This window comes from Suncus etruscus, chromosome 3 (assembly GCF_024139225.1).
Source record: "Suncus etruscus isolate mSunEtr1 chromosome 3, mSunEtr1.pri.cur, whole genome shotgun sequence".
NCBI lineage: Eukaryota > Metazoa > Chordata > Mammalia > Eulipotyphla > Soricidae > Suncus > Suncus etruscus.
This window is the reverse complement of record NC_064850.1, coordinates 66,712,387-66,773,334: the sequence shown is the minus strand read 5'-3', so window position 1 is coordinate 66,773,334 and position 60,948 is coordinate 66,712,387. Positions and strand designations below refer to the sequence as shown.

At 45.8% G+C, this 60,948-nt stretch overlaps 3 protein-coding genes and 1 non-coding gene across 5 annotated transcripts in view; all 4 read right to left on the bottom strand.

Moving 5' to 3' along the window:
- Positions 1–840: 840 nt before the first annotated feature.
- ADIPOR1 (adiponectin receptor 1) lies at positions 841–25,349 on the bottom strand. Of its 2 annotated transcripts, none has more exons than XM_049770661.1 (9): positions 25,222–25,349; positions 16,114–16,344; positions 12,313–12,429; positions 5,784–5,955; positions 4,805–4,991; positions 2,954–3,141; positions 1,811–2,004; positions 1,267–1,490; positions 841–1,234 (listed from the first exon to the last, which is right to left on the bottom strand). In XM_049770661.1, exons 2-8 carry the CDS (start codon positions 16,255–16,257, stop codon positions 1,362–1,364), a joined length of 1,131 nt encoding a protein of 376 aa, XP_049626618.1. In that variant the 5' UTR covers positions 16,258–16,344; positions 25,222–25,349; the 3' UTR covers positions 841–1,234; positions 1,267–1,361. The 2 variants fall into 2 exon arrangements, with proteins under 2 accessions (XP_049626618.1, XP_049626617.1); XM_049770660.1 differs by lacking the exon at positions 25,222–25,349 and adding an exon at positions 24,878–25,065.
- Positions 25,350–30,652: 5,303 nt separating this feature from the next.
- On the bottom strand, positions 30,653–36,407 carry LOC126004207 (NADH-cytochrome b5 reductase 1). The gene is made up of 9 exons (XM_049770674.1): positions 36,347–36,407; positions 35,954–36,103; positions 35,736–35,808; positions 34,916–35,022; positions 34,507–34,636; positions 33,820–33,903; positions 32,066–32,151; positions 31,156–31,255; positions 30,653–30,896 (listed from the first exon to the last, which is right to left on the bottom strand). Exons 1-9 carry the CDS (start codon positions 36,359–36,361, stop codon positions 30,724–30,726), a joined length of 918 nt encoding a protein of 305 aa, XP_049626631.1. The 5' UTR covers positions 36,362–36,407; the 3' UTR covers positions 30,653–30,723.
- Positions 36,408–44,605: 8,198 nt separating this feature from the next.
- LOC126005677 (U6 spliceosomal RNA) lies at positions 44,606–44,712 on the bottom strand. The gene has a single exon (XR_007494718.1). It is a non-coding gene; the product is annotated as a U6 spliceosomal RNA (small nuclear RNA).
- Positions 44,713–59,686: 14,974 nt separating this feature from the next.
- The window catches only part of LOC126004352 (alpha-1,3-mannosyl-glycoprotein 4-beta-N-acetylglucosaminyltransferase-like protein MGAT4E), a 2,632-nt gene continuing 1,370 nt past the window's right edge, over positions 59,687–60,948 (bottom strand). Inside the window, 1 exon segment of the mRNA XM_049770795.1 lies at positions 59,687–60,897. Within this exon segment, the coding sequence (XP_049626752.1) occupies positions 59,687–60,897 (1,211 nt within the window).

Here is a 60,948-nt window from a genome sequence, read left to right as displayed (position 1 = left end):
TTATTGAACAACATTTATAGCATACTTTGTGTGTGTGTGTGTGTGTGTGTGTGTGTGTGTGTGTGTGTGTGTGTGTGTGTGTGTGTGTGTGTGGTTTTTGGGTCACACCCGGCAGCGCTCAGGAGCCACTCCTGACTCCATGCTCAGAAATTGCTCCTGGCAGGCTCGAAGAACCAGATGGGATGCCGGGATTTGAACCAATGACCTTCTGCATGAAAGGCAAATGCCTTACCTCCATGCTATCTCTCCAGCCCCACACTCTTTTTTTGTAATGCCTACAACGTGTAAAGAAGAATTAAACCGTACTGAGAAGAAGATGTTAAGAATTGAATTGGGCTCATTTACTATTCTGCAATAACTGGGGCAGTTCATCAATGGCTAGGATTCAAATTTATGCCTCAGAATTGGAAATCCTTATTTTAGTCACACCCAGGTGTTCTTAGGGTTTACTCTTGCCTGTGCACTCAGGTATGACTTCTGGTGGGGTTCTGAGGACCATGTGAGATACCACAGATCGAAGCTAAAGCAAGAGCTCTCCCCACCCAATGTACTATCTCTCCAGCCCAGAAGTGGAAATTATTTTAGTGGTTTTAATCCTCTAAAATTGAAAATACTTAAGACCACACATTAAAAATTTTTTAATGCCAAGTGTCTTCTGTATTTCTTTTATTGTCATCATAGTCTTTGCATCAAGATACATAGCAATGATAGGAGGTTTCTTCTTAAAGCTTAGTATTAAATATTAAATATCTTTCCCCATTTTAATTTTACATTACTCTGCCAAGAAAAAAAAATTAAAACTCAAGTTATTTGAAGCCTGGACACACTTCCATGATTAGCCGGGCTATGTAAAAGTTGGTGGCTTTGTTCTTTCTGCTCTGTGAGCAGATTCAGGCCCTAGAAAGATGGGACCAGGTTCTAATTGTTTTTGAAAAGTGTGCTACAAAAATGGATGGCCTGTTATAAGCCAGGTTACAAAGTAAGGGCAGGGGGTAAGGAAGGGACATGGTCTTCCAGAAACAACTTCTGAAGAGTCCCAGTCCATCAATTCTCCCCCGGCCCCAATGGCTGGACAAGGGGTAAAATCTCAACATGAGCTTTAAAATATTGTCTCCCGCCCAGGAAGGGGACTGCTGAGGAGGATGCTGGCTTGGACTGCCTGTCCCCACCCTCCTCAGATAGAACTCAGGAGTTTATTGCCCAGTGGGTGTGAACGTGGGCTGCAGCTTGGCCAGTACTAGATTCTCTCTAAGAGCTTTCTTTTAGAGACAGACGACTCACACTCTTCCTCTCACTTCAGCAAAGAAGTTATTTTTAAAAGCACTTGGGAAATTCCTGCTCCACCCCTCGGGTAGGAAGGCTCAGAGGAGAGAGTCATCGGTGCAGCCACCTTCCAAGCCGTAACGGAATTCCTGAAGGTTGGAGACCCCATAGAAGTGGACAAAGGCTGCTGCCACCACCAGCACATGGAAAATCTGATGAGACTGGAACTAAGAGAGTAACCAGAGAATATTTTAAGAGGGATTAGACACAAGACATATAAAGCATCTGGATCTTCCAACTTCTCCTTAATTGTGTCTAACATCGAGGTGATCTATTTGTTGTATAAGACTTCAAAGAAAGTATTGTCAGAACTATACTAAAATTTGAATGTTAAACCCCCTCCTTTATCCCCCACTCCACCACTCACCCATTTGCTCGATATACTCCCAAAGCAAGACATAACTATGCTTTCCTACATTTCTGACTATGACTCGAACTTCCGGCCACTCACACCTGTCAGAGGCCCCGTGTGGAACTCAGTTCTTACCCATATGTCAAATTTCCCAGGAAAGAAGCGCTCAGGTATTCGGGCAGCATAAAGGCCGGCTCCAGTGATGTACATCACAGCCATGAGGAAGAACCAACCCATCTGGCCCACGGTCGTGGCTTTGACAAAGCCCTCTGCGATGGTAAAGTGCATGGTGGGCACAACACCGCTCAAACCAAGTCCCAGGAATACTCCTGAGGAAAGCAGAGGGAGCCTGTCAAGGAGAAGCCACCACAAGGAAGACATTGTTCTCTTACATAGGACTCAGGAGCTAGGCTAGTTTTTAGTGAATGATACGAGATGATAAGATGGAAGACACTTAGATTATTTCATGATATTGAGTGGGAAAAAGATTATATATAGAATTATAAAGCTCTGTGACTTTTAAGAAGTATAAAGAATAATGAAAGGAGCTTATCACCTGACTAAAAATCTAGTCAAAACTCTCTACGGGCTGACTTGGATATGGAACCCAAGTAATTCATGGAAGTCAACAGACAAGGTTTCTGAGGGCAATGAACTGAAGTAGCCAGGCTTTGTTAACCTCTGGATCTCAAGTGTCCTTGTTGCGGGGACAGAAAACTAAAGCAAGTGGGAAAAGGAAGGACAGGTGCCTGTCTCTAGAACACTACATGGCACCCAGCTGAGGGATAGGAACTATCTCTGCAGGCTTGCAGATACCTTTGTTAAGGCTGCCTGACTGCAATATGGCTCAGACTTGAGACTCAAGTTCTTTTGAATGAAAGACTAAAACAACAGATATTACACTTAAGTGGCAGAATGAGGGCTAGTTTTAAGTGGTATACTACTTCTAATAATAAACCTTAATGTAGGAGGTTAAAGGAGACATATAATTTTGTTTGTTTGCTTTTGGGCCACACCCAGTGGTGCTCAGAGTTTACTCCCAGCATCACATATGGTGGCCCATGCCTGCCAGGAGCAATTTCTGAGTACAGAGCCAGGAGTAAACCCCTGAGCACTGCTGGGTGTGACCCAAAAAACCAAAGGGGGGAAAATATATGAGGGTTTTAATAGTTCTACACACAAATCTAAACTGAACTGGACACTTGAGGTCCCTGGGTGGAGCCCATCAGGCTCAAGGCTCAAACATCTCTGTGGTCAGACTTTCATTTTCCTAATTACCTGCTCTTGTTTGCCGGTGCTTAGGAGTGGCAAATCGGTCCCACTGTGCCACGATGATGGCAGAAATGCCCAGGACACAGACGATGGAGAGGTAGATGAGCCGTGGCTGTGGGGAGCAGTAGAAGGAATAATAGAGCCAAGGGACAAAACTCCCCATAATCAGTAGGGCAATCCCTGAATAATCCAGCCTGAAAAGAGCCACAGAAATGAAAAGAATCAGTAGGGAAACCAAAGAATTCCTATGGTTCATTTAACAGTCCCCAGACTGGCCCAACCCCAGTCTTCACTCACTCCCCATCCGGCCTCACTTGCTTCTCACCAGGTTTAATCTCACCAGGTCAAGCTCTTGTTTGGAGTGGAAATGTTTCTAAGAATCCTGTAACATGAACTTTCTCCCTCTTATTTCTAACCAACCAACGCCCCTAGTGGACACTTAACTACTAGGACATGTGTCACAACTCTTTTTGTTCCCAGTATCACACTCGGGAGCAGACCAGAGATCTCCCAGTCACCGAAGTTTTTTTCTAAAAACAAACCCTTAAACTTAGAGTATTATTAAGTGAAACTATTTTAATGATTTTTTTGGGGAGGAGGGCATACCCAGCAGTGCTCAGGGGTTACTCCTGGCTCCACACACACAGAAATACTCCTGACAGGCTTGACCATTTTGGGATGCTGGGGATCTTTTTTTTTTTTTTTGGTTTTTGGGTCACACCGGTGATGCTCAGGAGTTATTCCTGGTTATGTGTTCAGAAATCACTCCTGGCTCCAGGGACCATAGGGGATGCTGAGGATCGAACCCAGATCTGCCCTGGGTCAGCCACATGCAAGGCAAAGGCCCTACTGCTGTGCTATCACTCGGGCCACAGGGGACCAAATTTTAAGATTTTTTTGGAGGGTCACACCGGCAGCACTCAGGGGTTACTCCTGTCTCTACACTCAGAAATTGCTCCTGCCAGGCTTGGGGGACCATATGGGATGCCGGGATTCGAACCACTGTCCTTCTGCATGCAAGGCAAACGCCCTACTTCCATGCTATCTCTCCGGCCCCTAGATTTCTTTTTTAATGGATATGTTTTTAAGTGGTGCCCAGACTTGATCGCAGGGCTGTATGCATGCCAGGCATACACTCCAGCCTTTCATAATTGACTTTTTCATGATAATATATCCTTCTAGAAGCTGGAGTGAAAAAAACAGTGGGAAGGATGCTTGCCTTCCACGTGCCTGACCCAAGCTTAATCCGCAACACTCCACAGTTATTCCAAACACTGCTAGGAATGATTCCTCAACACATAGCCAGGAATAAACCCTGAAAATTACCAGATGTGGCCCCAAATCTCACATACACATACATTTTTTTTAATTGGGAAATAAATAACCTACCACTACTAGTAAAACCAATAATAACCTCAGAACCAAGCAAACAGAAGTCCAGACTCAGAGCTGAGAAACAGGGAAGCAGTGGCTGATGGGTATCAGGGGCTTCCAGCAGTGCCTGGGGAGCTAAGATAAGCTTCACTTGACAGCTGGCAGGAGCACTGACAGACGGGGCACAGAATGTCACACCCACTGTGGTCCAGGCCGACAGGAAGGTAATCATACTGGGTGCTTGGTCTTGGAAAGCAGCCCACTGGCACCCAGGTTTCTGCAGCAGCATGAAGTATATTCAGGGTTCCATCTGTTAAGGAGGCTGCAGTGAATTTTTTCATGATTTCAAAGCTTCATCACCCCATTATATCCACAAAATAGCAAGTCTTTCCTCTGACACACAAGGAATCCTTAGGGGTCAGTGGTGCTATCAAAATTCTGCTACCATTTGGCTCTTTCCCTATCACTGCTCTTTCTACTTACTTGGAAAATGTCCGAGAAACTTTCTCTGAATGACAATAAACGGTGTGAAAGAGCCAGGAGAAGCTGAGGCAGAGCACTGCACCCAAAAAGAACATCCCAAAAACCACCTTTTCTTGCAGGGGAGCCATGAAATACATATTTGGTCTGAGCATGGTCAAGATTCCCAAGAAGAGAAACAGCACGAAACCTGGAAGAGGGGAAAAGAAGTCAGAGGTGAAAGCAAACAGGAGCAGTGTTTTCTGTTTGTTTTTGGACTACACCCAGCAGTGCTCAGGGCTTACTAGTTTTCTGCTCAGTGATTACTCATGGCAGGCCTCCTCAGGGAAGCATATGGAATGCCAGGGATCGAACATTGACTGCCGTGTACATGGCAAGGGCCTTCCCTGCTGTACTATTGCTTTGGCATCCTGAGGCTGGTGTCCAACGAGTCAGTGACAGGACTTAGCTGTCGGAACAACAGTCTCAGTTCCAGGACAAGTGAAAACAGTCATATAAATCAGACCCAGAAGCTTGTTTTTGAAAATGTTGGCACTGTGTTCTGACAGGGGAACCTATGGAGTTGCCCACATCTATGTTAATTCTGCTACAGAGCAGAGGAGAACAGCTGGATCTCGTTTTCCTCTTTTCTTTTTTTATGGTTTTGGGCCACGGCCGGTGGCACACAGGGCCACTCTTGGCAGGTTCAGTAAACCATATAAAATGCCGGGTATTGAACCAGGGTTGGCTGTGTGCAAGGTAAATGCCCTATCCGCTGTGCTATCACTTGTTCTCTTTCTCCTGTTCCTAAGGTCTTCCTCATCCAGTCATAAAGATCAGTGATCAAGAGTCAGCTGAGCATACAGGAACTTCAATGGGGGCATAACACCAATTACCAACCAATCAGAACACCTCTGATCAATTTCCTTCTATTTGGCAAGGGCACACACACAAAAATACCTTGGCATTTTGAAAACCTGCACTTTTCTCTTTGTCCACTCACCAAGCAGATGGGTCCAGATGTTGCCAGTTTCTGTGTGGATGCGGAAGATGCTCTTGAAGCAAGCCCGGAAGGAGGGCATGGGGGGCCTGTGGCCATGGAGCAGGTAGTCATTGTCCTTCAGCCAGTCAGGGAGTACGTCATATGGGATGACCCTCCAGCGTCCCTCCCAGACCTGGAACATGCACACTCTTAGCAGAGTCCCAGAGAACACTGATCTCCCCAAGAATACATGGGCAATCTATAGGCTTCAGCTGGTCTGAGGTGACAATGGGTGACTAGCCTGGTGGGAAGACAGCACAAACCAGACTATGCAGTCTGCGACTTTTGGATTTACCTGGCTATGCTATGTTGACAGATGTGTTCATCTCTTTTGGGGGGATACACCCAGTGGTATGCACGGGTTACTCCCAGCTCTGCACCCAGGAATCATTCCTGATGGTACTTGAGGGATTATATGGGGTGTAGCTGCATGCAAAGTACCGTATTTGCCGGCATATAAAATGACTGGGTGTATAAGACGACCCCCTAATTTTGCAGTTAAAACATAGGTTTAGGCCTGTATCAGACAGAACGTTCCTGTGCTGCAACTGTATGTACCATAGTGAGCCAATCACAACAAGCAAAGGTTCAAAGGTTATACTATAATAGACTTCCTCTCTGACTCTGGCCAATCTGAGCAGGCTTTTGACAGTGTAGATTCGGATCCAAAACATTGTCTAATTTGCATGCATAAAAAGCCTGCTTGAATTGGCTGAGTTAGAAAGGCGGTCTGAGTAGCCTTGCAGTGATTGGTCCCTTACATAGGCACCTTTTCTGGCAATTCCCTGGTGCCGTCAGTTAACCTTCCCCACTACATGAACCAAACAACACCCCATCCTCGGACCCTAGTACTGAACCACCAACAGTTAGCTGGGTTTTGCCAGAAGTGGCCCCCAGATCTTCTGAGTACTGTTTGGGAGCCCCCAAGCAAGAGATTTGGAAACTCTGCGGCCTGATTTTTTTTGTTTGTTTGTTTTGTTTAGCGGCATATTGAAACATTTTTCAGGATATACTCTTTCAGGATATACTCGGCGTATAAGACGACCCCCAATTTTCGGTTGACTTTTTTTTGTTTCAAAAGTTGTCTTATATGCCGGAAAATAAGGTAAACACCCTACCCACTGTATTGTCACTCCATCCCAGGTATGTAAATCTTTCAGGAAAATATGGCAGGATCTCCTTTGAGCTAGTTAAAATTTCAAAATTATCATGAACTAAGAAATAGAATTACGTTTGTTTCGGTATGCTCAGCTCTTGCTGGAGGGGATTACGGGACAATATATGGTGTTGGGAATCGAATCCAGGAAGCCCTACACTGATGTACTATTTCTCCAGCACCACCTTTTTCTTTTTCCTTTTGGGTTTTGGGCCATACCTGGCAGCGCTCAGGAGTTACTCCTGGCTCTGCTCTCAGAAATTGCTCCTGGAAGGCTTGGGGACCATACAGGATGCTGGTTTTCGAACCTGGGTCAGCTGTGTGCAAGGCAAATGCCCTCCGTATGCTATCACTTCGGCCCCACTACCTGTTTTTTTTAAACAAGCATTGGTCCCTTGTTTTCCTCTTTCTTCCAGGAGATTCTGGTTCTCCCTGTTCTAATTTTTTCTCCCCATGAGACTCTTTTTAGAGCAGAAGCTCTTAACTTTGGTTACCTCAGCAACACATAGAATCCAGGGAGAGAATGAGAATTTGGATAAAAGCAATTACTATTGGCTTCATTCAACTTTACAGTTTAATGTTTTCAGGGGCCGGAGAGATATCACAGTGGTAGGGCATTTGCCTTGCAAGTAGGACCCAGGACTGAAGGTGGTTGGATTCCCAGCATCCCACATGGTCCCTCCCGTATCTGCCAGGAGCGATTTCTGAGTGCAGAGTGATTTCTGAGTAACCTGAGTACAACTGGGTTTAACCCTCCCCAAATAAAACACACAAACAAAAAAGTGTAATGTTTCTCAATGTTAATGAGTGAGAGAAGTAAAATGCCTGTCTCGTATACAGACGGGGTGGGGGTAGGGAGATTTGGGACACTGGTGATGAAAATGTTGCACTGGTGAAGGGTGAATTTTTTTTTCTGGGGGGTTGGGTCATACCCAGCAGCGCTCAGCGGTTACTCCTGGCTCTATGCTCAGAAATAGCTCCTGGCAGGCTCAGGGGACCATATGGGATGCTGGGATTCGAACCATCGTTCTTCTGCATGCAAGGCAAACGTACTACCTCCATGCTATCTCCCCCACACACACCTTTTTTTGTTATTGTAGTAGTTTGTTTTGTCACACCCAGCAGCGCTCAAGGGATACTCCTGGCTCTACGCTCAGAAATTGCTCCTGGCAAGCTCGGGGGACCAAGATTGTTTTTTATTTATTTAAAGAAAATGTATCACATAGTTAAAATAACTGATCATAATACATTTGTTTCAGAATGACAAAAAGCGAAGTTATTAAAAATAGAAAATATAGAATTAAAAAATTTGGAAAAAGAAGGGGAGAGAGAGAGTTCGTTAGCAGTTATATTCATGAAAATTATTGTATCACCAATAAGGTTTAGTACACTCCTTTTTTTTTTTTTTCGGAAATGAGAGATACACTAAAAAAAATTGTGTGTGTGTGTGTGTGTTGTTTGCATAGGGACAGCAAAATATGGAAGAAATGGGAAAAAAAAAACCTTTGGCTTAAAAACAGAGGGAGGTGTTTTTTTTTTGGGTTATGACTGAAACCCAACTACAATCATGTTTGTAATCAAGGTGCTTGAATAAAGATATTTAAAAAATGGTTTAACGTTTTCTTCGATTTTAACCTTTCTTCCTCATTTTTGTTTTGGGAGCCACACCCCACTGTGTTCAGGGATCATTCCTGGTAAACTCAGGGGAGACCCGATGGAGTGCTGGGGAACAAACTCAGGTCTGCTGCATATAATGCAAATAGCCAACTCACTGCACTACTGCTCTGACCAAAATCATAGACATTTTCATACATGTTTGGTAAATAACAGTATTTCTATGCAGCACAACCTACTTAGAAATAATCTATTAAGTTCAATTTTTTGCAAGTGGCTACCCAGTTGTGCCAACACCACTTGTTGAAGAGGCTTTCTTTGTTCCATTTAGGATTTTTTGCTCCTTTATCAAAAATTAGATGATTGTATGTCTGGGGAACATTCTCTGAGTACTCAAGCTTTATTCCACTGATCTGAGGGCCTGTCCTTATTCCAATACCATGCTGTTTTGATAACTATTGCTTTGTAGTAAAGTTTAAAGTTGGGGAAAGTAATTCCTCCCATATTCTTTTTCCCAATGATTGCTTTAGCTATTCGAGGGTGTTTATTGTTCCAAATAAATTTCAAAAGTGCCTGATCCACTTCTTTGAAGAATGTCATGGGTATCTTTAGGGGGATCGCATTAAATCTGTACAGTGCTTTGTACAGCAAGACTCTGGAAACAACCAAGATGCCCTTCAACAGACGAATGGCTAAAGAAACTGTGGTACGGGGCCGGAGAGATAGCATGGAGGTAAGGCATTTGCCTTTCATGCAGGAGGTCATCGGTTTGAATCCCGGCACCCCATATGGTCCCCCGTGCCTGCCAGGAGCAATTTCTGAGCCTGGAGCCAGGAATAACCCCTGAGCACTGCCGGGTGTGACCCAAAAACCACAAAAAAAAAAATAAAAAAAAAAAAAAATGCCCCAGGGGCCTGGCGGGGGCGCTGGAGGGTAAGGTGCCTGCCTTGCCTGCGCTAGCCTAGGACGGACCGCGGTTCGATCCCCCGGCGTCCCATATGGTCCCCCAAGAAGCCAGGAGCAACTTCTGAGCGCATAGCCAGGAGTAACCCCTGAGCGTCACAGGGTGTGGCCCAAAACCAAAAAAAAAAAAAAAAAAAAAAAAAAAAAAAAAAAAAAAAAAAAAAAAATAATAATCTATTAAGTTCAATTTTTTGCAAGTGGCTACCCAGTTGTGCCAACACCACTTGTTGAAGAGGCTTTCTTTGTTCCATTTAGGATTTTTTGCTCCTTTATCAAAAATTAGATGATTGTATGTCTGGGGAACATTCTCTGAGTACTCAAGCTTTATTCCACTGATCTGAGGGCCTGTCCTTATTCCAATACCATGCTGTTTTGATAACTATTGCTTTGTAGTAAAGTTTAAAGTTGGGGAAAGTAATTCCTCCCATATTCTTTTTCCCAATGATTGCTTTAGCTATTCGAGGGTGTTTATTGTTCCAAATAAATTTCAAAAGTGCCTGATCCACTTCTTTGAAGAATGTCATGGGTATCTTTAGGGGGATCGCATTAAATCTGTACAGTGCTTTGTACAGCAAGACTCTGGAAACAACCAAGATGCCCTTCAACAGACGAATGGCTAAAGAAACTGTGGTACGGGGCCGGAGAGATAGCATGGAGGTAAGGCATTTGCCTTTCATGCAGGAGGTCATCGGTTTGAATCCCGGCACCCCATATGGTCCCCCGTGCCTGCCAGGAGCAATTTCTGAGCCTGGAGCCAGGAATAACCCCTGAGCACTGCCGGGTGTGACCCAAAAACCACAAAAAAAAAAAAAAAAAAAAAAAAAATGCCCCAGGGGCCTGGCGGTGGCGCTGGAGGTAAGGTGCCTGCCTTGCCTGCGGTAGCCTAGGACGGACCGCGGTTCGATCCCCCGGCGTCCCATATGGTCCCCTAAGAAGCCAGGAGCAACTTCTGAGCGCATAGCCAGGAGTAACCCCTGAGCGTCACAGGGTGTGGCCCAAAAACCAAAAAAAAAAAAAAAAAAAAAAAAGAAACTGTGGTACATATACACAATGGAATATTATGCAGCTGTCAGGAGAGATGAAGTCATGAAATTTTCCTATACATGAATCTATTATGCTGAGTGAAATAAGTCAGAGAGAGAGAGAAAAACGCAGAATGGTCTCACTCATCTATGGGTTTTAAGAAAAATGAAAGACATTCTTGCAATAATAATTTTCAGACACAAAAGAGAAAAGAGCTGGAAGTGCCAGCTCACCTCAGAAAGCTCACCACAAAGAGTGATGAGTTTAGTTAGATAAATAACTACATTTTGAACTGTCCTAATAATGAGAATGTATGAGGGAAATTGAGAACCTGTTTAGAGTACAGGCGGGGGTCGGGTGGGGAGGAGGGAGACTTGGGACATTGGTGATGGGAATGTTGCACTGGTGATGGGTGGTGTTCTTTATATGACTGAAACCCAAACACAATCATGTATGTAATCAAGGTGTTTAAATAAAAAAAAAAAAAGAGAAAAAAAAATAAAAGAAATAATCTATTAGGGCCCGGAGAAATAGCATAATGGCGTTTGCCTTGCAAGCAGCTGATCCAGGACCTAAGGTGGTTGGTTCAAATCCCGGTGTCCCATATGGTCCCCGTGCCTACCAGGAGCTATTTCTGAGCAGACAGCCAGGGGTAACCCCTGAGCACCGCTGGGTGTGGCCCAAAAACAAAAAACAAAAAACAAAACAAAAAAAAGAAATAATCTATTAGGGGCTGGAGAAATAGCACAGCAGTAGGGCATTTGCCTTGCATGCTGTCGATCCGGGAAGGACCCAGTTCGATTCCTGGCATCCCATCTAGTCTCCCAAGCTTACCAGGAGCTATTTCTGAATAGCCAGGCATGGCCCAAAAACCAATAAATAAATAAATCTTTAAAAAAAAAAGGGGGGGTCAGAGAGATAGCATGGAGGTAAGGCGTTTGCCTTGCATGCAGAAGTACATTGGTTCGAATCCCAGCATCCCAGATGGTCCCCCGTGCCTGCCAGGAGCTATTTCTGAGCGTAGAGCCAGGAGTAACGCCTGAGCGCTGCTGCATGTGACCCAAAAACCAAAAACCAAAACCAAAACAAAAAAAAATAGAAATAACCTATTAGAGGCTGGAGCAATAGCATAGTGATAGGATGTTTGCCTTCCACCCCTAGGATGGACCCAGTTTGATCCCCGGAATCCCATATAGTTCCCGAGCCTGTAAGGAGCTATTTCTGAACGTAAAGCTAAGAGTAACCTGAGTGCTACTAGGTGTGGCCCAAAACTCACCTCAAAAAGGAAATAATCTATTAAATTTGTTTTGGGGGCCACACCTGGCAATGCACAGGGGTGACTCCTAGCTCTTTCTTCAGAAATCACTCCTGACAGTGCTCAGAGGACTATACTAGATGTCAGGAATCAAACCCAGATTGGTTGCATGCACAACAAGAGCCCTAATCTCAGTACTATCTCTCCAGCCCCTATTTAAACATTTTTATTCTGGGTATGCTAATTCAACTTGCAGCTTTAGTGAAGAATTCCTATTTTTGGATTGGAATGTGGCTCTGTGCTTTGCACATATGATGCTCTGGGTTCAGTCCTTGGCACTAACAATAACAACAAATCCAATGTTGAATCTACTTTGTTGACACCTGTCACCAGAGTCCATATGCATTTGCCACTGTCCTCGATTTCCTTTTCTTCAGCCTAACCAACTCCCCACCCCACCAGACATAACCAGGCAGCACCTTATACACAAACTCCTCCATCTTCTCCATGGCATGGTGGGCTTGCAGGGGAAGCGTCAGTACCCGCACTTCCTCTTCCTCTTCCTGGGGCACGGGGCATGCCTGCTCTTCTTCAGCCTTTAGGACACAAACAACAAACAAGACAAACCTGGTTTGTTATTCCAAATCAGATTGTTCCTGAAGAGCCTAGAATTCAATGCCACCAGCCAGTCAGCCTCCAGAGCATAGGGGGTGCTCCCTGCACAAGTACAATGGTTGAGGATTTACCAATACCCTGTGAATGCTGGCAGAAAAGCTCCAGCCACCAAGGGACAAAGCTTCGGCCTAACCAGCCTCATCATATGGCACTAGAAGACTTTTTGGTCTGCACCAGCTTGTCCTGATTTCTAGAACCATGACTCCAATTTCCAATCTCTCTCTTTTTTGTTTTGTTTTGTTTTTGCTTTTGCTTTTGGGTTGTACCTGGCAGTGCTCAGGGGTTACTTCTGGCTCTGTGCTCAGAAATTGCTCCTGGCAGGTATGGGGGACCATATGGGATACCGGGATTCAAACCACCGTCCGTTCCGGATCAGCTGCGTGCAAGGCAAGCGCCCTACCACTGTGCTATCTCTCAGGCCCAATTTCCAATTTCTTTTTTTTTTTTTTTTTTGGTTTTTGGGCCACACCCGGTAATGCTCAGGGGTTACTCCTGGCTATGCGCTCAGAAGTCGCTCCTGGCTTGGGGGACCATATGGGACGCCGGGGGATCGAACCGCGGTCCGTCTCCTAGGCTAGCGCAGGTAAGGCAGGCACCTTACCTCCAGCGCCACCGCCCGGCCCCAAACATTAAGCCACTATTCTTTTTTTTTTTTTTGGTGTTTGGGCCACACCCGGCAGTGCTCAGGGGTTACTCCTGGCTGTCTGCTCAGAAATAGCTCCTGGCAGGCACGGGGGACCATGTGGGACACCGGGATTCGAACCAACCACCTTTGGTCCTGGATCGGCTGCTTGCAAGGCAAACGCCGCTGTGCTATCTCTCCGGGCCCCAATTTCCAATTTCTTAAACATGTCTCTCATCCATCTACATTCTTCAAACTACAAAGACACACAATCCCACATTGCAACTCTGCCAATCGTTTTGGTGAGCATATTTATTTTTCAGAGATCAATTTAATTGTGTTCTTTGTTCCTATTCAGAGACACTGGGGAAGTTCTCCTGATTGACACTGTATCAGGTGACAGGAGAATGGGAGCCACGGGACAGAGAATAGGAGCTGTGGAACAGGTGTGGAGAGCAAAGAACTGGGAGCCTAGAACACCGGGCGGGGAGAGCACTGGGCCCAGGTCCACAGGGACCGAGTACAGTAGCACATGCTAATTCAGGAGAGGCTTTCATTGTCCCCAGGTATCCTAACCATGGAGACTGGAGCCTGCTAGTCCAATTCCTCCTCTGGGCCATTCTTTCTCTCTTCGGTTGATGTCCTTAGTAAACAAATGAGGCCTCTTAGATTTTTACTGTTTTGTTTAGGGCCTCACTTAGCAGATGGGGGTGTGGTGGGGGTCACTTCTGAAAATGCTCAGGGAACTATGCAGTATCAGGGTCTGTGCCCAGGGCTCCAGCCTATTTCCTTGGTCCCCTCTTAAGTTCTGTGACAAATTCTTGCATCCTTATCCCAGTACTGAAGTGCTGTTTTCCTCGGGAACTGAGTCGTTGGTTTGATTCAGGGTGTTTCATAGTAATTTTATTTTGGTTTGGTTTGGCGTTTGGGTGACAATCGGTGATACTCAGGGGTTACTCCTGGTTCTGCATTCAGGGATTACTCTTGGCAGTGCTTGGGGGACCATATCGAATGCCGGGGATTGAACACTGTCAGCCAAATGCAGAGCAAACGCCTTACCCACTGTGTTATCGTTCTGGCCCACTTTAGGGATTTTTGTTATATGAAGTTAAACTTCCTCCCAACTACTATTTCCTTCAGTCCCACCTCATGGTAATTTTAAATTGCCTACTCACTTCAGTGCTGCTGCATATATCCATGTAACCGAGTTTTAGTCTATGGGATATATAAGAGAGCTCATTATCTTGTCAAAGTTTTAGGGATTTGTGGTGGTTGTTGTTTTGGATCATACCTAGTGGTGCTCAGAGGTTACTCACAGTTCTGTGCACAGGGATCATTTCTGGTGGTGTTGGGGGGACCATATGGAATATTAGGGATTGAACCCGAATCTGCAGCATGCATGGCAAGCACCCTACCCTTGCTGTGTCATTGCTCTGACCCTGCTTTGGAGATTTTTGTTATATGAAGTCAAACTTCATCCTACCTACTATTTCCTTCACTCCAGGATTCAGACATTGAGCTAAAATCTAGGGTTGAGGGCCAGAGCTGTGGCGCAAGTGATAAGCCTTGCCTGCGCTAGCCTAGGACAGACCGCAGTTCGATCCCCTGGTGTCCCATATGGTCCCCCGAACCAGGAGCGATTTCTGAGTGCATAACCAGGAGTAACCCCCTGAACTTCACTGGGTGTGGCCCAAAAACCAAAAAAAAAAAAAAAAAAAAAAAGGCAAAACAGCACTTAGGGTTATGAAAATGAACACACAATGAGTTTATTTGGAAAAAGGAGAAATTAGGCAAAATATATATCATAGACTGGATGAAGACATTCCAAGGATGCTATAGTTCTGCGACAGGCAGGAAAGGGCCACCCCACAGCAATAAATTTTTGAGACAGCAAGGAATTCTTGTGTTGGAAAAGTTCTTGTAATGTAATAAAACCAAGAGAAGGCAGTAGGAGGAATTACACTGTCACTAATAAGGCCAAGGCCAGTACCCAACATCTCTGCCGCCCAAAGAAGGCTGGATTCCTCTCCAGGAGAAGTTCAGGAGCAACAAAAACCAGGAACAGAATGTCAAAGATGACCATCAAATTACCCTCATCCCCCACCCCAACAACCACAGTAGCAAAGGACTCCTAAAATTCTTCTGTGAGAGAAAGGTGACAGGCCTGAAAAGCCTGAGCAAAGACTGACTTTCCTTTCTTGCAGAGCAATTCCTCACTCCAGCCTGACTGTACAGCTCCCTGAGAAATGAGATGTAGAAATCAGATTAACTCACACCTAGGGCAGAACAAGTGGACAGCAGGTATGGCAAGTGGGGCTTGATGGCAGCCTAGTGGAGCTGGTGGGACTTGGTACCCATGCCAAGTAGGGCTCAGTACAGACCTTACCAGTTCTAGATCTACCCAATACCTGCAGGGTATCAGAGTTAGAGAGAGAGAACGTGGTAGATTGCCTTCTGGGGGCTGCCGCCTCTCCCCTCACCACTGCACCTAAGTCACTTGGACACCAACCCACTGGCTTCATCCCATTTGGGGGAATTAAGATCTTTTAAAAAAAAATGGGACTAGGGTGCCAGAGCAATAAATGCATGCAGCTGACCCAGGTTGTTTGTTTTTTTTTTTGGTTTTTGGGTCACACCCAGTGCTCAGGGGACCATATGGGATGCTGGGATTCGAACCACTGTCAGTCTAAGGCAAACGCCTTTCCGCTGTGCTATCTCTCTGGCTTCCGACCCAGGTTTTATCCCTGCATCCCATACGGTCTCCTAAGCACTGCCAGGAGTGCAGAACCAGGAGTAATCCATGGGTACTTCTGGGTTGCCCCTCCCCCACAACAAAAAAAGATAGTAGGAGTAGAGGGAGGGCTTGGAAGGCTAGAGAAAAGTGCTTGTCTGCAGGAGGCCAGGTGTTGTTCTCCACTTCACAGTTAGGAACCACAAAGAGGTAGTGGGAAGGGGAGATGCTGCCCAAGGGAAGATCACTTACTTTGATGGGGCTGGTGACAGTCCGCTTGCCTTTCTCTTCCAGCAGGGGTCCCAGCTCAGCCAGCTCCATGGTGTCCGTTTCCCTGTTACTGGCAGGAGCCCCATTGCCCTGTGCTGCCACCACAGATCCTTTGTGAGAAGACATTTGGCTGGCACCTTGCAGTTTCAGCTTGGGGACAGGCTAGTGTCTCTCAGCCCCAAGGGGCAGAAATTCCTTCTATGATGGTAGACACTGAAAGCAAACAAAATGGCATATTGATCACTGATCACTCTTAATCAATACTTAATACCACACAGCCAATCAACTCCCAGGTTCTAATCTGATTGCTAAAATGAAATCTACTCCTCCCAGAGTACAGAGGCAGGAGTAAGCCCTAAGCAATGCTGCGTGTGGCCCAAAACCAAAAATAAAATGAAATCTAACCCTATTCTCCCTTTTTAGTAAAACCTTTTACTCAGAACTTCACTATCTTTCAGATAAGGCTCAAAGCAAAACAAGGGCTTCTTGCCTTTACAGGATCTGTTATTTTGTCAAATTGTAGCCAGAGAAAACCAAAGGCTCACTCCTGAGGCCTCCCCAGAACCTCGGAGATGCCCACAGACGCTCTGCCACCAAGGGCCTCTAACCCTGGACAGTGAAAACATGAAGCCTGGGCCTGGAGAGATAGCACAGCGATGTTTGCCTTGCAAGCAGCCGATCCAGGACCAAAGGTGGTTGGTTCGAATCCCGGTGTCCCATATGGTCCCCTGTGCCTGTCAGGAGCTATTTCTGAGCAGACAGCCAGGAGTAACCCCTGAGTACTGCCGGGTGTGGCCCAAAAACCAAAAAAAGAAAAAAGAAAACATGAAGCCTGGGGCCGGAGAGATAGCATGGAGGTAAGGCATTTGCCTTGCATGCAGAATGTCGGTGGTTCGAATCCCGGTATCCCATTTGGTCCCCCCGAGCCTGTCAGGAGCGATTTCTGGGCATAGAGCTAGGAGTAACCCCTGAGCACTGCCGGGTGTGACCCAAAAACCAGAAAAATAAATAAATCAGAGGGAAAAAAAAAAAAAAAGAAAACATGAAGCCCATACCTGGATGTAATTGCTACTAGACTGCCCAGAGTTAAAAATAAGCAAATTGTCAATAGAATTCGAGGGGGCTTCTCTGACAGGATGCTCAGGCATGCAAAAAACAGTCTCTTGCTCAGCCATGGGCTGAGAGGCCAGTGGCTAGTTTCTGTCCCAGGTCCATTAACTCTATTATGAAATGACAGCTTGGGTTCTACGTGGATAACAAGCCTCACCACACTCTCCATAAAGCAAGGAATAACTTACCTGGAAGCAGGAAGCTGAAGCCGAGGAGGCAGCCCCAGCCTTGCCCTCTGCTACCCACATACCAAACAACCGGCTTAGCGAGAGCTTGTGCCAACCACCAAAGCTCAGATCTAAGCCCCACTCAAATGAGTATTCCAGAAACTAGAGACAGGCACACTGATCCTTTTGGAAAACCAGAGAAATCCAGATCCTGGTTTTCTAGGAAAAGCCTCAAATATGTCAGGTTTTCTCAGTTTTATTTTATTTTATTTTTTATTTTTATTTTTTTTGGTTTTTGGCCCACACCCAGCAGCATTCAAGGGCTACTCTGGCTCTGTGCTCAGAAATTGCTCCTAGAAGGCTGAGGGGCCATATGGGATACCGGGACTGAACCCAGGTCCGTCCTCGGTCAGCCGCGTGAAAGGCAAACACCCTACCACTGTGCTATGACTCTGGCCTCTCAGTTTGATTTTAGGCATTGGCTTTTAACCAGGAAGATGGGAAAATTAAAATAGTATTGAAGGGGCCGGGCGGTGGCGCTGGAGCTAAGGTGCCTGCCTTGCCTGCGCACGGACCGCGGTTCGATCCCCCGGCGTCCCATATGGTCCCCCAAGAAGCCAGGAGCAACTTCTGAGCGCATAGCCAGGAGTAACCCCTGAGCGTCACAGGGTGTGGCCCAAAAAAAAAAAAAAAAAAAAATAGTATTGAAAAGAGTTCTACACTGTAAATGGCCAATTACTCCCATCCCAAATGAAGGTCTTTATTATTAGTAGTAGCAAAAAAAGAAGCTCTAGTTACCCAAGCTCTGAAAAAACCTGTGGAAATGCAGGGCATTCGATGAGGCCTGGAGTGAACTGCAGTTTTGGGAACTTGGACCTTCTCTAACAGGCTAGGAACAGGGCTTTGCTCCTGAACAAGAGACCATCTTTTCTTTTTCTTTTGCTTTCATGGCTTTCCCATTCTATAAACAAACACCTGTGACACTTGTACTAGCTAGTCATTTTTTTTAATTTATCCAACAAGGATCACAATACCTTTTTTAGGGAGTATAATAAAGATGTATATAGTTGGGGAAAGCCATCATCAGGTTTCAGAACAGTCCAGCTCTGATCAATTCATGACACAGCGCTAAGCCAAAGGCAAAAGGAGCAGGCAGGACAAGTACAGAGAAGAAAAGGACTGTTGAAGAGCAGGACTGTCGATGGGTCAGTGCACAAATGTTCTGCCTCTAAACATACTAACCAGACAGATGCTACTTAGTCCTAGCCAACAATTAAGCCCAAGGAGAACAGAAAGTCAGAGAGAGGTCCTAGAAAAAGCTCAGGAGATAGAACAAGAAACATTGAGAAATCATTTTTGTTGACCACAAAATTTTACTTCCTCTAAGTGTGGCACTACTGAATAAACATTTTTATTAAGAAATCATTCATATCCAAGCAAAAAGAATATAAATAACATTGGGCAGCTTGAAGAAGTCTATAACACTCATTTAAAACACTGTGTCAGTACTTCAACACAATTCTAGTGCTACAATTCACACCAGTGATTCCTGATAAATGCAGGGCATGGTGAGTAGGGGGTTATTTGCAGGTTCTGTGATACAATAATACAACATGTATACATACATATATGTAAATGTGTATGTACACATACATATATGTATATATACATGTATATACATGTACAGTCCTAATTTTTGTCAGAACCCTTATTTCAAAATAAATGAATAAAACAATTCCACACTAAGCACATAACTTTCTTCTTACCAATAGTCAATTTTTTTTTGGGGGGGGGGGGTCACACCGGCAGTGCTCAGGGGTTATTCCTGGCTCCATGCTTAGAAATTGCTCCTGGCAGGCACCGGGGACCATATGGGATGCCGGGATTCGAACTGATGACCTCCTGCATGAAAGGCAAACACCTTGCCTCCATGCTATCTCTCCGGCCCCAGCCAATAGTCAATTTTTTGGAGGGGTTTTGGGCCACACCCAGTGGCTCTCAGGGGTTACTCCTGGCTCTGCACTCAGAAATCGCTCCTGGCAGGCTCAGGGGACCATATGGGATGCCAGGAATTAAAGGCAGGTTTGTCCTGGTTTAGTCAGTCTGCCACTGTGCTATCACTCCGGCTCCCTCTATCACTAATTCATTTTTTGTTGTTGTTTTGTTTTTTGGGCCACACCCATTTGATGCTCAGGGTTACTCCTGGCTATGTGCTCAGAAATCACTCCTGGCTTGGGGGGACTATATGGGACACCAGGGATCGAACCTCTGTCTGTCATAGGCTAGTGTTTGCAAGGCAGATAGATGCCTTATCTCTAGCGCCACTACTCTGGCCACTCTATTTTTTTTAAAGCAATTTATTTATTAATTGATTGGTTTTTGGGCCACAGTTAAAGATGTTCAGGGGTTACTTCTAGCTCTGTGCTCAGAAATCGCTCCTGACAAGTCCAGGAAACCATATGGGATGCCAGGAATTGAACCTGATCTGTCATGCAAGGCAAATGCCTCATCACTGTGCTATCTCTCCAGCCCCCTCTATCACTAATTCTTTTTTTTTTTTTTTTAATTTTTTTTGTTTTTGGCCCACACCTGGTGACTCGGGTTACTCCTGGCTATGTGCTCAGAAATTGCTCCTGCCTTGTGGGACCATATGGAATGCCAGGATCGAATCCACAGGTCCGTCCTGGGTGAGCCATATGCAAGACAAACACCCTATCACTGTGCTATCACTCCGGCTCCTATCACTAATTCTTCTATCTCCAAGTGGTAAATTATAATTGAGCCAAACTCCAATGAGCGCATTTAAATTACCAGGTGCCTCTGCAGTGGCTGCAACTGAACTAGGACCTCACAAAGGCAAGGCACACACATGCTCTACCACTTGAGCCACATCTCCAGACCCTACTTAGAGCATTTTTGATAGGATTTCTTCCACTGAGGTTAATAAATTGTTACCACTAAGCCTTCCAACTGGATAAACATAGAAAATAAAGTTGTGGAGTTGAGTCAAGGGTTGTTTGTGCCCCACAAATAAGATAATCCTGAGCCAGACTAGGGGAAGGACTTTTAATCACTTGGCAGTTCACTGAAGAGTGTTTATTTTGGAGGGAACACATTTATTCTCTGAACGGCTCAGGTTTCCCAGGTTACCTCACACTGCTTTTCTGCAAAGCTCCTTTAGGAATTAAACTTTTCTTTCTTGCTCTTAACTGAAGTAACAAAGATGTATGGCACCATTTAGGTTTATTTGCATATTATAAATCAACACTCAGACATACTTTGCATATAATGAATCAACATTCACATACACTATTTATCACTTTACCATCTAAAGCTAATTTTCATCTACTTTTTTCTCCCAATTTTAGGATCACACCTGGCAGTGCTCAGGGTTTATTCCTAGCTCAGCTCAAGAATTGCTTGTGTAGGCTGGAGAGATAGCATGGAGGTAGGGCATTAGCCTTGCATGCAGAAGGATGGTGGTTCGAACCCCGGCATCCCATATGGTCCCCTGAGCCTGCCAGGAGCGATTTCTGGGCGTAGAGCCAGGAGTAACTCCTAAGCACCGCCAGATGTGATCCCCCCAAAACAAAACAAAACAAAACAAAACAAAACAAAACAAAAGAATTGCTTGTGGCAGGCTCAGGGAATGAGATGGGATACCGGGTATTGAAGCTGAAGTAGATACATGTAAGGAAAGTGTCTGTTAGACTCTCCAATCCCTCATCATCTCCTTATTTTGTTTTGTGGACCATACTGGCAGTGCTCAGGGATTACTCTTGGCTCTGCACTCAGAAATCACTCTTGGCGGGCTCAAGAGACCATAGGGATACCAGATCAAACTCTGGTCAGCTGCATGCAAGGCAAATGCCCTAAACCCCTACCCACTATCGCTCCAGGCCCATCCTCTTCTATTTTTTAATCAAATGCCCTTGACCCTGAAGAGATTTTGTGAGTAGATGCTGTCTGCACCCATCAAGACTTTCCACAGTTGATTAGCGTAGCAGTAAAGACAAAGAACTCTATTGCAGCCTTGTCTTAGTAGGTCCTCTCTTTGTTCCAGAAGGTTCAAAGCACAGCTGTGGGGAAATGATGCAAGGCAAGGGTCTGCCTGAACACCAGGGTGCCCCATCTTTTCCAACTGGTATCCTATCACTGTGTGCAACTGAAGGATCATACAGGATGCTGGGGATCAAACCCTGGGTCATCCCATGCAAGGCAATTGTCTTACATGATATACTATTGCCCCAGCCCTCTTTTCTAATTGATTCTAAATAACCAAGCTTTCAAATGCCACCAAAAAAGGGAGAGGTGGGAAAAGTAAATAGTGTATAAGCACATAAAAGATCTTTATATACCAGGTCATTTTTAAACCCGACAACCAAGTACTTAACAGACACATGGTCAATAAAGCAACTTACTCTAAACCTCCAAGGGAAAAAAAAGCAAACTAGTCTGGGCCTAAGGCAATCATTTGGTGATGGTTTGGCTAGAGGGCATGTTCAATATAATTTGGATCCAAGAAAGATACAACTAACTGTATATAAATATTAACCCCACCTCAAACATTTCGGAACTGAAAAGGGAAATTTTGTACATAAGAAGCACAATGTCCCTAGCGTGATGAGGAACAAATGGACATTAAGGACAAAGTGTGATGACTTTGATGTGTACCAGCACCAGAAATAATAAAGAAAGCCTCGAGTACAAGTGTGGGGGGGTGGGGAGGAGGGAGATCTGGAAAATTGGTGGTGGGAATGTTGCACTGGTGAAGGGGGGTGTTCTTTACATGACTGTAATCATACAACTAAAATCATATTTGTAATCACGGTGTTTAAATAAAGATAATTATAAAAAAAAGAAAACAAGGAAAAAAAATCAAGCTTCTGAACTTAAAGATAGTTCACCACTATGATTGTAAGCAGGACAAGGTTATGTAACAAAAGAACTACAGAATGTATCTGTTTTTTATGGAGTTGAAGAAAATTTCCTAGGGAAAGAGAGAACAAATGAACAGGTCAAGAATGAAGCACAAATTCTATGCTTTACTCAGACAAGAATGCCCATTAAATATTTACAACATGTATGTATGACATTGTGGCTTCAGAGACAAAGCAGAGAAATTAACATTTGACAGCACTTTTTGGCTTCTACTTTAAAAGGGGTAAAATTATTTTTGTTGACTTAAGTCACTAGAAAGTTTACTGCACTAAGTCCTGGAGAAATCCAGAAGGAACACCCAATTTTATTTTATTTTGTTTTATTTTATTTTTTAGTTCTAGATTTTATTTGTTTTATTTCTTTTTTTTAGCTTTGGGACCACACTGGTGTTGCTCAGGAATTACTCCTGGAAACTTAAGGAACCATATGAGATTGCAGGAAATCGAGCCAAGGTCGGCCATGAGGCAAATGTTCTATCTGCCATACTATCAATCTGGCTCCAAAAAGTCTAATTTTGGGGGGGTGGAGCTATAGTACAGCGAGTAGGGTGTTTCTTGCACATACGTGGTCAACTTGGGTTCAATACCTGGCATCCCATGTGGTTGCCAGAGCCTGCCATGAGTAATCTTTTTTTTTTTTGGGGGGGGGGGTCATACCTGGTAGCACGCAGGGGTTACTTCTGACTCTGTGCTCAAAAATCACTCCTGGCAGGCTCGCGGGACCATATAGGATACCAGTATTCGAACCACCTTCACCTGCATGCAAGGCAAATGCCCTATCTCTCTCCGGCTGTATCTCCGTGCGGTCTCTTTGGCCTCCAAGAATAATTTCTGAGTACAGAGCCATGTGTAATCCTTGAGCACCACCAGGTGTGGCCTCCCCGCAAACAAACAATAACAAAAAGATTTAAGTTTAACTGGAATGATAGGAAAGGGTTTTGTGGAAGGTTTCGGATCATTCCAACTAAAATTAGACCTTTTTCTAAAAGGTCTTTTAAAAAAATGGCATTGCAGGGGCCTGAGCAATAATAGTGCAGCGGTAGGGCATTTGGGTTTCACGCAGCTGACCCAGAACGGACCTGGGTTCAATCCCCGGCATCCTATATGGTCCCCCGAGCCGGAAGGGATTTCTGAAGGAAGAGCCAGGAGTAACCCCTGAGCGCCGTTGGGTGTGGCCCAAAACACCCCCAACCCCAACCACACACTCACCCCACCCCCACACAAAAGCATTGCAGGCAGACACAACAATGTAATACTCGTCCCAGAGCAGTGAATATTTTTTTCTCCCAAGGGTGTCTTAGAAAGGTAAAAAGAAGCCAGACTGAAGCAACTAAACATGGCCTTGCCAGCTTAGTGCCTTTTCTGCGTTAGCAATGGGAAGCTTCATGGATTCAAGTTACTTCTAGATGCCAGCCTGCAATTCCTTCCTACTTGCAGGCAAAATGGTTGATTATTTTGTTTTACCATCCCTTGGGAATCATGAAATTTCTTGGCCACTAAGGACAGAATGCTTTCAGATTCCACTTTGTAATAAGGGATTTTTTTTTTGTGGCAGTCTATCCTGAAATGGCCTTTCAGAGATAACACGTCAGTTTTTTTTTTTTTTTAATTACTCCTGGAATAACGCAACCCAGGGGTTGCAAGCAGGGCAGATCTGGTCTGACACTGCATTTCTGGTCAGTTCAGTATCGCTCAGTTTAAATGCCTAAGACAGTATCGATGCTATAAAAGCCTCAAGAAAAGTAGTTACCCCATCACCAGTGCATCCAACCCTATAAAGTGATCAGAGCAGTGACCAGACCTCCCCTCCCCGGATCACTTCACTCCAGAAAAGAACAAGTCGATAGTCCCTGACAGCCGTCTTTTGTAGCCTGTTTTGGAACTCTAGGGAGGATACCATTTGTGACTACATAGTCCCCAAATGCGACTGACACTTGAAACTGGGTAAACTAAAATTCGCCTAGTCAGTTCCCATTAGCCTAAGTAAGAAGCACCAAGAAACCCGGGAAGACTATCGCTACCTTAAAGCTTGAAGCAAGACTCGGTGTTCAAAACAGAGACCAGGGGCCGGAGAGATAGCATAGAGGTAACGCGTTTGCCTTATATGCAGAAGGACGATGGTTCGAATCCCAGCATCCCATAAGGACCCCCGATCCTGCCAGGTTTCTGAGCGGTCTAAGAGCCAAGAGGAATCCCTGAGCGCCGCCGGGTGTGACCCCAAAACAAACAAAAAAGGTTTGACAGCCGCCCCAAAATCTAAACCGGATCGCGACGAGAGAAAATGCTGAAAGTCGTTTGCCGCCAAGAAGTTTTAGGTTAGATGTTGCTGGCATTTCAGATTGCTTTGAAGAGCCACATCAGCCCCTACGTTGTTTACCAGCCTCCCCTCCTCCTCTCCCATCAAGGTGCGGTGCACAGTCCGCAAACAAGCAGTGGGTTCGCGGCCCCAGCGGGCTTCCCAGATGCAAAGGCGACAGGCACCCCCCAGCAAAGAGAGACCCGGGCGCGCACCCCCACGATCCCACTGACCTCGCGCAGCGGCCTGGGGCCCGGGCGGGAGCGCTTGGAGCCGACGCTGCAGCTCGGACGCCCCAGCGGGGCCAGCACGCCGCTGCGGGGAGATGCAAGGCGGCCCGAAACCCACCCGCACCGTGCGGGGCCCCGCGGGAGGAGGCCCGGGCAGAGGGAGACGGCGGCCGTGGGCGGGGCCGGAAATGTTGACAGCCCGGGAGCCGCCGGGCCGCGCGGGTCGCCTCGCCGCGCCCGACCCCGGGCCGCAGGCCTGCTCGAGGGTCCCCGCGGGGCCTGGGCCTCGGGCCGGCTCGCTCCTTCACCGCGCGCTTCCCGGGTCGCTGGAGGGCGCCGGAACTTACCGCCCGGCTGGGGAGGCTGGTGCTGGGGGGCCGCGGTCTCCCCCGCGCTACATCCCGCGGCGCTGGACGCGGCCTGTGGCCGAGCGGCCCCCGGATCTTCAGGGCCCTCCCCGCGCCGGAAGGGGCGCGCCACCACTTCCGCGTCACCTCCGCGCCTGCGTCACCTTCTAAGCCCCGCCTCTGGGCACTCGCGGGACCAATCATAGGGCCCGCTCGCTGGCCACGCCCCATCGGACGCGCCCTTTGAGGCCACGCCCAGTTCTCAAAGCCTCGCCTCCTCCATCGAGGCCCCGCCCCTCACTGTCTCCTCCCACCAGTCTCTGGTCCCGCCCACCCCTCGAGGGTCCCGCCTTCTGGCTCGGCTCAATCGGAAGCCCCGCCCTTTGTGTCCGAGCTCGGGAGGGCCGCCCTGAAGCGGCAAACCCGAGCGCGTGATTTTAGAAGGACTTTGCGGGGAGGGGTCCGGAGAGGTAGCACAGCGGTAGGGCGTTAGCTTTGCACGCAGCCGACCCAAGACAGATGGGGGTTCGAATCCCGGCATCCCAAGATTTCTGAGAACAGAGCCAGGAGTAACTCCTGGCAACTGCCCAGTGTGGCCCAAAAACAAAAAACAAAAAAACAAAACAAAACAAAACAAAAAAGGACTTTGTGGGAACTGGATCAAGCACTGCAAAGGAATGTAGAATTTCCTACAGTCGCCTTGTTTCCAAGCCGAGGAAATCTCTACATCCTACCTGGCTGAACCCCAGAACACAAAAGAATTGGGAAGGATGAGTCCTGAGAGATAATTGCATGCGGCTGGCCCAGGATGGACCCAGGTTCGATTCCCCGCATCATATATGGTCCCCTGAAACTGCCAGGAGCAATTTCTGAGTGCAGAGCCAGGAGTAACCCGCGGGCGCCCGCCGGGTGTGACCCCAAAACAAAACAAAACAAAACAAAACAAAACAAAACAAAAGGACTTCGTGGGAACTGGATCCATCCCTGCAAAGGAATGTTGAGTTTCCTAGGGTCACCTTGTCTCCAGGCCTGGGAATTCTCTACAGCCTACCTACCAAAGTCAATCTTTTCTCTACCTTCAAAATTCTCCTGAAGTCTTTCTTTAGCTTTAGGGTGCTGTCTCTTCTTTGCATACATCTTCGATGTATGTAGCCTGCCTCGTCTTAGATAAGGCTTTTATTCTGGCTCCACTTTTTTCTAGTTAAAAACTACGGGATTTTTTCCTTGCTTAAGAACTCGCAGTTTCAGCTCTTGTCCCCCCACGTTTTGAGTAGAGTGGTGATACCAAGAGTACACTTCTAGGAGACTCTGGGACAGTGTGAGGCCCACCTGAACTCCAGAACACAAAAGAATTGGAAGGATGGGTCTGGTGAGAGCGGTAGGGTGTTTGCCTTGCATGTAACTGACCCAGGATGGACCCGGGTTCAATTCCTGGCATTTTATATGGCCCCCCGAGCCTGCCAGGAGCAATTTCTGAGTGCAGAGCCAGGAGCGCAATGAGGCTCAAAAAAAAAAAAAAAAAAAAAGACAAAATAAATAAATAAATAAACTTAAAAAAAAGGAATTGGAAGGATGGAAAATTTTCAGTTATTCTAGGGGTAGCACATAAACAGTACCGTTCTAAGTACAGAGGAAGTTATTTATGATAATATATGGATGCTTCATGGGGTGATGGAATGCTTTGGTTCTAGCTAAAATCAGGGGTGATTGAGCCCTCCAGACACAGGTAACCTTGCCAGTTTATACCTGAAGTGCATTACTGAACTCTTCCCAAGGACAAAGAACTTATCTGGAGAATGTGAATAAGAGTTTTCTTTCCCTGGATTTTGGCCTGGTTTAAGAGAGGTAATTCAGGCAGATAGGTTCTTAGGATTTCTGGCAAATGACATTTCAGAGATGTTAACAATTTCGTGCTCCAAAATCTGTAGAAATTTCTACTGTTCACAGGTTGATTTGTTTCTTAGAATGGTGATACCAAGTTATTTTCCAGTTGGTTCAAACCTATTCTTTTTTTTTTTTCTTTTAAATAAAAACCTATTCTTGGGCCTTATCTTCCTACTTTGTCCTTCTTTTCTTTCCTTCTTTTCTTTCCTTCATTTCTTTTTTTTTTTTTTTTTTTTTTGGTTTTTGGTCCACACCCATTTGACGCTCAGGGGTTACTCCTGGCTATGTGCTCAGAAATCGCCCCTGGCTTGGGGGGACCATATGGGACGCCCGGGGATCGAACCGCGGTCCGTTCCTTGGTAGCGCTTACAAAGCAGACACCTTATCTCTAGCGCCACCTTCCCGGCCCCCTTTCCTTCATTTCTTTCTTTTCTTTCTTTTCTTTCTTTCTTTCTTTCTTTCTTTCTTTCTTTCTTTCTTTCTTTCTTTCTTTCTTTCTTTCTTTCTTTCTTTCTTTCTTTCTTTCTTTCTTTCTTTCTTTCTTTCTTTCTTCTTTCTTTTTCTTTCTTTTTGTTTTTTGTTTTTTGTTTTTGGGTCACACCCAGCAGCGCTCAGGGGTTACTCCTGGCTCTATGCTCAGAAATCACTCCTGGCAGGCTCAGGAGACCATATGGGATGCCGGGATTTGTACCACCATCCTTCTGCATGAAAGACAAACGCCTTACCTCCATGTTATTTCTTCGGCCCCCTACTCTTTCCTTCTTACATCTTGGACCTCAATAAACTTCTGCTAGTCCTCTGAGTATTTGTCTCATTTCTCCTAAATATATAAACCAACCTCTTAGAAGGGTACCCCTAACTTGTATTTCTATTAAAAGAGGCAAGAAACTAGTTGTAGATTTGGCTTTGGACTAACAACCAGTGGTTTACATTCAGGCTCTGGCAATTTCTGATTTTTGGCATATTTTTTATTATCCTAAAGTTGGATCATACAGTGACTTCTTTGACCAAAATAATAGGTGCATGGCTCATAACACAAAACATTTTCTTCCTTCTCTGAATATTTCCTCTCTCCCCTTCTGTCTTCATATTTTGTTTCTCTGCTATAATATTAATCTTATACACAGTGACCTTTGGGTGGATGTCTTGATCACAATCATATCCTTCGTGTTTAGAACAGTAGTTGGCATGTGTAGGTCCTTAAAACATGTATAATGAGTGATGAGACAGAAACTAGCTGTCTGCTAAAGAAGGAATGAAGGCTAAAGCAAAAGTATAGTGGAAAAAAAAAAAAAAAGTATAGTGGGTTTGACCCCTGCCATACTCCAGCCCTGCCAGAACTAAACATAAGCATTGCTGGGAGTGGCCAAAACCAACTTCTACCAAAAGAGAGTAAGGTGGGAGGGAGAGAATAAAGTTTTCATATGGAAGATTATCTTAGTTGGGCTGTTTCACTGTCTGAACCAAACATTCTAGGCAATATTTTTTGTTTGTTTTTGGGCTACACCAGTGGTGCTCAGGAATTGCTCCTGGCAGGATCAGGGGACCATGTGGGATGCTGGGGATCGAACCCACATTCATCCCAGGTCAGCCATGTGCAAGGCAAATGCCCTACTGCTGTGCTATCACTCCAACCCTAAACAAATTTTTTTTTAAATTTATGGGTTGGATAGATAGTACAACATGTAAGGTGCTTACCTTGCATGTATCAGGCCACCCTGGTACACGTGTATCCATTCACATCCCATATGATCCCCTGAACCCACCAAGTGTGATTTCTGAGTGCAAAGCCAGGAGTAAGCCCTGAGCACTGCCAGTTGTGGCCCCCCAAAAAATAACTTATTTGGATTTTTGGGTCATATCTATTGGTGTTCAAAGGTGTGGTTAGGGGGATCATATGTGATGACAAGGATTAAACCTGAATTGGCAAGGCAAGTGCCCCACCTGCTGTACTATTGCTTGGCTCCCAAGATTTTCCTTTTTCAAGGTGCCATAACTGAGATAGCATCTCCCAGAGCACAATCCCTGATGACATATTTTTTGAGACTGGGGAGATAGTACAGTAATCACAGGGCATTTTCGCAGGTGCTGAGACCACATGGCCCTCTCAGCACTGAAAGGTATTGTTCTGGAGACCCCTGAAACCCTGTGGTGTTCTAGTGATCCTTGCTTGAGCAGGTCCACATTCTTGAAACCCTGCATTGAAACTGTCAAACAAGATTACTTAGTGGCCCCACCCTCCAGCAAAAAATGAAATATTTGACAGAAAAGCACAGAATTTATTGAAGACTCGGCCCAGTGCAGAGATGAATTTTGAAGGTTTCACAAGCCTTTCTTTGTAGGCCACCAGCAAAAGCAATACATTCATTTCATGCAGAAAAACAATGTTGACCTTCCCCGTGAGGCTGATCTTGTTCCCTTCTGAGGCAGACTAACAGTAAAGAAGATCAGGAGGAATCTCACTTGTCCTACCCTGTGAGAAGGGAGGGGCTTGGATCACGTCCTCACACAGAAGGGGTCAGGACAGGTGCTGGGGAGAGGAACCAACAAGTCTGTGCAGCTGCTGCTGTCAGGTTCCTTTTAAAGGATAAGGTCTCAGAGATGGTATTCTGCCTCTCTGCTAGGAGCTCTAAGGACAATCAGGAAGAAGGGTCAAGCAAGGGGAGGAGCAGAGTGACCAAATGCAGTGAGGTGGGGATGGGGGGGCACAGTGGAGAAGGATCCAGCTTAAAAAGCAGCTCTGTGAATTGTTTTTCTCCCTCTTTCCGCCCACTCCTCTGCAGGCCTCCAGAGAGAGGCTACTGGTCTGGCTTTGCTGCAAACAGCTACTGAAATGCTGAGTTTGGTGGCAGCTCATGTTTCAGTACATGGCAAAACTGTGCAAAAGACTCTGGAAGACCTGGGAGAAATTTGGTGCTGGGAAACCCTTCTTCATAAGAAAGCCAGTACAGAAAGCCTTGGAAACACAGTAATAATAACTGCTTAGATCTAAGAACAGCCCAGGCACCATTTATCTTTATAGTCAGCAGTCACTCCAGATTCTGTTTTCTGTGGCTTGAGGACTCTACATGAGCCATTTCCTCTTTCCCCACAATCTGTCTAAGGCTACTTTCACAAGTTTATTCTACCTAAGCTCACACATATGCTGTGGGTTAATACCAGATATTAAGAAATTATCCATGACACAGACTGCTCTTTGGATCATATATCCTGAGTGTGATAGAATCAGCCAGTTTGGGAACAAATGTACTTGCTTCCATTTCTTTGACCTGTGGAAGAGGTTATTCTGTGGGCCTAACCTGACAGACATCTGTACCTCAAATTCACATGTGTTCAGAATGTTGAAATCCTGCTAAGGAACAAATCTAAGATGTTCTCTAAAACTTTTTGGAGTCTAGACCCATGTCACAGATGACAGGTCCCAGAGACATTTGAGAAGACTCCAAAGATGGATTCAACCTGGGACCCCTTCCACAGCTCTTAGGATGCAATGGCTTCATGTATCATCCAGATTCAGCCCCGAAATAAGACAAAAAAGGCCACTATCATCAGAAAAGGCTTATGGCATTTGAATACTGTGTGGGAACAACCATAGAGAATGAAGAAACTATGGGGCACTCAGTAGGTGAAGCGCATCTTTTTCGAATAGCCCAGTTTGTCCAAGTTGGGGTGGCAGGCCAGCTGCACCATTGGGGGTGGCCCGCAGAGCAGAAGCAGGACGTCATCCTTCGGAGCAGGCAGGTGTTCCTGGATCATGTCAGCTGTCACGAAGCCCTTGCTGTAGGCCCAATCTGAAGTAGAAGGGAGAGGAAGGAATGATGTCCCAGACACATAGAGGAGACCCAGACAGGCTCCAGAGTGGGTATATAATTGCAGGCTGCATATAAAACATTCCCTCCCACCACAACTCAAGAAACATATAGCTGAAGGAAAGAGAACAGGCAACTGCTTTGTCCAAGTATTTGCCAATGATAATGTTTCATGGAATTGAGTCATCACAACACCAGGGGTCAGGCCCTGATTGGGGGAAGTTCAGAAATAGAAAGGTACCTTCTGGTGGATGGTCCAGAGTGAACCAGAGCTTCAAGCGGTTAGGATACTGGGCCTGCAGTTCCTCCAAGTCATCCCGAAGGATTATGTCATTTTCAGTCTAAAATTAAAATGAAAAGAGGAAGGAAAACCCTTAGGAACCTTGACATGTACATATGAAGTTTTATGATATAACAGCACTCATACAAGAAGATGAAAGGAATGTTAGTGTATGAGGAATTGAAGGGCTGGAGTGGTAGTACAGGAGGTAGAATGGTTGCCTTTCACATGGCTAACTTAGTTTCTACCTCCAGCATCCCATATGGTCCCTTGAGCCCTGCCAGGAGTAATCCCTGAGCCCAGAGTAAGCCCTTTTAAGTCACACTGGGTATGGTACAAAACAAAAATGTTAGGGGGAACTGGACCAGAGTGATGAAACTTGTCTTGCTTGTGACTGACCCAGATTTGATTCCTTGCACCCTGTATGGTACTCAATCCCCATTATGAATAATACCTGAGTGAAAATCCAGGTGTAAGCCCTGAGTACCACCATTATGCCCCTGCAAAACTCCAAGTAAAATAAAGTTAGGGAAAAAAGCAAAACTTTCATAGGTAGGGTGAGGAGAAGATGAAGGAAACATCTTTGAGCAGGAAGGAACAGAGGCAGAATATTTAACCAAGGAGGCCCAAGTTTCTGTGCTGAGGAATCAGTTCCTTAAATTTTTTTCTTCTCTTGGTTCCTTGGGTGCCAGGGAAGGGGAATGGATCCAGATTGAGGCTCCCTGTTGTGGTAGAAGGTCCTCTACCTTGATTAAGGAATCTTGGGAAGTGGCTAGTAGTAGCACTGAGCCAGTGCCAGACCTTGGGCCATATGTCTCTGCCATGCCCACACCAGAGTTTGAAGTGTCAGGATAGAGCAAAACATACCAACCTGGTTGGCAAAAAGCAGAAAGCACTGAGTGCCATCTTCAGGGTCTTTCAGAATGGCTCGGATCAGCTGCAGCATTGGGGTGATTCCTGCATTGCAGAAAAATCCCTGGTAGTCAAATGGGAGAGCAGCAGTTCTCCCTATCAGATTCCTTTCACCATTTCCTTAACATTCGAATGCTCAAATTTCCCCCACTACATTCCTCAACACTTGTGTTACCAGACTGATGGGTCCTGCATCGCAAACTTACCACAATTCTCAGGTATGAACTCTAGACACAGTCAACATTCGGAATTTTGAAATCCTACTGAGAACAAAGGTTTTCTCTAAAATTTCTCTAGAGTTTAAGAATCAAGAGTCACAAATCACTTCAGAACCTACTGATACGGGTGCTGAAGAGATAGTACAGCAGCTAACATGCTTGCCTAGCATGTGTCCAAACCAGGTTTATCCTCAGAATTCCATGTGGTTCCCTGAGCACTACCAGGAGTGCTTCCTGAGTACAGAGTTAGGAGTAAGTTCTGAGCTCTACTGGGTATAGCTCCATAACAAAAACAAATAGAAACAACAAAGAACCTGCAGAACATTTAAAGATGAAGATCCTGGAACACAGGACCTGCAGGTTAAGTACATAGGCTTTGGGTATTAGGCAGAACTAGAAACTAATCTTTTATTTATCTATTTTTGCTTTTTGGGCCATATCCAGTGGTGCTCAGGGGTTACTCCTGGCTATGTGCTCAGAAATCGCTCCTGGCTTGGGGGACCATATGGGACACCAGGAGCTCAAACTGCGGTCCGTCCTAGGTTAGCTGCATGCAAGGCAGTTTCCAGGGGCCAGATCTTTTTTATTTTTTTTGGTTTTTGGGTCACACCCGGAAGCACTCAGGGGTCACTCCTGGCTCCATGCTCAGAAATTGCTCCTGGCAGGCTCAGGGGACCATATGGGATGCTGGGATTCAAACCACTGTCCTTCTGCATGCAAGGCAAACTCCCTACCTCCATGCTATCTCTCTGGCCCCTGGAAACTAATCTTGACTCTGGCCTATGGAAACCTTTTAACTCTCTAAACCTCCATCTTCTCATTTGTAAATGGGACAGCTAGTAACCATTTCTTTTTTTCTTTTTATTTGGTTTTTGGGTTACACGCGGCAGTGCTCAGGAGTTACTCCTGGCTCTGTGCTCAGAAATCTCTCCTGGGAGGCTTGGGTGATCATATGGGATGCCGGGAATTAAACCGGAGTCCATCCTGGGTTGGATGAGTGCAAGGCAAACACCCTACCGCTATGCTATCTCTCTGGCCCCTGCCCCTCTCTTTTTTAACTCTTAAAATTTGTTTAGTTTATTCTCTACATTGCCACCTAAAATGACTTGATCCATCTACTTTAAGGTATTGGAAGGATCCATTTTATCTATATACTTTATTATATGTTATTTTTAATCTTTATTTAAGCACCATGATTATAAACACGATTATAGTTGGGTTTCAATCATAAACAGAACACCCCCTTCATCAATGCAACATTCCCACCACTAATGCCCCCTTCCCTACATTTTTTCTTTTAAATTAGGGGTTTCTATCTTTTTGAGATTTAACTTTTTGTGTTTTTTACACTCTGATGAACCTTTGCCAGTTAGAAATACCCTCCCATCTTAGCTTTATTTACCAAACCTTTTGAAGAGCAATAAGATGCTTGCACAGTAATGATCAACTGCAATTTGGGGGGAGGGAGTAGAGAATGACCCCATAAATGACATACCTGTTCCTCCCGCAATCATTCCTAGGTTCTTTGCCACTCGGGGTTCTGGAGGTGACTTTTGGGTGGGTTGAATGTTAAAATTCCCTGAGAGGTCAAGTGAAGAGAGGAATGGAAGAAAAATTAATAGTGGGAGTTAAGAAAACAAAGGCAGAATTAAAAAGATGCTCCACACCAATTTAGCAACTGCTATGGAATCCTATCCTGCAGCTTGGGGAGAGGTTTGAGTCGAGTCAATGCTGACAATAATACACGTGAGGGACAATGTAACCAGGCTCGCTGCCCTCTATTATTATTTAACAGTTAGTTCCAGGTCACAGTGAGTCATCAGCTGCTTGTGCCTGAGGAGGGTGACAGGCATGAGGCCACATTGACTCTACTTTTCCAAGTGGAACCACAAAGCACTTGAGGCTTGCTAACACATCTAGTTATTCCCAAGGGCTGAAAGTCTCTACCAAAATGGCAGATATTTGATGATGAGAGGCAGAAAGAGTCACAGCTATCATGCTAAGGACTCAAGTGGAAGGAAACTGATTTGTTCAGGGCTAAAAAATGTGTCTTTGTAAACGAAAGTGCTATGTTGAAAGGAAGGGTAGCTTGGGCCCTTGCAGACAGGCCATGTCCACACAACCACTCTGTGCCCAAGGACTGTGGATAAATAGAAGACAAGTGGGAGGACAGAGGCACTACCTTTCCCAGTGTAAGTGAGTAGGCCACTGGGTCCCCGGAACTCCACCACATCCCCCATCTTCAGGCTATCCAGGTACTGAGACATCTTCCCTCCTTCTGGAAATTTGGGATTCACATCCTTCAGATAGATCTGAGAAGACAGAAGGGAAAGCACATTATATGAGATATCACTAGTTTCAAAGCCCACAGTTAAATGAACCTGGAGAAACTGGGCAGGGATCATATATGCGCTGTCTTCTCAATGCACATGGTTTCTTCCCATGCACAAAGGATATGCATCTGAAGCACATTTGAGGGTTCTTTTTTTTTTTTTTTTTTGCAGCCTTTTTTTGGGGGCTTATGTGTGCTAGGTATGAGTCTTACCACTGAGCACCTAACAGGCCTCTGACTAGGTTAAGGAGCTCCTTACCTTGATGACAAGATCCACATAGCCTTTGTCCTCATCACTGGTGACAGGAGTGTAGGGCCTGATGACCAGGTTGCCGTCAATATTGGCCGAGAGATACACATGTTGGCCTGAGGACCGTGTAAAGGGTCACATGAGAGTAGTCAGGGAATGCACCCCTGCTACCTTCCAGATACCTGGGGAACTTTTCCAGAACAAGGACCTATTGGGCTGGAGCAATAGTACAGCAGGTAAGGCACATGCCTTCACATGGCTAACCTGGGTTTGATCCCTGACATCCCATATGGTCCCCTGAGCCCACAGGTGTGCTTCCTGAGTGAAGAGCCAGGAAGTAACTCCTGAGCACTGCTGGGTGTGGACCAAAAGACCAATAAATAAATAAACAAACCAAAGGTATTAGAACAAAGACCTCTTGCCTACTGGTAGGGTTCCAAGGAGCTACCAGGCAAGGAATTATTTCTTTAAGAACCCAGTTGAATTTCTCATAAATCCCTACTTCATCCCCCAACTCTTCCATTACTGTCTGGACAGGAGTAGAGTAGGTTGACTTGGGGAAAGTTGGTATTGCTTCAGTACTCTATGGGGAACCTATGAGCCGAGCCCTCAGTGAAGGAAGAACGGTGGAAAAGGAGTGTTAGGGACGGTTGGGGATGCAGAAGCCAACCAAGCCCTGTGAGAGCCAGGGACACATCACAGTTCCCAAGACCCAGTGTCAGGTAGGAGAAGGTCAGAGGAGGGGAAAGGGGTATGGAGGCAACAGAGTTTTAGGGACTCGCCCTCTGAAGGTCCCAGGGAAGGAGCCCGCCCCACCCTTTTTCCTTACCCACGGGCAGCCCCAGAATGTGGTCCCGAGTGGGCAGGGCAAAGCGGAATCTCTTGGTGTTGTGGCTTACGGTCTGGAGGAGAATGGATGACACATACAGTTTCACCAGGCAGCTCGGGTGCCGCCCTAGTCCTTCGGGGGTCTCCCACTGATGGCTGTGGCCAGCCCCCAACCCTGGGCCCTCCGCTGTCCGTCCCCCCAGGCCACAAACAACTCACAGTCTTGTCTATGAGTCGCAGCCGGTACTTCTCATTGGGGTCCAGGAGAGTGACCAGCCCGTTTCGGGACCTCCGATAGAAATAGGCTCCCACAGCCACGCCCAAGAGGGTCAGCAGCCCGACCCCCAGGGAGGCCAGCAAGACCGGGCCCTGTGGACGACAGAGGGAGCGAGATCACCGGGCTGCGTGGGGCGATGGATCCTTGCCGGGCGCTCAAGTGGGCCCGGCTGGGACCAACCAGGCCAGCGGGGTGGTAGGTAGGTAACTGGGGCGCAGAGCCCTGGCATCCAGGGCGGGGTCATCAGAGAGCCCAGGGGCCTCAGCTGAGCGCCCCGGGCGAACCTGAAGAGCGCAGTTCCTACCTGCAAGAGACAGGGGCTGAGGTGGGCTCACCTGCTGGCCGCTCATGACCGGGCCTCGAGTCTTCCTCCCTCCGCCGCCCAGTCCGCTGACAGATTCCCACAATGCGCCGCGGGGCGGGCAGAGGCGGGGCCTAGAAGGGCGAGGTAGTGGGCGGGGCCTCGCTCGAGACTCAAGGACCAGTGGGCAGAAGCGCTTGAAGCCCCGCCCTCCATCCACTCGCTGGACCATGGGCAGAGCCTCAGATAACCACGCCCCTTAAACAGCATTGTGGGCGTGGTTTTGATGGCCACGCCCTCCATCTTAGGCTCCCTGGGCGGTGGGCGGAGTCTTTCTAGTCTTGCTCCGCCAGTCGTAGATTCCCTGGACCCGGGCGTTTGCAGCAGCGGCGCAAACCCCACTGGTCATTCATTGCTCACCGTCGCCCCATCCACTGGCCCCAGCACCAGCATTCTGGGCCAGTTGAGCTGACTACGCAGGGTGGAGGCTTCAGGAAAAGTTGAACCCCAATAAATTAGTTGTAAGAGGAAGAGGCCTTGGAAAGAGTTGAGCAGAGATGGACAGTAGACATCTGAGTCACAGACGCGCTCAAAATAGCGGAGGGGAGTAAAGGAATCATTGTGCGCTCACTTAGATTTTTCTTTTTTCTTTATTTATTCTTTGGTTTTAGGGTCATTTCTGGTGACACTCAGGGGTTACTCCTGGCCATGCACTCAGAAGTCGCTCCTGGCAGGCTCGGGGGACCATATGGGATGCCGGGATTCGAACCACCGTTGGTCCTAGGTCGGCTGCTTGCAAGGCAAACGCTCTGCCGCTGTGCTATCTCTCTGGCCCTTGTTTGTTTGTTTTTTGGGGGGCACACCGGTGACGCTCAAGAGTTACTCCTGGCTATGCGCTCAGAAATCGCTCCCGGCTTGGGTGAATCATATGGGATGGTATATGGGATGCCAGGGAATCGAACCGCGGTCCTAGGCTAGCGCGTGCAAGGCACCACCGCACCGGTCCCTCACTCTGATTTTTTCAAACAGGCTTAAACGCAGCAGGATGGAGAGCGGTCATCCCGAGGCGATTTTATTCGGCAGCTCCCTGTGTGTCCGAGTCTGGTTTCTTTCTTTCTTTTTTTTTTTTTTTTGGGGGGGGGGGGCCACACCCGGCGTTGCTCAGGGGTTACTCCTGGCGGTCTGCTCAGAAATAGCTCCTGGCAGGCACGGGAGACCATATGGGACACCGGGATTCGAACCAACCACCTTTGGTCCTGGATCGGCTGCTTGCCAGGCAAACGCCGCTGTGCTATCTCTCTGGGCCCCGAGTCTGGTTTCTTGCCTGGATCTGCAATGCATGCTTTTGTTCTTGGAGCCAGAGATCCGGGCTTTGAAGATCGGCTTAACTGGGAGGAAGTCTGGAGCCTCGCTCCCGGGCTCTGTGACGTGCTCAGGCCCTCGACTCTGCCTCTGAGTGGGTGGATGCAAACTGAGATCTGTGTAGTTGGTCACGTCGTGGCAGGGCTGTCAGCGGGTCCCGGGGGCGCTTCAGCTGGGATTTTAGGTCTGATGAGCTTTCTTGGTCGTAGAAGCTCGGCCCGGATAAGTTTGAAATGGAGTCCGTGAGACACTTCTTTTCTCCAGCTCCTTCTCCAGATTGACATTTGCCTTTCCTGCGCATCCCCCCGTCGTGGCATGACCTCCCACTACCCATGCCTTCGTTGCTGCTAGGACCAGCGTTGCCTCGGTTTCCTTAGGGGAAACCTGTGTGATGCATTTGTTTCCCTTTGGGTAGGCTGGACAGTCCCCTCCGTCAGGGATGGTTCCTAACCCCACAAACTCCCGACACCTCTGCTAGCACTTTATCACTGCGGGGCTCTGGCTGGAGAACTCTAGCGCAGCACCCTCCGCCTGAAAGGAGAGCTGAAGCAAACCTGCAGCTTGGCATGTTTTCACTCCCTGAGTTCCAGCGGGACGCTTCCAGTGGCCTGAGGGTTCCTACTAAGAACCACAGACAGTTGGAAGTTCAGGCTCATCCCGGAAACTGAACTGAATGTGTCAGGAAAAGGGCAAAACTCCACCGTCTTCTTTGGAGCCTGGAGCAAGCTGATCTCAAGATCTGCCCTCCCTCAGATGTTAAGTTCCTTGTGCTAAGGAATCTGTCCCAACAGGCAGCTCCATCTTGCACGGCTCTCAGCAATCCTTCATTTCACTCCTTGGTTCAAAGAGAAACACGAGTCATTTCTTTGTTTTGGTTTAATCTCATTGCAAAAAAAAAGTACTTGTTTAGTTTTATGATGGGGTGTGTGTTGGGTTACACTTTATTTTACCCAAAATAAAGATTATCCCTGGTTTCTTTGTATCTGTTTTTTTTTTTTTTTTTTTTTTTTTTTACATCTTGTTTGCACCCAAAATAATGATTGTCTTTTATGTAAACCTGGGCAGGACAGGCTCAGGATAGCAGCCCCTCCCAGGGGTGGTCTATAGGGAATAAAAACGGCAGTTCTGGCAGGCAGCTAGAGTTCCATACTAGATAGAAGACTGCCAGACGACTACACGTTTTACCCGCAGCCTGGTCAGGATTATTTCATGCGCCACCCTGATTTAGACTGGGTTTAAAGAGATACACAGCGTGGGGTGGGATGATTTTACAGGGGTGGTATTGTTTGAAGCCTCGGGCCTGTTTTCTGGCTCTGCTAAGGAGTGAGCTCTGGGGACTAGAGGCAGAGCCCAGGATTTGAACCAGGGTCAGCTACATTGCAAGGCAAGCAGTTTAACCCCTGTGCTATCTCTCCAGCCATCAGTCAAATTGTTTAAACTTGAAGAGTCCTTCCTGGACAAATGAGAGATCAAATAACAGAATATACAATGTAATATGAGGAAGCAGAACTTCAAAGACATGTTACTCAATTCTGAATTAGGCTTTTCTGAATGTAATTCTTAATTACACAGTGGTCCTTTGGAGATACCACAGGCTCTCTCGGGAAGTGATTGGACTGAATTGTAGCCTCCACCCACATCCACCATTTTCCAGTCAGAAAAATAGCCCGGCTCCTCTACCAGGCCCCAAAAGAAAATAATGGCCACTGGGCTAATCCCACTGTGGTCTTCTAAGAATGGGAGGGGAAGATTACCCTTTTTGCATGAACCACAGCAGCCCAGTGCTATACCCTACAACCTCCAACAGAAAAGGCCCAGCCCAGTGTCTTATCCTTATCAAACTGCCAAGCCACCAAGTATGTTTCAGATCTATAAATACTGGTCTGCACAGCTGCTTGCGGCCGCGTGACATCTCAAAATTTATAGTAGTGCCAGCCCAGTAGTATCACAGGAAAGCTGATGGGAAAGTTATATAGTAATCTGCCAAGCTCCATGAGTCTAAACAGTAATGCAGAAGATGCAAGTAGCACTAGCCACAGCCCAGTAAATTCTTAGACACTGAATTTAATAACACCATAGAGAGATAGAAAATCATTTCAAATTGACCTGTTTTGATCTGATTTTTTTTTTCTTTCATTTTGGGCCCCAGGAGTCACTTCTGGTTCCTACAGCAGTGCCCACTATATTCCACCAGATTTTTTCCCACCCACCTTCAGATTGCCTCTATGGCAGGCACTTTCTCCTTCCACCTTTATTTAGCTTGATTTTTTTCTTCCTTTTTTGGGGGGTCTTTGGGTCCCACCCGGCAGCACTCAGGGGTTCCTCCTGGCTCTACGCTCAGAAATCGCTCCTGGCAGGCTCGGGGACCCTATGGAATGCTGGGATTTGAACCAACGTCCTTCTACATGCAAGGTAAACACCTTACCTCCATGCTATCGCTCCGGCCCCAATAAGTTAATATTTTTTAAATAATTATCTTTATTTAAACACCGTGAATACAAATACAATTATAGTTGTATGATTACAGTCATGTAAAGAACACCCCCTTTCACCAGTGCAACAACCCTTGTCTATGTCTTAAGGACCTTTAGTAAGGATACTGTCTAAGGTACAATGTCTAAAATGTATACATTGTATTGTATAATGAAGGCCATTGTCCATCTCTAATGTTTTTTTTGTTTTGTTTTGTTTTGGTTTTTGGACCACACCCGACGGCACTCAGCGGTTACTCCTGGCTATCTGCTCAGAAATAGCTCCTGGCAGGCACAGGGGACCATATGGGACACGGTGATTCAAACCAACCACCTTAGGTCCTGGATAGGCTGCTTGCAAGGCAAACACCACTGTGCTATCTCTCCGGCCCCTTCTTTTGCTTTTGGATTTGGGGCCATACTCATTGGTTCTCAGGGCTTACTTCTGAGTCTGCACTCAGGGATCATTTCTGCCAGGATTTGGGGACCATATGGGGCCTGCAGTCAACTACCTTACCTATTTAACTATCTCTCCTACCCTTAGTTAGGTTTGCTTTCTTTATTTCTCATCCTACAATGCACGTCACCTTTTCTTTTTGGCAAAGCAGAGGTCATCCAGCAGTGCTCTGGGGCTACTCTGAAGCTCTGTGTTTAAAGTTTTTCCCAGTTAGTGCTTCAGGGACCATGCAGTGCTGGAGACCAAACCCAAATCCCTGTGAGCAAAGCATACTTAACATGTACTCATTCCATTGAGCAATATCACTAGTTTCTTGTATCATTATTTTCTTGGTCGGAAGTGGTTTGGACCATGCACAGTGGTGCTATTGTGGATTATGTTTGTGGGTTATTCTGGGCAGGGTTCCATGTGGTGCCAGGAATCAAACCTGGATCAGTCATTTTGCGGGTGGGATACCACACCTGATCATGCTCAGGGGTTACTCCTGGCTCTGTGCTAAGAAGCCGTTCCTGGTAGGCTCAGGGGATCATATGGGATGCCGGAATGGAACCTAAATCTGCTGCATACAAGGCAAACGCCCTACCTCTGTGATCTCTATGGCCCAACCTGGATCAGTGTTATCTAAGACAAGAACCTTAACTCCTATACTATCTCTAGCTCCCATGATCTGCATTATTCTTTTTTTTTTTTTTTTTTTTTTTTTTTTTTGGTTTCAGGGGTTACTCCTGGCTCTATGCTCAAACATCGCCCCTGGCACACACAGGGGACCATATTGGATGTCGGGATTCGAACCACTATCCTTCTGCATGAAAGGCAAGCACCTTACCTCCATGCTATCTCTCTGGCCCCTCTGCATTATTCTTTTTTTTTTTTTTTTTTTTTAGTTTTTCTGGGATGCCAGGGGATAGAACCGCGGTCCTTCCTTGGCTAGCGCTTGCAAGGCAGACACCTTACCTCTAGCGCCACCTCACCAGCCCCATCCCTCTGCATTATTCTTAAGCAACTCCTCTGCCTCATAATTTTTTCCCTCAAAATTTTAGTATGTAACTCTAAAAGATAAGAACTTAAGGGCTGGAGAGATAGCACAGCGGTGTTTGCCTTACAAGCAGCTGATCCAGGCCCTAAGGTGGTTGGTTCGAATCCCGGCATCCCATATGGTCCCCCATGCCTGCCAGGAGCTATTTCTGAGCAGATAGCCAGGAGTAATCCCTGAGCACCACCGGGTGTGCCTCCCCTCCCCCAAGAAAAAGAACTTAAATCCCACTTGAAAACACTTTACAATATCAATTAATTTTATCACTCTTGTGATCAAAATTCGAGATGTCTTGAGGGCTTTGGTGGGGGGACATTGGTGATGGTTGTCATGTTGAATTTATGCATATGAGAAACACTTTTTTGGTTTTGGCTTTTGGGCCACACTTGGCAGTACTGAGTGTATACTCCTGGCTCTTTGCTCAGGGTTCACTCCAGTTGAGATAGAGGAACCACATGAGATGCTGAGGATTGAACCTAGATCAGCTTCATGCAAGGCAAATGCCCTTTCTGCTGTTCTATTGCTCAGGCCCCCAGAAAACTATTATTAATAGCATTATAAACTAAAGGACTTCAGTTAAAAAATTAAAAACAAACTAGTTTTTTATTTAGTTCAAGTAATATGGTTGTTATAGTGTTAACATTGATGCTTGTGATAAGAAAAGTTATTCTAACTCCATCATTAAAAAAGTTGGAGACCCTTCACCACTATTTTTATAACATCTCGGCTCTTTTCTCCTCCTTCAACAGACAGACCCTTCTTGCCTCCCCTTCAGCTCCTTAGACAAAGTATGAGGGCTATTATCATTAGATATTTTACATTCCCTTGATTTTTTTTTTTTGGTGTTTGGTGTTTGGTTTTTGTTTTAGTTTTTGGGTCACATCTGGCAGTGCTCAGGGGTTACTCCTGGCTCTATGCTCAGAAATTGCCCTTGGCAGGCACAGGGGACCATATGGGATGCCAGGATTCGAACCATCGTCCTTCTGCATGCAAGGCAAGTGCCTTACCTCCATGCTATCTCTCTGGCCCCGGTGTTTGGTGTTTGGTGTTTGGGTCACACCTGGTGACACTCAGGGGTTCCTCCTGGCTCTGTGCCCAGAAGTTGCTCCTGGCAGGCTCTGTCCTGGATTAACTGCATGTAAGGCAAACGCCCTATCACTGTGCAATCTCTCTGGCCCTTCCTTGATTTTTTAATCTATGTACCATATATGGGTGTGCCAAGAGCCACAACCTGGCCCCAGATCTTTTCTTTTTTTTTTTTTTTTTTTTTTTTTTTTTTTTTTTGTGGTTTTTGGGTCACACCCGGCAGTGCTCAGAGATTATTCCTGGCTCCAGGCTCAGAAATTGTTCCTGGCAGGCACGGGGGACCATATGGGACGCCGGGATTCGAACCGATGACCTCCTGCATGAAAGGCAAACGCCTTACCTCCATGCTATCTCTCCGGCCCCCCAGATCTTTTCTTATCTTTGGGCCCCACAGGCCCTAGGGGGCTTTGCACTCATGTCCTCCTATTCTGTCCCTTTGGGAATCACTTTGGTAGTGCTGGGATACCATATAGGATGCCAAGGATCAAACCTAGGTCAGATGCATGCAAAGCAAGTGCCTTACACACACTGTACTATTGCTCTATTCACATTGGCACACTTAAAAGTTTGATTCTTGTAGTTTGAGTTTCATGCTTGCAGTATGTTTGTTTTGCTCTATGGACTAGATATATTCTTTTTTGTTTGTTTTGTTTTTTGTTTTATGACTTTTGGGCCAAAACTGGTGGCGTGCTCAGGAGTCACTCCTGGTTCTGCACTCATAAATCATTCCTGGCAGACTCGGGGGACCATATAGAATGCCTGACATTGAAACTGGGTCCGTTCCAAACACCCTACTGCTGTGCTATCTCTCTGGCCTTCATAGACCATCTATTTTGTTCATTTGTTTGTTTTCTTTTTGTTTTTGGGCCACACTCAGTGATTCTCAGTGATTATTTCCGGCTATACACTTAGAAATCGCTCCTGGCTTGAGGGACCATATGACTTGGGAGACCATATAGGACACCGGAGGATTTAACTGCTGTCCGTCTTAGGTTAGCGTGTCCAAGGCAAGCACCCTACCGCTTGTGCCACTGCTCTGGCCCCTCATAAGACCATCTTAATTGTTTTAAAGCTCTTCATAATAAAAAAAAATAGTGTGTGTTCTATAACTTCCTTTTATTTTCATTTGTGAAAGCTCTTCATATATGTCCTTCTCCCTCTGACTTATCTCACTTATAATAACCATTTCTAGCTCCATCCATCTTGTACCAAAAGGCAATATTACATCTTGTCTTATAGCCCAGTAACATTCCATTGTGTATAAATACTACAACTTTTTCCATTTATTTCATTTTTTGTGTTTGTTTGTTTTTGGGTCACACCTGGCAGCTCTCAGGGGTTACTCTTGGCTTTATGCTCAGAAATCGCTCCTGACAGGCAGAGAGGAGAGGAGAGAGAGAGAGAGAGAGAGAGAGAGAGAGAGAGAGAGAGAGAGAGAGAGAGAGAGAGAGAGAGAGAGAGAGAGAGGAGAGAGTGGAGAGAGAGGAGAGAGAAGAGAGGAGAGGAGAGGAGAGTGAGAGAGGAGAGTGAGAGAGGAGAGAGAGGAGAGAAAGAAAGGAGAGAGAGGAGAGAGAGGAGAGAGAGAGAGCATAGCATGGTTTCCTCCAGGTAGGAAAAAGACAACAGTACAAATCTCAGGTTGGTAAGAAATGGCTTCAGGTGACCCCCCAAGATGGAGAATGTTCAATGAAGTAAAAGAAAAAAAAATCACACATCTCAAGATGATACGTTGGTCACCCCAGGTAGAGTGTGGATGCTTGTTGTATTTATAAAGTTAACTTTATAGTAATGTTTTCCCTAAATTGCCCAAATCTGAGGCTTTCTTTGTAGATTATCAGGGCATGGTCAATAGAAAGAGGCTTGGATTCTTGTTTTGTTTTGTTTTTAAATATGAAATGCTTCACGAATTTGCGTGTCATCCTTGCGCAGGGGCCATGCTAATCTTCTCTATATAGTTCCAATTTTAGTATATGTGCTGCTGAAGCGAGCACGGATTCTTGTTCTTTTTACTGGGGAAATAAAAATTGGGTCAGGGTTAACTTTCTAGGATAACCTCCACTTGGGTATATGGTATATTATTCCTTTCTCATATTAGTAAGTTTTACTAACTCTTATTTTGGTAAATTTTGCATTTATATCAAGTTTTTCAAATGTTTTACATTTTACAAACATTTAATTTAAATTAGGGTTAAAATAAGGTTTACACATTGGATTTATTTATTTATTTTTGGTTTTTGGTTTTGGGGGTCACACCTGCTGTGCTCAGGGGTTGAATTACTAACCCCTAGAGCAGGGGTCCTTAAATTTTTGTTTTTTTTGTTTTTTTTTTGGGCCACACCCTGTGACGCTCAGGGGTTACTCCTGGCTATGCGCTCAGAAGTTGCTCCTGGCTTCTTGGGGGACCATATGGGACGCCGGGGGATCGAACCTCGGTCCGTCCTAGGCTAGCGCAGGCAAGGCAGGCACCTTACCTCCAGCGCCACCGCCCGGCCCCGTCCTCAAACTTTTTAAACAGGGGGCCAGTTCACTGTCCCTCAGACCATTGGAGGGTCTGACTATAGTAAATACAAAACTTATGCACACTGCATCTATCTTATTTTGCAATGAAGAAACAAAACAGATACAAATACAATATGTGGCCCGAGGGCCATAGTTTGAGGACCACTGCTAGAGGTTTATTCCTGGCTCTGCACTCAGAAATTACTCCTGGCAGGCACGAGGGATCATATGAGATGCCGGGATTTAAACCACCATCTGTCCTGTTCTGCTGTGTGCAAGGCAAATGCCCTACCACCGTGCTGTCTCTTTGGTCCTACACGTTGGAATTTATTGATGAATTTTAGGTATGTTCTTTGAGAGTAGGATGGGTGGATGTTTGGGCTAACAGGTTTACTCTTTACTTTGTGCTCAAGAGTTGCTCTTGGGGCCGGGAAGGTGGTGCTAGAGGTAAGGTGTCTGCCTTGCAAGCGCTAGCATAGGACAGACCATGGTTCAATCCCCAGGCGTCCCATATGGTCCACCAAGCCAGGGGCGATTTCTGAGCACATAGCCAGGAGTAACCCCTGAGTGTCAAATGGGTGTGGCCCAAAACCAAAACCAACCAACCAACCAAACAAACAAAATAAAAAGAATTGCTCTTGGCAGTGTTTGGGAGTCCTTGTGGTGCTAAGAATCAAACTGGGAGTTAGCTACACGCAAGGTATTATCTCTTTGGCTCTCTTCAAGGTATTTTCAGAGCTTTAGATTCTCCTTTTATCTCCATCTTGCCTTTTTTTTAATCACCTTCCAAATAGATTTTTTTAAAAGCAGATGTCTGTACTCTTAAATTGCACATGTTGCCTGTAGACAGACATTTGATTGAAGCACAGTGTCCAAAGGGCAATCTACGAGTCTACAGATAGTTCTGAGTGAATCATAATAATTTCCAGGAGTCCTACTGCTAAGTGAACATTATTATCGGAAATTCTATTTCTCTTTCTCAGATGGTGAATGCAGAGAGTCATATTTGTCTGGATGAGGGTCTAAAGTCCAGGTGATGAAGGGAGTGTCTTTTATTCTGAGTATGAACCAATGAAAGGAATGTGAGCACCTAGCATTGAGGGAGGAATCAGAGGAACCTAGTATGGGTTTCAGTATCCTCCCCACAATAATGTGGTCAGTATTGTTCAGCAGTCCTGCTGGAGGACCTGAGCTGGCTGAGCCAAATGTCGTGTGAAGGGAGGGAGGAACCAAGAAAGAAGTAAAGTGGGGGAAACCATTACAGAATACAGTTGAAGAAAATCATATTTTTGAACTAAGTTAGGCTCTGAGAATAATAATGCACAGTCAAATAATACAGACTATTTTTATAGGACTGTAAGTCTGGAATTCCAATATTTAAAAATATCCCAAACTTGGGCCTGCAGAGACAGTAGGGCATTTGCCTTGCATGTGGCCAACCTGAGTTTGATTCCTGGCATCTTATTTGGGATTAACCCGAGCAATAGGAGTGATTCCTGCATAGCCAAGAGAAACCCCTGAGCATTACCAGGCAACATGTCCCCCTTAACACCCCCCCAAAAGAACAGAATAGGAAAAAAATACCCCCACAACTATGTTTAGTTCCCCACTGTCCTTAGAACATCAGGTGTGGGGCACCGGCAGCCACTCAGTCCGGCCCCAGGAGCATCAGGCATGGCCTCGACCCTAAAGTGCAGCAGCATGGCTGATTAACTGATTGAAGAGCAGATTGCAGCATTCAAAGAAACCTTTTCACTATTTGATAAGGATGGTGACAGGACTATAACAACCAAGGAGTTGGGAATAGTAATGAGGTCTCTTGGTCAGAATCCCAGGAAAGCTGAGTTACAGGACATGATTAATAAAATAGATGGTGACAGTAATGGCACAATTAACTTCCCAGAATTTCTGACAATGATGGAAAGAAAAATAAAAGATACTGACTTTCATTTTAGTGAAGAATAATTCTTTTTTTTTTTAACTTTTTTTTTTTTTTTTGTGGTTTTTGGGTCACACCCGGCAGTGCTCAGGGGTTTCTCCTGGCTCCATGCTCAGAAATTGCTCCTGGCAGGCACGGGGGACCATATGGGGCACCGGGATTCGAACTGATGACCTTCTACATGAAAGGCAAACGCCTTACCTCCATGCTATCTCTCCGGCCCTGAAGAATAATTCTTTAGTAAAGAAATTAGAGAAGCATTTTGTGTGTTTGATAAGGATGGTAATGGCTATAATAGTGCAGCTGAACTTTGCCATGTGATGACAAACCTGGGAGATAAGTTAACATTATGAGATGCCGGGAATCAAACTAGGGTCTGTCCTGTGTTGGCCATTGCAAAGTAAACATCTTACCGCTGTGCTATAGCTCAGGCCCCCAAGGATATATATATATATTTGCCTTTTGGGCCACACCCAGTGAATCTTGGGATTACTCCTGGCTATGCACTCAAAAATCTCTCCTGGCAGGCTCGGGGGACCATATGGGATGCCAGAGATTAAACCCAGATCTGTCCTGGGTCAGCCGTGTGCAAGGCAAACGCCCTACTGCCGCTCTATCACTCCAGCCCAAGGGTTAGGCCTTTTTAAAGTAGTTTTCTTTAGGAATTGTCAGCATGATGTTGTTCAAGTGTGGAGTTGGAACTACATGATCTATGAACAGTATGTTCTTGTTTTCTTCTTCTTTAGTATGTTAAGTTCATGAGGACAACCATCTTGGTCTGTTGATTGATAAAACTCATGTGCCTCAAACAATGCACATGATAAATGAGGCAACTGTTCTAGAAAAATATATATATCCAAAAAGCAAGCAAACAAACAAATTTAAAAGAGGACTTGGGGAAGAAACTTCAAAAGACTGGAGTCTTGGGCCAAAGAGTTAGTAACTCCTGAGCACCCCAGAAATTGCTCTGAAATAAACTACAAATAGAAATATAGGTAGCCGGGGCCAGGCGGTGGCGCTAAAGGTAAGGTGCCTGCCTTGCCTGTGCTAGCCTTGGACGGACCGCGGTTCGATCCCCCAGTGTCCCATATGGTCCCCCGAGCCAGGAGCAACTTCTGAGCACATAGCCAGGAGTAACCCCTGAGCGTTACCGGGTGTGGCCCAAAAACCAAAAAAAAAAAAATATATATATATAGGTAGCCACTGCAGATCAAATATTCAAGGCAACAATAATCCTTAAGTTGCTAGGTCTTGTCACAAAAAATTTGTCTGTAAGGAAGCAAATGTCCCTATTAAACTGTTGACTTAAAACATAAAACTAGGGGCCGGGAAGGTGGCGCTAGAGGTAAGGTGTCTGCCTTGCAAGCGCTAGCATAGGACGGACTGCGGTTCGATCCCCCCCCCCCCTGTTGTCCCATATGGTTCCCCCCAAGCCAGGAGCGACTTCTGAGTGCATAGCCAGGAGTAACCCCTGAGCATCAAACGGGTGTGGCCCAAAAACCAAAAAAAAACATAAAACTAGAGGCTGGAGAGATAGCATGGAGGTAGGCTGGTTGCCTTGCATGCAGAAGGATGGGGGTTTGAATCCCAGCTTCCCATATAGTCTCCCGAGCCTGCCAGGAGCGATTTCTAAGTGTAGAGCCAGAAAGAAACATCTGAGCACTGCCGGGTGTGACCCAAAAACCAAAAAAAAAAAAAAAAAAAAAGAAAGAAACTATCAGGGGCTGGAGAAATAGCACAGCAGTAGGGCATTTACCTTGCATGCTGCCCATTCTGAAGGACCCAGTTCGATTCCTGGCATCGAGCTTGCCAGGAGCTATTTCTGAGTAGCCAGGAGTAACCCCTAAGCATTGCCTCGTGTGACCCAAAAACAAAAACAAAACAAAAAAAAACCCCCAAAATATAAAACTATTTTTCCAGAGGCCAGAGCGATAGCATGGCAGTAGGGCGTTTGCCTTGCACGGAGCTGACCCAGGATGGACCTGGGATCTATCCTCGGCTTTCCATATGGTCCCCCAAGCCAGGAATGATTTCTGAGCGCATAGCCAGGAGTAACCCCTGAGCGTCACCATCACTGGGTGTGACCCAAAAACAAAAACAAAAAACAAAACCCCAAACCAAAAAAAAAAAAACAACACCCCAAAACAAATAAACTACTATTTCATCAATTAAATGGGTTTACTTGGAAATAAACAGTGGAGGGTAAAAACTGGAGTGTGTCCCAATAATTTCTATGAAACGTCTCGAGCACAGCCTCACTTCTCAGGGTGATGGGTTTTGTAGGCTGCTGATTTAAACACTTGGCAAGCACTCTCTAGTCTCCTGACTGACTTGAATTAAGTAGGATATTAATGGGACTAGAGTGATAGTAGAGTGGGAGGGTGTTTGCCTGGCACACTGCTGACCCAGATTTAAATACTGGTATCTCATATGGTCTCCTGAGATGGCCAGGAGTGATCCTTGAGTGCAGAGCCAGGAGCAATCTCTGAGAGCCACTGGGTCTGTCCTCAAAACAAATAAACAGGGGCCGGAGAGATAGCATGGAGGTAAGGCGTTTACCTTTCATGCAGAAGGTCATCAGTTCGAATTCCAGCGTCCCATATGGTCCCCCATGCCTGCTAGGAGCAATTTCTGAGCCTGGAGCCAGGAAAAACCCCTGAGCACTGCCGGGTGTGACCCAAAAACCACACACACACAAAAACAAATAAACAAACAAGCAAAACAAAACAAAAGTATACTTATTGACTACTGAATATTAATGTCTATTTATCCATGACTTGGTGAGCAGATAGGCTTTATGTTTTGTTTTATTTTGTTTTCTTTTTGTTTGGAAACTACGCCCAAGGGGTGCTCAGGGCCTACTATTTCCGGTCTGTGCTTAGGGGTCATTCTTGGCCATGTTGGGAGAACTTATGTAGTGTCAGTGACTGTAGCTGGGCCTCTTGTATGTGCATTTATGTGCTTAACCCATTGAGAATCTGTCCAGACTGGCCATTCCTGTATCAGAACTTGCTGCCTTCCATGTTGCAATGAAGAACTTGGGAGTGTGGGTAGGTGTGGAGGAAGCTGGTGTAGATAGGTGCTGACCACATGGTGAGTCTATACGCTTAGTGTAAGAACCCTATAGTCTTATAAGAAGATTAATTGGTAGCAAAATATCCGGCCTTTGTCCCACAGGGAGACATTATCTTTATTACCTTGGTTTGGAAACAAATAATCACTGGGGCAGGAAAGAGGCCTAATATTTTGCACATGGGCTCTGGAGAATTCTGGATTTACCTCTCTATCTCTCCTGAGAGAATCTGTTTTCATAAACGCATCGCCCTGTTTGGAGGGGGATGCTGGCTCTGGCTTCTAAGGCTCATTACTGTACACTTGTACAGTACATTTGTAATTCCTGGAAGTCCAGAGTGTGATGAGGCCAAAAGACAGCTGCTGGTTTCATAGTGACTACAGAAAAATAACAATTCTTGATGAAACTGTCCCAAGAGGAGGGAAAGAGAAGTGCTAATTTATCCACAAGCATAAAAGAATGAATACTTTCACTGTCCTGGCTAGGAGCTGCCTATATGTCTTAATATGGAATCGTAAGAGCATTATTTCAAAACAGGGATTGCAAATAAACAGCAGGAAGGATTCAGACACCACTTGTGTTTGGAATAGCCAGGGGTGGGAGGAGTGAAGGCTAGAGGTGGAGAATTTGTTCCTGCCGACCCTAATTTTGCTCTTTGCTTGATCTCCCCAGCACTAAACATTCCTGCATCTCTCCCGCACATCTACACTGGAATAGTTCCTCAAGTTTTCCATTATTTGGCTTCAGGTTACCATTTGGCAGTCTGGCTAGTTATCCCATTAGCTTTGATTTAGTTTTGCTGCCACACTTGGCAATGCTCAGGGCTTACTCCTAGCTCTTAGTTTACGGATCACTCCTAGCAAGGACCAGGAGACCAAATGGGATGCCTGGGATTGAATGAACCAGGCTGGCTGCATGCAAGGCAAAAATCCTACGCACTGTACAATCACTCCTGTCCCATTAGCTTTGGAACTTGTCCTTCACTGGACACTTACTTGATTTTTTCCCCCTATTTTTCTGGCTACTTTTCTCACTTGTTACTGATTCTCCTTCCTCTGCTGACTGAATTTTTACTGTTCTTTGATTCTGGACCAATCCATAGGACGCTCAGGGGTTATTCCTGTCTATGCATTCAGAAATTACTCCTGACATGCTTGGGGGACTACATGGGCTTGGGTGGGGGGCATTTGGGATCCCCAGGAATCAAACCTGGGTTGGCTGTGTGTAATGCAAATACCTACATGCTGTACTATCGCTCTGGTCCCTCAAGTCTTACTGTTAAAATAAAACAGAATTTCTCAGTTTTTTTGTCAATCCAGACCAACAAATCTCAAATTTTGCAATCAGGAGTTCCTGTCTTGGCAAGAGAATTTTTACTTGGTAGCAGCAGAATCTTGATTGGGGAATTAGGAAAAGCAGCTCATTAATTTATAAAATACAGCTTGCGTCCCTTCAGTGAGTCATGTTTTTTTTCCATCAATTAAAAGAAAAAATTGACAAAATGCACAAATCCTAATGTAAAGGCTTTACAAAACATAAAAATAAAATCCTAGTAAAAAATTCTTGAAGTATCTACTAAATGGCCTTTGAAGATGTTTCTTTCTTTTTAGTTTTTGGGTCACACCTGGCAGCTCTCAGGGGTTACTCCTGGCTCTACGCTCAGAAATCTTCCCTGGCAGGCACAGGAGACCATATGGTATGCCAGGATTCGAACCACCATCCTTCTACATGAAAGGCAAATGCCTTACCTCCATGCTATCAGCTATCTCTCTGGCCCCTGAAGATGTTTTTTTTTTTTTTTTTTTTTTTTGGTTTTTGGGTCACACCCGGCAGCACTCAGGGGTTACTCCTGGCTCTACGTTCAGAAATCGTCCCTGGCAGGCTCAGGGGGACAATATGAAATGCTGGGATTCGAACCACTGACCTTTTGCATACAAGGCAAATGCTTTACCTCCATGCTATCTCTCCGGCCCCATGAAGATGTTTCTTTAGACATGTTGTATGCACCACAACTTAACCATTGAAATAGTGTTTCTGTCTTATCTGGAAAAAGGAATTTTTTTTATTCTACCTTCTATTTGAAATTTTTTTTTCTTTTTTTTTGGTTTTTGGGCCACACCCAGTAACGCTCAGGGGTTACTCCTGGCTATGTGCTCAGAAGTTGCTCCTGGCTTGGGGGACCATATGGGACACCGGGGGATTGAACCGCGGTCCGTCCAAGGTTAGCGCAGGCAAGGCAGGCACCTTACCTTTAGCGCCACCGCCCGGCCCCATATTTGAAAAATTTATTCTCAGGCCCAAGAGACAGCATGGAGGTAAGGTGTTTACCTTGAATTCAGAAGGTTGGTGGTTCTAATCCTGGCATCCCATATGGTCCCCTGAGCATGCCAGGAGCAACTTCTGAGCGTAGAGCCTTGAGTAACCCCTGAGCACTGCCAGGTGTGACCCCCCCCCCCAAAAAAAAAAAAAGAAAAGAAAAGAAAAATCTATTCTTGGGCCGAGTAGATAGCACACAGCCAATCCAGGACAGATGGTGGTTCGGAAATCAACATCCTATATGGTCCCCCAAGCCTGCCAGGAGCAATTTCTGAGCGCAGAGCCAGGAGTTACCCCTGAGCGCTGCCGACAGGTGTGACCCAAAAACAAACAAGAAAAAAAATCTATTCTCTCAAAATAGAATTTCAGTATTTACTGCTCTTTAAAATTTTCTTGAGGGGCTGGAGCAGTGGCACTAGAGACAAGCTAGCCATAGCCAGGATAACCCCTGGGTGTCAAACGGCTGTGGCCCAAAAAATCAAAACAAAACAAACAAACAAACAAAAAAAGTTGCTTGAGGAGGGAACGAGTGATAGCACAGTGGTAGGATGTTTGCTTTGCATGCTGCCTACACAGGACGGACCCGGATTTGATCCCTGGCATCCCATATGGTCCCCTGAGCCTGCCAGGAGCGATTTGAGCTCAGAGCCAAGAGTAACAAACTCTAAGCGCCACCGCCAGGTGTTGCCCAGAAAAGAAACAAAAAAAAAAATTGCTTGAGGAGCAACAAAGAGCAGAAAATAGAATGATGCAACAAGGATTTTGTTTCTCCAATTTCATCCTCACCCCATGAATATGTATATACTTTCTTCACAGCCTCTCTGCCTGACACAGCCCCAGAGGAGTTACCCCACACCCCTAGGAGACATTTGGCAACTTCCAGAGATATTTTTGGCTTTCATAAATTGAGGTTAGGGCAGATGTTGCTAATGTCACCTGTTACCAAGAGGCTAGTGAAGCTGCAACACAGAGATGCTGAGGCTAGAGACAACAGCCCCAGAGGAAAGACCCATTCCTCTTTGCCTGTCCGTAGGTGAAGGCTAGGAAAGTGGCAGCACTGCTATAGGATAGGAGGGCATGACAGGAAGGCATGCTTCCAACTGCTTTTACTTGGGTTTATTTTTGAGTGGGGAAGTTCTCCCAAGCAGTGCTCAGGAGACCCTAGGGATCTCCTGAGAATTCTCAACCAACCAAGCTAGTGATTCAGTATGAGGGCCAAGAAACACCTGGGCTGTTGGGGGGCCTCCCACTCTGCACTGGGTAATATTTGGGACCTCCCGGTGTGTACCCAGAAGTGTTCAGGGATCATGTGTGTAAGGTATCCCTTCCTCCAATGCCCTAAACTTTTTATTGAAACATTAATCACACCCGGATTATAGGGGCAACCCCACCCTGGTGGGTGGGGATCTAGAGATAAAAGAGAATCTGGCTGGTGGGGGGAGCAAGCAAGGAAGCATGGAGAGCAGCAGAAATGGAGATGGAGAAAGATACTGAGAGAAGAAGATGAGTTAGGCAGACATGGCGCAAATCTGCACAAGGCAGAGAAAAAGTCATGAGGGAATATAGCAAACTGATCCCAATGAGACTTTAACTGTTTGTGAATTATTTTCGCTACTACCCTTCTTCAGACCCACCAGTCAAGGGGCTAGGGGCTTCGTGTCGAGGGAGGCCTCACCCAACACTAGGACTTTAGACTTTATATTTTATATTAAAGCAACAATGTGGTATCAGGGATTGAACCAGGGTCCAGCACATGCAAGACATGGCTTTAAATCTATACTGTTTTTTTTTTTTTTTTTTTTTTTGGTTTTTGGGCCACACCCGTTTGACTCTCAGGGGTTACTCCTGGCTATGTGCTCAGAAATCGCCCCTGGCTTGGGGGGACCATATGGGATGCCGGGGATTGAACCGCGGTTCGTTCCTTGGTAGCGCTTACAAGGCAGACACCTTATCTCTAGCGCCACCTTCCCGGCCCCTCTATACTGGTTTTTACTCTTCAAGCAATGTTGTGGGTTTGTTGTTGTTGCTTTTGGCCACACCCAGGCAGTGCTCAGGGCTTACTCCTGGCTCTGTGTGAAGGCTCACTCCTGGTGAGGGATTGGTGGACCTTTTGTGGTGTTGAGTAATAAACCTGAGTCAGCCACATGCAAGGCAAGTGCCTTACCTACTGTTCTATCACTTTGGGCCATTATCTTGTAATTTGTTAAGAATAAAGGGTGGAGCCAGCACGATGGCGCTAGAGGTAAGGTGGCGATAGAGGTAAGGTGTCTGCCTTGCCAGCGCTAGCCTAGGACGGACCAGACCGCAGTTTGATCCCCCAGTGTCCCATATGGCCCCCCAAGCTAGGAGCGACTTCTGAGCGCATAGCCAGGAGTAACCCCTGAGGGTTACCAGGTGTGGCCCAAAAACAAAAACAAACAAACATAAAAAGAATAAAGGAGGAAGTGGTAGTCCAGAGGGCATAGTGGAGGATGGTGAACTAGCAAGTGAGTTGGCACATGGAGGTGGTGGTTAGACCAAATTATTGGCAGGTAATTAGTTTTCTTTATATAGCACTATTAAAGTCATTAAAGCAAGAAGATAATGATTGTAGTTAAAAAAAAAAAAGACAAGAGTCTTTACATGCCTATTATTGCTTAAGTGCCTTCCATGAAGACAGACTCATTAAATCCTCAAAACTCCAGGAATGCAAGTTACTTTTTGTTACCACACAGAAAATGAGAAATTAAGGGAGTCAAAAATAATGTGCCCAAGAGGCAGGCTTGTATTGAATTCATGCCCTCTGATTTCAAGACCTCGAAGTGTTAGTTACCAATGACATGGTCACATGCTCTAGAAGGCAAGTGAATTAAGAAAGGATCCTTACTGAAATTACGGAATGTTTTGTCTGGTTTTGTTTTGTTTCTTTTTTTAGTATTTAAAAACAATTTTTAATTGATTGATTGATTGGTTTCTGAGCCACACCTGGCAGCGCTCAGGGATTAGTTTTGGCTCTACACTAAGAAATTTCCCCATGGCCAGCCGGAGGGGCCCACATGAGATGCCAAGAATCAAACTGGGTTGCTCCCAGGTCAGCCGCAAGCAAGGCAAATGCCCCACCTCTGTGGTATCTCTCTGGCCCCCTTTCTTTGATTGTGTAGACATTGAGTCTGCTGGACTGTGTTGGGGCCAATTTCCCCCGGGGACAAGGTATGGCTGTTGTTAACACTCCATGAAAGATACTCAGGGAGCCTGTGAGATAGCAAAGCAGTAGGGGGTTTGCCTTGAAAGCGGCCAACTAGGGGGCGGGTGAGGCTAGAGGTAAGGTGACAGCTTTGCAAGCGCTAGCCAAGGAAGGACCGAGGTTCCATCCCCCAGCCTCCCATATGGTCCCCCCAAACCAGGGGCGATTTCTGAGCGCTTAGCCAGGAGTAACCCCTGAGCATCAAACAGGTGTGGCCCCCCCAAACAAACAAACAAAAAAAGAAATCGGCCAACTCAGGGCCAACAGTGGTTCGAATCCCGGCATCCCATATGGTCCCCCGTGCCTGCCAGGAGCGATTTCTGAGCAGATAGCCAGGTGAAACTCCTGAGCACAGCTGGGTGTGGCCCCAAAACAAAAACAAAAAAAGAAAGATACTCAGAAAAGCCATGTATTGTTGATCAGTCACCTGTCATGACACCAAGGTTTGTCCCACAGAGTGGACCATTTGGACTTTATCTTACTTCCTTTTTTTGGGGGGGGGGGTGTGTCACACCCGGCAGTGCTCAGGGATTACTCCTAAACTCTATGCTCAGAAATCGCTCCTGGCAGGCTCAGGGGACGATATGGAATGCTGAGATTCAAACCACCATCTTTCTGCGTCTAAGCCAAACACCTTACGTCTGTGCTATTTCTCCGGCCCTATCTTACTCCCTTTATGTCATTTTCTCCATTTTTACTTAGATTAAACTCATGGGTATTCTATCCCCATAATCTCTGCCATGAATGTGCTTAGAACTCAGTATTCATGTATATAGTCACTTTATTTTTATTTATTTTTGTTTTCTGTTTTGGGGCCACACCCAGCAGCGCTTAGGGGTGTTGTTAGCACTTTGTGTTTCATGCATTTTAGAATCTTTACTACCTTGCATAGACCCCAAAAGAAATAACACACAAAATTAATATCTCTGAATGAAAGCATGATGGAAGAAATAGAATATACTCTCAACTATAAACTGAAAATGCTGTATTGAAAAATTTGTGAACTCAGAAATCACTCCTGGCAGGCTCAGGGAACCATATAAGATGCTGGGGATTGAATCCAGGTCAGCCATGTGCAAGGCAAACACCCTACTTGCTGTGCTATTGCTTCAGTCCCAACCACTTAATTTTTGTTTGTTTGTTTTTGTTTTGTTTTGTTTTGTTTGTTTGTTTTTGGGGGGCCACACCCGGCAGTGCTCAGGGGTCACTCCTGGCTGTCTGCTCAGAAATAGCTCCTGGTAGGCACGGGAGACCATATGGGACACCTGGATTCGAACCAACCACCTTTGGTCCTGGATCGGCTGCTTGCAAGGCAAACGCTGCTGTGCTATCTCTCCGGGCCCAACCACTTAATTTTTGACAAAGACAATATTATAATGTTCTGGATAAAGGATAACACTTTTTTTTTGTGTGTGTGGTTTTTGGGTCACACCGGGCAGTGCTCAGGGGTTATTCCTGGCTCCAGGCTCAGAAATTGCTCCTGACAGGCACGGGGGACCTTATGGGGCACCGGGATTTGAACCGATGATCTCCGGCATGAAAGGCAAATGCCTTACCTCCATGCTATCTCTCCGGCCCAACACTTTTCTTTATTCTTTTGTTTTTGATTTTGGGCCATAGTTCAGGGCTCATTCCTGGCTCTGTACTCAGGATTCACATCTGGCAGTGCATAGAGGATGAAACCTGGGCCAGCCACATGCCAGGTAAGTTTCTTATCTCCCATAATATTCGTCTGGTCCCAATAATGATAATTCAATCAAATATGGCTGTGTCAACTGGATCTTCAATGGAAAAATATTCATGATGCCTAGTAATACTACAAAGTGTCACTGTCCTATGGCAAGAGTTTTGTTGCTTAAGAATAGGAAAATGGCTAGTAATCAGGTATCTGATACACATGGGGATTACTTATATGACTCTAAATTTTAGAAAATTAATAGAGGGGACCGGAGAGATAGCATGGAGGTAAGGCGTTTGCAGAAGGACGGTGGTGGAATCCGGCATCCCATATGGCTCCCCGAGCCTGCCAGGAGCAATTTCTGAGCATAGAGCCAGGAGTAACCCCTGAGTGCTGCTGGTGTGACCCAAAAAACAAAAAACAACAGCAACAAAAAATGGGGCCAGAGAAATAGCACAGCAGCATTTGCCTTGCAAGCAGCCAATTCAGGACCTAAGGTGGTTGGTTCGAATCCCGGTGTCCCATATAGTCCCCCTGTGTCTGCCAGGAATTATTTCTGAGCAGATAAGCCAGGAGTAACCGCTGAGCACTGCCAGGTGTGGCCCAAAAACCAAGGAAAAAAATTAATGGAAATGGGCCGGAGAGATAGCATGGAGGTAAAGCGTTTGCCTTGTATGCATAAGGAAGGTGGTTCGAATCCCGGCATCCCATATGGTCCTGTGAGTCAGTCAGGAGCGATTTCTGAGCATAGAGCCAAGAGTAACCCCTGAGTGCTGCCGGGTTTGACCCAAACACCAAAAAAAAAAAAATTAATGGAAACGCTCATATGTTCATTTTTACATGTCAAATATAGAATGTCTAGGTTTAGGTCAAGAAATATATAAAAAATAAAAACTTCAAATATAGAAGAATCTATAACAAACATAAATTTTGTAAATATTTTGATGACATTTTATACATTTATTAAATACCAATGGAAAATACAAGGAAAATTGAAAGGAATCTATAACAAATTATTATGCTGTACACTAATCATTTTTTTTTTTTTTTGGTTTTTGGGCCACACCCGGTAACGCTCAGGGGTTACTCCTGGCTATGTGCTCAGAAGTTGCTCCTGGCTTGGGGGACCATATGGGACACCGGGGGATCGAACCGCGGTCCGTCCAAGGTTAGCGCAGGCAAGGCAGGCACCTTACCTTTAGCGCCACCGCCCGGCCCTGTACACAAATCATTTATTTATGGTTGAAAGAAACCTCTTTTAGGGGTTACTCCTATCTCTACTCTCAGAAATCACTCCTGGCAGGCTCAGGGGGACTATGGGATGCCGGGATTCGAATCACCATCCTTCTGCATGCAAGGCAAATGCCCTATCTTTATGCTATCTCTCTGCCCCAAAAAGAAACTTCTTGGGGCCGGAGAGATAGCATGGAGGTAAGGCGTTTACCCTTCATGCAGAAGGTCATCGGTTCGAATCCCGGCGTCCCATATGGTCCCCCGTGCCTGCCAGGAGCAATTTCTGAGCACAGAGCCAGGAAAAACCCCTGAGCACTGCCGGGTGCGACCCAAAAACCACACAAAAAAAAAAAAAAGAAAAAAAGAAACTTCTTGTTAGCACTTTGTGTTTCATGCATTTTTAGAATCTTTACTACCTTGCATAGACCCCAAAAGAAAAGACACACAAAATTAATATCTCTGAATGAAAGCATGATGGAAGAAATAGAATATACTCTCAACCCTAAACTGAAAATGCTGTATTGAAATATTTGTGCCCTTAGTCATGAAATTGTCTACTATCATTAAGAAATCCATCTGACAGCTTAGTAATGTTTATGTTTGGGGAATATACAAAGCTGACAAAAATTACAGGGTATTTTTTGGCCTTGAAAAATATAGATATGGAAGTATATAGCAATTTACATCAGCTTCTGAAAAATTCACAGAATTACAAGGATATGTTTGGACTCAGTGAATTCCAGAGTTGGGTGTTTTGGAGAACTGCGTCTTGTGTGAAATGAAAAACCATTGGACATCTGTGTTCACTGCCAGTTATTCCCATACTGTGAGAAGCAGCACCACTTAGGAGGTGTTGAGGATGGTAGACAAAAGGTGGGGAAGCTCTTGGTGAATACTTCCTCTGGCGATTTTTAGTCAGAAGGACTCCATTCTCCTGGACTCATGGATCTACATTCGGTAACCTGCATGAATGTGTAGAATGAATGTGGTGCTCCTGACCGATTTCAAAACTTTAATTCCTTTTGTCCAGTGAGACCATTCCCAGGTCCCATCCTTTCAGAAGACACACCACACCGTCGGTTTTATTGGTATTCCTCTGAGGTCCAGATGTTGAGCTGTCTGATTACCAGTTTATGGTCCCCAGAGGCGATTACCAGCAGCTGTACGCATCTCACATCCTCCTCTGAATCTCCTCCCGGAAGGATCAACTGATCGAACTCCCCCCTCACGAGCGGCCCCAGCAGGCTGTATCGGGAACAGCCTTTTTCCTCCATAGGATCATAGCCCAGTAGCACCTGTCCGCTTTGAAGCTGATACAGTGATATAGTACCAAGCCCTGTCAGGATCTGTATCCGGATCACCTTGTGCGGCTGATCAAAAACCAAAGTGTACGTGCTTCCTGGCTGGGGGAAATGGGTCTCAAAGTAACTTTCGTTCAGAAAATAGGCATTCTGGGCAACGTGGGAGTGTTTCCTCTGCATGTTAGTGTAAATCTTTGCAGGAGGATTATTGGGTTTTCTAAAATAACCTTCATAGCTTTCATCCTTTTGGTAACACTCGTCCTGAGGCAAATAATAACTCTGAAAAGATAAGATAAGACTGGAACTGATGCTTATTGGAGCTGTCTGACCCACCAGAAGCAGAAAGCTTGAGAGAAGCAAATAAATGGGTGTGTCCGTATGAAACAGGAGGAAGAAGGATGACAGGTCCTGGAGGTCACTTGTGTGAAAGACTTTGCCTGATATATAAAAACTGGAGAACTCCAGCATCACCCAGGGCAGTTCTCTCCAGGCTGCTAGTGTCCAGATGACACTAGGAACAAATTTGGAGTCACAGTGAACGTTATCTTCTAGTATCAGAAAATGGTCAGAGAGGTTGGCAGCAAAGTTCATGAGTAAAGCATACGCGCTGTTCTGCCTGGAGTAAATTGCTTCACAGGATGTGTTAGTCAGGTCTGTTAGGAGATGAGGGCCTTTGAGCTGACCCTGGATGAGGAGCAACTTGTGGGCATCAATCTGTTTTCTGAAGAGGCCTTTAACATCAATGACCATTTTCCTGAGCCATTGAGGGTCAAGTGGGACCAGATGGACCAGTACCACAACCTGCTCCATCTGTGGCTCTGAGGGAGATTGGAACAGGGATTCCAGGGTGCTCGGGAGGTAGTTCTTCAAAGGTTTAGGACGCTGCATTGACAAGATCCCCACTGTCAACAGTTCTGGGGGGAGGGAGATCAGACAGATGTTAGTTAGCATTGGCAGATGATGAG

Coding starts and splice junctions, on each gene's coding strand:
- ADIPOR1 (XM_049770661.1), bottom strand. CDS start 16,257: ATGTCTTCTCACAAAGGATCTGTGGTGGCAGCACAGGGCAATGGGGCT. Junction 4,992..5,783: donor CATCTGGACCCATCTGCTTG/GTGAGTGGACAA, acceptor CCCCTCTTCCAG/GTTTCGTGCTGTTTCTCTTC. Junction 3,142..4,804: donor GTTTCTCGGACATTTTCCAA/GTAAGTAGAAAG, acceptor GGCTCTTTTCAG/GCTGGATTATTCAGGGATTG.
- LOC126004207 (XM_049770674.1), bottom strand. Junction 32,152..33,819: donor AATGATTGCGGGAGGAACAG/GTATGTCATTTA, acceptor TCTGCAATGCAG/GAATCACCCCAATGCTGCAG. Junction 30,897..31,155: donor TCTGGACCATCCACCAGAAG/GTACCTTTCTAT, acceptor CTTCTACTTCAG/ATTGGGCCTACAGCAAGGGC.